Raw genomic sequence first — 72,089 nt, 5'->3', positions numbered from 1 at the left:
ATGTAATGTGTGGTCAAAATTGATGTTTGACTTTGATCATTAAATTTATAAGGAAATGATAGTGTTTATCAAACATACACTAGATAGAATTCGACAATCCTCATGTTCCAATGTAGAGATTATGAATTGTATGAATACGTATTTTAATTCATAACACAACCAACATTTTTAGAGAAACGACCTAGACAAATTTATAGTAGAAGGAAACAAATTATTGTACAACATATGATGCAGATCAAATAGAAGAAAAATTCTAAACCAATTAGAAAAGATAAGGAACAAGAAAGGATCCACGAAAATGTGCATAACTTTTAGCTCGGGTATCGAATTTTCGTCCATAAGTACAATTCAGAAGTGTCTTTCGATTCTCCACAATTTAGCAAACTTATCAAACTTTTGAGGTTAAATTTCATCGTTTAGGGGTCCCTTTTTTTGGATTTTTCTATTTTTATTAATTTAATGGTATTTTCATCTTTTTAATAGTCTTTTAAGTTTCAATTGGATTTGTTTTACCGTTTCCTAGTTTATTTGAATTTGTTTATAGAATAATCACTTTGATTAGAATTTGTTTTGAGTCTATAAATATGTGTTAAGGTTGTAAAGAAAGAAATGCGTTTTTATTGGTTAATAAGATATTTCAGATTTCTCATTAATTGGTGGATTCCAAATAGACCTCGTTAAAGTTAAAAAGAAATCTTGTTGATGAATAAACATTAGGGTAAAATTATAAGTCCCAGAAATTAAAATATCATGGAAATGAAGGGTGGATAGTTGGATTTTAGTTGCAAGTCTTATAAAATGTGTGGTCAAAGTTGGTGTTTGACTTTGATCATTAAATTTTTAAGGAAATTATAGTGTAGAATTCGACAAACCTCATGTTCTAATGTAGAGATTATGAATTGTATTAATACGTATTTTAATTCATAGCAAGACCAACATTTTCGGAGAAAAAACCTAGACAATTTTATAGAAGGAAACAAATTATTGTATAATAAATGATGCGGATCAAATAGAAGAAAATTCTAAACCAATTAGGAAAGATAAGGAACAAAAAGGATCTACGAAAACATGCATAACTTTTAGCTCCGGTGTCGAATTTTCGTCCGTGAGTGCAATCCAGAAGTGTCTTTTGATTCTACACAACTTTGCAACCTTATCAAACTTTTGAGGTTAAATTTCATCGTTTAGGTGTCCTTTTTGGACTTTTCTATTTTTATTAATTTAAGGGTATTTTCATCATTTTAATAGTTTTTTAAGTTTTAATAGGATTTATTTTGCCGTTTCCTAGTTTATTTGAATTTGTTTATAGAATTAGGGTTTCACTTTGATTAGAATTATTTTTGGGTCTATAAATACGTGTTGAGGTTGTAAAAAAAAGACATTCATTTTTATTGATTAATAAGATATTTCAGTTTTCCCATTAATTGGTAGATTCCAAATCGATGTCACGTCTGTTCAAATGTTCGAACAAACACCCTGTGTTACGAACAAGAACCAATTATTATTATTATTTACGTTTCCATCTGCGTCAATATACATTTTATAATTCATGCAATTGGCGCAAATGAGTGATAGTTAAGTGTAGATAGAATAGGAATGTACTTGTAGTTTTACATCTCGATCTCAATGGGAACTGATATTTTGAATGATACTTTCCTTTCAAAACTGCATAATGTATTTACAATCAACACTACAGTAGTTCTAATTTATGTTTGTGAATAGTTTTTAATAACCAAATTTTACAGATGTGTTGCGACTGTATATACAATTTCTATGGAGAAATCATCCATGCATCAATAGCTGCTACTGATGGAGTTTGAGAGATTGCCTGCTGCAGATACTTGAAAGCCTTTCGATGATTTAGAAATACCATGAACCAGAACTCGAACTCGTCCTCGTTTACTATCTGCACATACTTTTGCCTTGGTTTTTTCGCATTTTTGCTGTCGTAGGCTCTCTTTATTTCACCTAGTGGGATCATGACCTGCAAGGTTTTGGAAACAGTTAGATTTTCATTTTCGAAGAGAAGATGGGATGTAAATTTGTGACTCAAAAAAATTGAAACAGAGTCATATATGCACCTTGTAATGTATTTTAGGCTGTTTTCCAGTTGGAGAAGCGAGTTTAATTGATCTTTCAATGCGGAAGGCAACTTTATCGGTGGAAATAAATAAGAGGCCTGCTATTGGCCCAGCTATGGTCGATAAATAGCATTGGGAAGCCTTTAAAAGCTTTTCGCCATTGCTAACACTGAAGTTCTGCTTGAAAACTTTTTCCAGGCCGCCTGCTCGAAGGATTCTTGCTCCCATTCTCAATTTTCCTTTCAAAGTTTCTGTTAATTTGGGTCCTAATTTCACTGCAGGGATAGAAATAAAGCGAAACATTAGGCCTCATCCCACTTTGCACCGCTTGATTTGAGAAATTCTATTGTATTTGATGGTTGGGAAGGAAAAACGCAATGATATATTGAAATGGTTTCTTGTCTTGAGAAGTTTGTTTCTAGAAATTACTGATAGCCAGTTTGTTGTACAGGATAAAATAGGATTAATAACTAGGAAATCTCTTCCTTAATTATGTCTAGCTCTATCTAGTTGAGCATAGCAAACATCCTCCAACAATGTCTAATAGCAACTGCTACAAATAATCTAGGTTGAGGCTTTACCATGCCCTCGGATTCCTTGCGAAAAATTATCCATCCATTCTCCAAATTTATTCATCCCAAGGATTGCTGAATTTGCTCTGCCTGCATTCCCAAGAAAATCCAGTAAGGCTGTGATTATTGAAACTGGGAATTCCTGGCGAGTTATAAAGACAGAAAATATACGTACTCTTTCTGATTTTGAAAAATTCATTTGAAGGAGAAGGCGCAAAACTGTATTGACTAGCAGGATCCGATAAAAGTCCTTCTGGATATCTGTCCATGCAGTTGATTGGAATTCCAATAACATTTGATTTCTTCATAAATGTCGATTTGCTGCGATGTTCTACCTCCTTACTTTGGTTGTAAGTAATGATATGTTCAAAGACACCAAAGATGAGTCAGATACAAGAAGCTTTCTGGGATTCAAAAATGCATCTTCACCCTTTATATAGAGGACAAGAGTAGTAGTTGGATCTTGAATTTTAGTTGCATGAGTCATGTCTGTGTCAAAAGAAAAGGTGGGGTTTTGACAAAACTGAATTACAGAAAATTTGATATGGGGTGGGGTGGGGTGGGGTGGTCAGTAGTTTAGTTATTGAATCCTCACACAGACTGGTTCTTTAATTGTATGCAGACGTGGAATCCATGCTTTCTGAGGTGGAATGTTTGCTTCTTTATTGAATAAGTGGTCTAAAGGTTTATCTGGTTAACTATTCTTTTTCAAATCCTTTCTTTAAATGAAAATTGTTGCAAGTGTAAAGGTATTGTTTCCATAGTGGAAGAGAGGATCTCCCCATCATCTCCACCTCAATCAATGTTTAATTCAATCTGAAATCTTATCAATTTTGAATGGTTTTGAATAATCTGCCCTTGGACTCTTAGATCCTACCAACCATAATATATATATATATTCTTCTTGCTATAAAGATGAACTAATAATATTATTTGCATTTTCTCTCTTTAATAAAAGATTAAACTATTTACGAAAGAGCTTATGCCCTTGCTTGTGAGTTTCAGCTTATCTACAACGTCTCGTGTAGCTAATGCAGCACCTAACACCTTAAGTAACATTAAAAAGGTTAAAATTGAGGTAAAATTGGTTCAGAAACATTATTCAATGAGTTGTGTACTGAAACCTACTCATATTAGTAGCAAAAGGAGTCGATTGTGAGTTCTGGTTGGCATTTGAACTCAATTATATTAACTTATTAACGGTTTCCTATAAATTTAAAATTTGGTAACGACCAAAGATGAGTCGGTGTTTATAAAACAATTATTTTCTGGTATGGCTTAGGTGACAATTACATGACATTAAATGATATATTCATTTAAATGTAAAGTCACATAACTCATTTAATTGAAATTTTGGTATTAAATAGCATTATTCATTTTACAATGTAACTCTTTGTCGATCTTGACACCCCCTCTCTTGTGTGCTCCCATATTGGGCCTCTAAGCTAGGTGAGCCAGGCCCATATAACAGACACCCTTGACAGACTTGGTCATAAATTTGCATCGTGTTAAGGTCAGTTGTAGTTTTTATGGCCTAAAAACTGATTGTTAAGGTATCAGCCATTTTAATTACATTTTACGAAGTAGGGCTCTAAGGAAAAATCGTCAACTTGGAATTGTCTTTTTAAATTATCAATTTGGTGTCATAGGACATGTTAACAATAAAATAGTTTAGTTTAAATTTCGATATTTTAACTACGGATTGAAACCAAATCAAATCGTCTAAAAATTAGAAAAATAAAATAAAAAAATAAAATTTGCAAACTCAAATCAAGAATTGGTTCGATTGAATTGGACATGGGCCATACTTTCAAATAACAATGTTAACTGTTGACCTCGATATTTGGACCCTTCACGTGGCCAACGGGTAGCTACTCTATGTAATCCTCCCTACGCACAACAACGAACAGTCAGAAGCTCACGGCCGGGACCAGCGGTGGTGGTGGCGATCACATACACTCCGGTTGCTTCATTGGATCTATTCACCTTACAGCACGTCATGTTGAGGTCGTTAGGAATTGGCATCGCTCCAGAACCACTTCGGGTGGACGCATGGAGCTTCGGAGAGTGATGTGACTTTGTGTCGAAGTCGTTTTAGTGCCGAAGTGAAAGTGGCTTGGTTAGGTGCGTAACAGTGGTCCCCCCAAGTTCAGGCATCAATATTCATATCATGTGTGGACTTGTTTTCCCGACTGTGTATGTCGGCCTTGGAGTAAGTATTGTGGATTCTGATGAGGTGCTAGCGTAAAAGGGTGAAGTGAGCAGATGTGCCGAACACCTGTTGGTTGAGGTGAGTGATAACCGAGGTGATGTGGGCGGGGCGTCCTCTGGGTCGATCATTTGTTGTTTAGTTATGAGCTTTCAGTGTTCTGCTGAGTCGTATGAGGTGATTTCACTAGGGGAATAGCACTTTCGCCATCGATGTTCCGACCCAAATGGGACGACACGTTGGGGGAAGGCGCTTCGTAAAGCTTGAGGGAACGTGCGATTGAGGAGGTGACCCACAGGGGACCCAGCGTCAGTGGCACCGAAGCTTATAAAGCTGGGTGAAGAGATCATCTTTCAACCATGCGCTGACCCACAGGGACGACGTGTTGGGAGATGGTTAAAGCCTTGTGAAGCTGAGGAAACGTTCGATCGAGGCGGTGACCGACAGGGGACTCCACGTCAGTGGCGCCGAGGCTTGTAAAGCTAGGTAAAGAGCTCATCTGCCACCAGTACGCTAACCCACAAGAGACAACGAGTTCGGAGATAGCTAACGCCATTCAAAGCTGAGGAGTTGTGCGACCAAGGCTATGACCCGTAGGGGACTCCATATCAATGGCACCAAAACTTTTAAAGCTGGGGAGTGCATTCATCCGAGGTGAATTGGGACAGATTATCTTTGATCTGAAGTGCCTTATTATGACGTTAATTGATGTGACAGCTGTCGCGTATTTCCAAGGCGAGAGTTGGATGCGATGCCCGTCCCCAGAAAAAGGGCTGCTGTGGCCACTTGTTGCTGACGGTTGTTGCTTGTCCGAGGTAACGCGTTTTATGCGTACGTGAGGGGCACCTTAAGATCTTGGATGTTGATCAAATCTGGCGTTTCATTTCAACGATCCAGATTTGTGACAAGATGAACGGTCTAGATGGACATCGTTTGAATTCAACGGTGGAGATCATCTGGGGTTTCCTATAAAAAAGGGGACTTAGTGCCATTCGAACGTTTTCACCTTTGTAAACTCAGAATCCATATTGCTTTCAGATTTGTTGGCGATTTTCGGCGAGCTTCGAGCGTTTTCGATGATATTCTCAGTTTTCGACAAGTACAGACAGCCATCTGTTATTTTTCGACCATAGAAAACCCCAACCCATTCATTTCAGTAAGTATTTTTCTTATTCTTCGCGTTATTTTTGAAATCTAAGAATAGCTTCTGAGAGTAGTAATGCTTCGAAAAGGGAACTGGACGTAGTTCGGGTGGATGAGCCTATATTGGCGACGTCCGGTGAGGTGGCTAAGGCCATAATAAGGGAGAAGAACATCTGGCGGAGGCCTGATAGCCCAGTAGATATGTTAGAACATTGGGGGGCTTCTGACTGCCCATCGAAGTTAAGAGAGGTCGACCTGGGTAGACTTAGAGCAGAGTATAGGATCCCTGATAGCATAGACTTAATATTGTCAGAGCCTGATGAGCGAGCCTGTTACCCTAGGTCGGGGTGTACAGCTGTGAGTGAAGCGCTCTTTAGGGCTGGACTTACGTTTCCAATCCACCCTTTCTTTTGCTATTTCTTGAGGACCCATGACTTGGCCCCGACCTAATTGAACCCAAATTCTTGGAGCCAAATGGTGGGGTCATGGATGTTATGGAAGGAGGCGTCGTTCGGATTAGAGATGTCATTCTCAGTGTTTCAAACTTTATATATCCCCAAGGTAGCGGCGGGGGGTGATAAGACTAGGGGGTGGTACTATCTGACTTCATGGGGTTCCCACACTCCATTTGTGCTCGATCTGTCGAGCTCCATCAACGAATGGAAGAGCTCATGGTGCTGGGCTTTAGGGAGATGGGATACAATGGAGGGGGACCCCTTGGCGCCTCTTATAGTCCCCACAAAGTATTCTACACTTAATGAGTATTGAGCTTTGTGACTTTTTGTGTTTCTCATCAGCTCGGAAATTAACTATTTGTTATTCTTGTAGATACTCTTCCTCGGTGCGAGCTTTCTTCCGAGGAGTTCAAAATAAATTGTATCGTCTATCAGCTTTTGCTGAAGAGGAGGTCTTATAACAAGCTCATCAGGAAGAACGTTCACTTTGTTACGTACAAATTGATGGCCTCCCAAGGTAACTATCTGGAGTGCATCTTTTATAATTTGTTTCCGAACTCATTGTACTTGTGCTAATCCATTTTGTTTTACTGTAGACGATTTTAACAAGAAGAGGTCGGTGAGGCCCGACTTTAAAACTATCCAACAGATGATGGCCGAGGTAAGGGCCTGAAGACCTCCTCCTCTGCTTATAAGAAGCAAATGGAGGGCCTAGTGGTTGCAAACAAGTAGCTCCAGCCTGTAGCAGAGGAAGAGGAGGAGGATCCAGAGGCAGCTCTCCAAAGAAAGGGGAAGAGGGTTGCCAGTTCATCGAAGGGGCCAACAGTGGCAAGGGCTGTCTCGATCCTTCTTCAAACAACAATCCCCACCAGAGTGACTATAAAAGAGAGGACAGTGGCCCCTGCTGCTGCGCCAATCGCCCCCCGATTTCTACCATTCCAGTCACACAAATGCCGGGACAGCAGAGGAGAAAGAGGGCTCGCCCGGAGAAAGATGTGGACTTCTTGGGCACCAATAAAGAGGAGCCGGTGAGGAAAGTGTTAGAGGACTTGCCTTCGGAGATGGTGGCCGTTGCCTTGGTCCATAACAAGTATTGGACTGAGGAGTGGAAAGACCACACAGCCTTCTACACTATCGAAGACCTGGTGGCTGCCAACAGTGCTTGCATCGCCCGGGCTCTGAGCACGAGCGTTCAACTTCAGAGCTTGGTTAAGGACCTCGACGCCAAGAGGGAGGATCTGGTTAAGCCCCTGGAGGAGGCGCTGCACTACGGGGATGTGGTGTGAGCCGCCTAGGCAAAGGCCTCGGAGGTGGAGGAGGCGAGGTAAGAAGCAAAGGGCCTATTGGTGAGGTCTAATGCAGAGGTAGAGAGACTGAAGAAAGAGATATATGAAGTGGAGTGCCATGTGGCTGCTATGTTGAGGAGGGTTTCCGGCTCGCCACTGAGGCTCTAGAGGCCTCCAACAAAGAGAAGGTGGAGTTGAGGCAACTGGTGGAGGCCCAGGCCGAGGAGATCGAATCTCTGAAGGTCGAGGTGAAGGCAGCATATTTGTCTGGATCTTGACATGACGTCTCCATAGATCTAGTTGACATGACACATATACTTTATGTCAACTCAACTAAGAAGAACTAATTGCCCACCCACGCTAGACGCGGCTGAGTAACGCCTATGAGCAGACGCCTAACACCGTCAAATGCATACACGTGTCCCACATCCAACGGTGCTCTATACCTATAAATATCCAAGGTTTAGCAAGAGACAAAGGTAATGAAAGCTCTTATACTTTAGCTCTCCATACTATGAAACATATATTCTCCTCCCCACTCTCTTGCACCACTAGAGCACTGTTCTGATCACCCAACGCTGACTTGACCATCGAAGTGTATGTGGCCGCCACCACCACCGCTGGTCCCGACCGTGTGCTTCTGACCGTGCGTTGTTGTGCGCAGGGAGGATTACGTGGAGTAGCTACTCGTTGGCCACATGGAGGGTCCAAATATCAAGGTCAACATATTGACTGTTACGCACCTAGCCAAGTCACTTCCACTTCAGCACTAAAACCACTTCGACACAAAGTCACATCACTCTCCGAAGCTCCACGCGTCCACCCGAAGTGGTTCCAAAGCAATGCCAATTCCTGACGACCTCAACATGACGTGCTACAAGGTGAATAGATCCAATGAAGCAACCGGAGTGTCCTTCAACGCCGAAACGTTGAAGGACCTGAGGCACTCCCTCAATAGATCCCTCCGTCGCCACTGTTAGAAAGATATCTGTTGGGATCTTAACGTGACGTCTCCATATATCTAGTTGACATGACACATCGACTTTATGTCAATTTAACTCAGAAGAACTAATTTCCCGCCCATGCTAGATGCGGCTGAGTGACGCCTATGAGCAGATGCCTCACATCGTCAGATGCATACCTGTGTCCCACGTCCAATGGTGATCTACACCTATAAATATTCAAGGTTTAACAAGAGACAAAGGTAATTAAAGCTCTTATAATTTAGCTCTCCATACTAAGAAACATATATTCTCCTCCCAACTTTCTTGCACCACTAGAGCACTGTTCCAACCACCCAACGCTGACTTGACCGTCAGAGTGTATGCTGTCGCCACCACCACCGCTGGTCCCGATCGTGTGCTTCTGACCATACGTTATTGTGCATAGGAAGGATTACGTGGAGTAACTACCCGTTGGCCACGTTGAGGGTCCAAATATTGAGTCAACAAATTGGCGCCATCTGTGGGAAACTTTCTGTCCAAAATTGCCACATTTTCCACCGAAAAAAGCCACCGACAAGCCATTGACTTACCCTGAAAAGGGCACATTCTTCAGAAAAGAACAGTCAATCTACGATCCCATCTCTAAACACCCTTGAAAAAGGAGTGGACAAGATGAGTTATAATAATGAAGATGCAAATTTTGAAGGGCACAGGGATGCCTCTGAAGAAGAGGTAATCAGGACCAATGTCACACATCGGAGACCCCATCACCGGCGTCACCAAGGCAATAGGATAGCAGCGCTCAGTGAAGGAATGACCCAAATAGCTGTTGGAATGAGGGATATTGCTGCTCAGAACGGGGTGATGCGTGAATTCTTCATGCAGGCCCGAGGTCATGAGGGCTTCCAGATGCATCAAGAACCATATCCAGCCCAAGAAATTCCTACGCCTCATGGCCAAGGTCATTCGAGCCAGCACCAGGAACATCCCATTGAAAGAGAAATGGGTATTGATGTCACATCCTACGTACGGGGGAGCCAATCGACATAACCACCACTAGGAGAGAACTTTCCACCAGAATACGAGCCCCAAAGTTCTGTTGGTGTCTTCGACAGAATAGGAAAGAACCTTAGCAATAGGGTTCGCTCCATGCAAAGATCAGTTCAACAAGAGTAGGAACAAGGACAAGTACCTCCTCTGCCTAGAAATAAACGCAAGAGGAGAAGCCTAGTGGATTGGAGTAATCAGGAAGAGGCACCCCCACCTCCTCAAAATGCATCAGAAGAGGAAGGCTCTGAAGGGACATGCCGCTCCTACGAAATTGATGACGATGATGACAACCTCCCCTTCTCTAGAGAAATTCGAAGCTTCCCAATGTTTGCAAACTTCATGCCCCCTGAAATCCTAAAGTATGAAGGAAATGGGGGCCCACAGAAACATCTTACTAAATACATGACGCAGATGAGCCTTGACAGCACTGAAATGTAGAGCCTTCCATCTAACCCTCACTAGAGCTGCGGAAGTGTGGTACAGTAGAATACCACCCTTGAGCATCAGAAGCTGGTAGGACTTGAAGAAGAAATTTCTGAACCAATACCTCTCACGAAGGAAAGGGAAGGCCCCAGTACACCGCCTACAAGATATGAGGCAAGCTCCTGACGAGAGGCTGAAAAGCTATCTCGCCATATTCATCGATGAAATCACGTACTGCGAGCAAGTCACTGATAGGGAGGCCCTTTCAGCCTTGAAGGGTGGCCTCAACATGAACACACCGTTCTGGAGGGATGTACGCAGTAAAAATCCCACCACCTATGACGAACTGGTAAAAATGATGAGGGTTGAGATCGTCAATGAAGAGATGATTGACCACAGAAATCGTGCAGCACAGGGACTCCTTCCGCCTCAGAGGCAGGTAAGTCGAGGACCAGCAGCCCACCACATCACCTAGCAATGGACCCAAGCAGTACACACAATAGCTCCTACATCCGGACAAGCGTTGACTTTCACCACGCTAAATACAGTGCCACTGCTAGCATACAAAAATGCTCCTGCTGAAGCAGGACCATCCGGAAGAACAAACAATCGAAAGAAGAAGAAGCGATCCAACAGCCCCTGAAAGGGACGAGGTTCTGCACCTTTCACCAACTTTATGGACACGACACCAGCGAATGTAGGGATGCTCCTCGATCATCGAATCGGAGTAATCCACACTCCTTGAGAAGAGGTGAATACACCTACAAGGCCACCTCCTCGAATAGGGGAGAGAGGCCATATAGAGACCAGTCACCCCGGAGGAGAGAATCCAGAGACAGAGGAGAATCCAGGTATAAGGACCAAGTCCCATCTGGAGGCCAAGTTATCAGGAAAATTGATACAATCATTGGAGGACCTCATATCGGGGGCAACATTAGGAATGCCTAGAGGAATTACACAAGGGAAGCGAAGGATCCACCCATGATTACTTACACCGTCAACCAGACCCAAGAGGCCAACGGGATGGCCCCGATCACTTTCTCTCAAGAAGATGCACAAGGAGTTCACCACCCCCATTGTGATGCGTAAGTGGTAAGAGCCGTAATGGCTAGAAACGGACTCAAACGCATGCTCGTCGACAATGGTAGCTCGGTGAATATACTATTCAGATCCACCTTTGATAAAATGCAAATTAAACATGGGTTGATCCTCATGATCGACCCGCTATTTGGATTTACTGGCGACAGCATCGTCCCACGAGGGCGAAGTACTCTATCTATCGAGATGGGGTCAGCCCCATAGTGGCCCACCACTTCATGGAATTCCTGGTGGTGGACCACAGGTCAATTTATTATGGAGTATTGGGCCGACCCGCATTGAAAGATCTTTGGGCGGTCACCTCCATCCATTATTTGTGTATGAAGTTCCCAACTGAGCATGGAACTGCCACTGTGCGAGGCAACCAAATGGGCTCAAGGGCATGTTACTTCAATTCTCTACGAAAATTCAAGCCCTGTACTATTAATGTCATTATAACAAAGGCCGACAACGAAGCCGACATGGACATTGAAATGCTCGATGCCCCTGAACAAGAGTACACCTCCAAATAGGAGGAAGACGTCGACATGATGGAGGCCTCTGACGAAGGGCACCCTCTTGATGAGTTGGACCCCCCAAATTATCGAGTCTGAACCGAATGCGACTTCAGTGGAAGAGCTGGAAACTTTCCCTGTCAACCCTGAAGACCCCACTCAGTTCTTGCGGGTAGGGAAAGCACAATCCCCCGGGATGATAGAAGAAATGATGAACTTCCTGAAAAGGAACCTGGATGTCTTCGCCTGGAAGTATGAAGATATTGTAGAATAGACCCAAGGATCAGTTGTCACCACCTTAACATCAACTCCTCTTGCGCCCCCACATTGGCACAAAAGACGACCCCTCAACTCATAGCGATATGAGGCGCTCAAAGAATAAATCGATAAAGTCAGCTGCAGCGGCTTCATTAGGGAATCTATCTACTCGAAGTGGACATCCAACCTGGTTCTCATAAAGAAATCCAGTGAGAAATGGAGGGTATGTGTAGACTTCACAAATCTGAACAAGGCATGTCCTAAGGACAACTTCCCTCTCCCAAGGATAGACCAACTGGTAGACTCCACTGTTGGGCATGAGCTCTTGAACTTCATGGATGCATACTCAGGTACAACCAAATACCTTTGTTCCTACCTAATGAGGAATCCGCATCGTTCATCACAGACAGAGGATTGTATTGCTATAAGGTGATGCCCTTCGGATTGAAAAATGCCGGAGCCACATATCAGAGGCTGGTCAACATGATGCTTATCAAACTCGTTGGTAAAACTATGGAAGTCTAAGTAGATGACATGCTAGTTAAAAGCCTCCAGGCGGAAGAACGCGTAAGTCACGTCGATCGGACCTTTCAGATTCTTAGAAAGTATAAAATGAAATTGAACCCCCTCAAGTGCATCTTTGGGGTAGCTTCGGGTCAGTTTCTAGGATATAATGTGAACCAAAGAGGAATCGAGGTGAATCTGAAAAAGATAAGGGCCCTACTGGAAATGAGGTCACCTCATAAGCCAAAGGAAGTACAAAGCCTCAATGCCCGAATAGCTACACTCAGTCGCTTCATTTCCAAGGCCACTAACAAGAGCCTACCCCTCTTCAAAGTCTTGAAGCATAGAAAGAAATTTCAATGGACAAGCGAGTGCGAGGAAGCCTTCCAGGCGTTGAAGAAGTACCTGGGAGAGGCACCCCTACTATCCAAGCCTCAACCACAAGAGCCACTGCTGCTGTACTTGGCAGTATCAGATGAGGCTATCAGTGCAGTCCTTGTCAGAGAGAAAAACATGTATCAACTACCGGTGTATTATATTAGCAAGGCACTACTCCCAACAGTGGTGCGCTACCCAGATATGGAGAAACTTGCACTCTCCCTAGTTACAGCATCGAGGAAACTGAGGCCATACTTCCAGGCCCATTCAACTGAAGTTCTCACCAACTTTTCCTTGAAACAAGTATTGCAAAGAATAGACGCTTCGAGCCGTTTGCTAAAATGGGCAATCTAGTTCAGCGAGTTCAACCTACTTTTTCGATCCCGAAGCGCCATCAAGGGTCAAGCCCTCGCAGATTTTGTGACAGAGTTTTCCAAAGCCCTAGAAATGGAAGTGACAATGGAACCAGCAGAGCCCCCAACATGGAGCTTATTTGTGGATGGATCATCAGGAAAGACTAGTTCCGGAGTAGGAGTTGTTTTGGAAAGTCTAGAGGGCCATAAACTAAACTGCACAGTCAGGTTCAGCTTCAAAGCCTCGAACAACACTGTAGAATATGAGGCCCTCCTAGCGGGCCATAGACTAGCGAAAGAAATGCAACTGAAAAGGCTCCTAGCAAGTAGCGACTCGCAGTTTGTGGTAAGTTAGGTCAACGAAAAGTTTGCAGCCAAAGACCTACATGGCTACATATCTGAAATTGGTTATGAACCTGGTCCCTCACTTTAAGAGATTCAAACTGGTTCAAGTCTCATGTCTCAAAAATACACACGTCGACGCCCTGTCCAAGTTGGCCAGCAGCATGGACTCGAAGTTGCTAAAAATTGTCCCAATTGAGCGCCTGCCGAAGCCTTCCATCTTTGAAGGCGAAGAGGTACTATGAATTGAAGGCACCCTACTTTGGATGTAACCCATCGTAGCCTACCTCAAAGATCAATCGATGCCAGCCTCAAAAAGCGAGGCGAAGAAATTGAGAAGAAGGGCTGCTCACTTTGTTCTCCAGGACGATGTGCTCTACAAAAGGGGCTTCGTCTCGCCACTTCTTCGATGCCTGGGAGGGGAAGAAGCCATGTACATACTCAAGGAGATCTATGAGGGAATCTGCGGTAACCACTCCGGAGGAACAACTCTGGCACACAAAGTTCTTCGACAAGGCCACTTCTGGTTGACCCTGAAAATGGACTCTTGGCAGTTTGTTAACAAATGTGACAAGTGCCAATGTTTTTCAATCATTCAAAGGCAGCATTCTCAAAACCTCTCTGTGGTCACCAGTTTGTGGCCGTTCGCCAAGTGGGGCATAGACTTCATTGGCCCGCTACCAAAAGGAAGAGGAAGCGCTACTTTTGCCATTGTTGCCATTAACAACTTCACCAAGTGGGTGGAAGCTGAACCTCTAGCAAAAATCACTGAAGCGAACACCACAAAATTCGTCTGGAAAAATATCATTTGCAGGTTCAACATTCCTCACTCTCTAGTGTCTGATAACAGCAAGCAGTTCCACAGCAAAAAGATGCGAGACTTGTGTGACGAACTCAACATAAGGAAGGACTTCTCAACACCTCATCACCCCCAAGCAAATGGACAGGTTGAGGCAGTAAATAAAACTATCAAGCATACCCTGAAAAGGAAGCTTGACACCTCAAAAGGGGCATGGGTCGATGAACTTCCCATGTCCTTTGGGCCATTCGAACAACCAGTGGAACTGCAACAGGTGAGACACCCTTCTCCATGACCTACGGATTCAAAGCCATGAGTCCTATCGAGGTGGGTGTCCCCTCCCATCGTCGGATACATTTCAATGAGATCGACAATGATGAAGCTCGAGTGCACAAGCTTTACCTCCTTGAAGAAAGGAGCGATTCCTCTCAAATAAAATTGGCAAAGTATCAAAGAAAGATGACTCGTTATTACAACTCTAAGGTCCGGAACCAAACTCTCCGTCTGGGAGACCTCACCCTCAGAAGGGTCTTCCAATCATCAAAGTCGACTAGGTCTAGAGTGTTTGGACCGAACTGGGAAGGACCTTATTGCATCCGCAAAGAGTCCTAACCCGGTACTTATGAAATAGAAGACATGGCAGGGAAGGCATTGCCTCATCGGTGGAACATAGAACACTTGAGAAAATACTATCAGTGATAAGTGTATGTTCTAATCCGATCTCCATTTTATTCAGTCTATTGTAATGTTCCTATCTTGCTAAGTGCTAGAATTGCCATAGTAAAATATAATGTTGTAACGACTCAATCATCCATTCTGTTATATGGGTTAATCAATTGGTACCTCAATTTTTCAGTGGATTTTGGGTGTCAATCTTTGTCATCAATTGGTTACTCTGGGTAAGTGATGCTTAATATTTATTTGTCCATTACTCATCAAGATAGAAATAGTTCGACGTAAAAGCAAAGTAAGAAGAAGCAACAACACTTGGGAAAACATTGATTTCATTGATATCAAAACAAATGACAAAATGAGGGCCAAAGCCATTATAATGTTTTCCTATTCTACTAGAGGGGCTTCGGTCCCGGCCTCTGGAAGGGCTTCAGTAGCTTCCTCGACGATCCTGTCAGATCGACCTTCGATAGGCCCACCGAACTCTGCTTCCAAAGAAGTTAAGTCCAGAGTAGGTTGGACCTCCCTTAGGCGATCCAACATTGCCTGGCGTTCCACAAGGCCCAGAAGTTGGCAAAGTCTTCGTACAGTAGATGCTCTTCAAAGTGATCGATGAAGTTCTGCACTGTAATTCCTCTGTCATCTTCACCTCGACCTTCAGAGATTCGATCTCCTCGGCCTGGGCCTCCGCCCATTGCCTCAGCTCGGCCTTCTCTTTGTTAGAGGCCTCTAGAGCCTCAGTGGCGAGCTAGCAGTGCTCATTAGCATGATCAACCCTCCTCGACACAGCAGCCACCTTGCACTCCACTTCATATAGTTCTTTCTTTAGTCTTTCTACCTCTGCATTGGACCTCACCAGCCGGCTCTCCGCTTTTTGCCTCGCCTCCTCCGCCTTTGCCTGGGCAGCTCGCACCGCATCCCTACAGTGCAGCGCCTCCTCCAGGCGCTTAGCCAGATCCTCCCTCCTGGCGTCGAGGTCCTTGACCAAGCTCTAAAGTTGAACGCGCGTGCTCAGAGCCCGGGCGATGCAAGCACTATTGGCAGCCACCAGGTCTTCGGCAGTGCAAGAGGTCGTGTGGTCTTTCCACTCCTCAGTCCAATACTTGTTATAGACCAAGACAACGGCCGCCGTCTTTGGAGGCAAGGCCTCTAACACTTTTCCTCACCGGCTCCTCTTTATTGGTGCCCAGGAAGTCTACCTTCTTCTTTGGGCGAGCCCTCTTCCTCCTCTGCTATCTCGGCACTTGTGTGACTGAAATGGCAACAACAGGGGGCGGTCAGTGCAGTAGCAGTAGCAGTGGCAACAGGGGCCACCGTCCTCTCCTTTATAGCTACCGCGGTGGGGATTGTTGTTTGGCGAAGGAACGGGGTAGCCCTCGCCACTATGGGCCCCTTCGATGAACTGGCAGCCCTCTTCCCCTTTCTTTGGAGAGCTGTCTTTGGATCCTCCTCCTCTGCTACTTGCTCGCAGCCACTAGGTCCGCTGTTTGCTTCTTATAAGCAGAAGAGGAGGTCTTCAGGGCCGTTGCCTTGGCCATCATCCGCTGGATAGTTTTAAAGTCGGGCCTTTCTGACCTCTTCTTATTAAAATTGTCTACAGTAAAACAAAATGGATTAGCACAAGTACAATGAGTTCGGAAACAAATTACAATAGATGCACTCCAGATAGTTACCTTGGGAGGCCATCAGTTCGTGTATAATAAAGTAAATGTTCTTCCCGATGAGCTCGTTATAAGACCTCCTCTTCAACGGTAGCTGATAAATGATACAGATTATGTCGAACTCCTCGGCAGAAAGCTCGCACCGAGGAAGAGTATCTGCAAGAATAACAAATAGTTAATTTTTAAGCTAATGAGAGACACAAAAAGTCACAAAGCTGAATACTCACTAAGTGTAGAATACTTTGTAGGGATTGTAAGAGGCGCCAGGGGGTCCCCCTTCATTGTATCCCATCTCCCTGGGGCCCAGCACCATGAGCTCTTCCATTCCTTGATGGAGCTCGACAGATCGAGCACAAATGGAGTGTGGGAACCCCATGAAGTCAGATAGTGCCACCCCCTGGTCTTACCACCCCCAGCCGCTACCTTAGGAATATACAAAGTTTGAAATACTGAGAATTGCATCTCTACTCTAAACGACGCCTCCTTCCATAACATCCATGACCCCACAATTTGGCTCCAAGAATTGGGGTTCAATTGGGTCGGGGCCAAGCCATAGGTCCTCAAGACATAGCGAATGAAAGGGTGGATCGACAACCTACGTTTAGCCCTAAAGAGCGCTTCGCTCACAGCTACACACCCCAGCCTAGGGCAACAGGCTCGCTCATCAGGCTCCGACAATATCAGGTCTACGCTATCAGGGATCCTATACTCTGCTCTAAGTCTATCCAGGTCGACCTCTCTTAACTTCGATGGGTAGTCAGAAGCCCCCCCAATGTTTTAACATATCTACTGGGCTATCAGGCCTCCGCTAGATGTTCTTCCCCCTTATTGTGGCCTCATCCACCTCACCGGACGTCGCCAATATAGGCTCATCCACTCGAACTATGCCCAGTTCCCTTTCCAAAGCGTTACTACTCTCAGAAGCCATTTTTAGAATTCAAAAATAACGCGAAAAACTAGAAAAATAATTACTGAAATGAATGGGTTGGTGTTTTCTAAGGTCAGACAATAACGGATGGCCCTGTGTACTCGCCGAAAATTGAGAATATCACCGAAAATCGCCAACAAATCTAAGAGCAATACAGATTCTGAGTTTGCAAAGGTAAAAACCTTTGAATGGCACTAAGTCCCCTTTTTATAGGAAACCCCAAATGATCCCCACCGTTGAATTCAAATGATGTCCATCTAGACCGTTCATCTTGCCACAAATCTGGATTGTTGAAATGAATCGCCATATTTGATCAACGTCCAAGATCTTACGATGCCCCTCACACATGCATAAAATGCGTCGCCTCGGACAAGCAACACTCGTCAGCAATAAGCGGTCATAGCAGCCCTTTTTCTGGGGACGGGCATCACATCCAACTGTTGCCTTGGAAATATGCGACAGCTGTCACATCGATTAATATCATAATAAGGCACTTCAGATCAGAGATAATCCATCCCTATTCACCTCAGATGAATGCACTCTTAGCTTTAAAAGCTTCGACGCCACTGACGCGAAGTCCCCTGCAGGTCACCGCCTTAGTCGCACGACTCCTCAGCTTTGAAAGGCGTTAGCCATCTCCCAACGCGTCGTCCCCTATGGGTCATTGTACCGATGGCAGATGAGCTCTTCACCTAACTTTACAAGACTCTGCGCTACTGACGCGGAGTCCCTGGTCGGTCACCGCCTTGATCACACGTTTCCTTAGCTTCACAGATTTTAGTCATCTCCCAACGCATCATCCCCTGTGGATCAGCGCACAGTTGGAAGATGAGATCTTTACCCAGTTTGATAAGCTTCAGTGCTACTGACGCGTGGTCTCTTATGGGTAACCAGCTCGGTCGCACGTTCCCTTAAGCTTTACGAAGTGCGTTTCCCCAACACGTCGTCCTATTTGGGTCGGAACATCGATGGTGAATGTGATATTTTCCTAGTGGAATCACCTCATACGACTTAGTAGAACACTAAAAGCTCATCACTAAACAACGAATGATCGACCTAGAGGATGTCCCACCCACGTCACCTCAGTTATCACTTGCCTCAACCAATAAGTGTTCGGCACATCTGCTCACTTCACCCTTTTACGCCAGTACCTCATTAGAATTCACAGTACTTACACCAAGGCCGGCATACACAGTCGAGAAAACAAGTCCATCCATGATATGAATATTCAAGCCTGAACTTGGGGTGACCACTGTTACGCACCTAACCAAGCCACTTCCACTTCGGCACTAAAACCACTTCGACACAAAGTCACATCACTCTCTGAAACTCCACACATCCTCCCGGAGTGGTTCCGGAGCGATGCCAATTCCTAACGACCTCAACATGACGCGCGATCCAATGAAGCAACCAAAGTGTCATTCGATGACGGAGCTTTGAAGGACCCGATGCACTCCCTTAATAGATCCCTCCATCGTCACTGTTAGAAAGATATTTGTCAGGATCTTGACGTGACGTCTCCATAGATCTAGTTGACATGACACATCGACTTTATGTCAACTCAACTCAGAAGAACTAATTGCCCACCCACGCTGGACGCGGCTAAGTGACGTCTATGAGCAGACGCCTTACACCGTCAGATGCATACACGTGTCCCACATCCAACGGTACTCTACACCTATAAATATCCAAGGTTTAGCAAGAGACAAAGGTAATGAAAGCTCTCATAATTTAGCTCTCCATACTATGAAACATATATTCTCCTCCCCACTCTCTTACACAACTAGAGCAGTGTTCCAACCACTCAATGCTGACTTGACAGTCGAAGTGTATGCGGCCGCCGCCACCACCGCTGATCCGGTCGTGTGCTTATGACCGTGCTTTGTTGTGCACAAGGAGGATTACGTGGAGTAGCTACCCGTTGGCCACGTGGAGGGTCCAAATATCGAGGTCAACGTTAACCTCCAATTAAGGTAATAAAGTATTAAAATATTAATCTAATTATCTATATATAGCAATTATGGCCTAATTAGCAAGTTACTTACTAGTAGCCTCAATTTGATGAAACCATCATTTTGATCATTAATTCATGCTAAAATCTTGTTAAAGAACGTAAAGCCGTATTATGACGAACTTTTATTTGTTCGAATAATTCTAATGTGGGCTTCCCATTTGATTGTGAAATTATTACGTAAAGCTGTGTTGTGACGAATTTTTATTATTATGCGATTCTTGTTTCCTAACATGATTATTGTTAAATTCAACATTATTTAGTAGGGATTTGGCTTTAAAATATAAACAGGACATTTATGGAGACTTTGTTGATATTTAGCTTTAAAATAGTATAATGATCCAACTTCCACACTAATGAGTGCTAATCAATGGTAAATAACATTATTCTTAACTTTATATTGGTAGAAAGTGATTATATATTTCATGGTAGTGTAGCCCTGTACTAAATAGAACACTTCGTAAACATTTTGTTTGGCATTGATATATAATTGCTTTATTTCCTTGACTTGTAATTAATGTATTTAAAAATTCTTGAGCTACTCTTTAAGAACTTAAAATAATATAATAATGATTTTATAACGGCTTGTTTTGGGTTATGGAATGGTTCGATTTAAGTTTGAGATATGTCAAATTCTTATAAATGGTTTGGTTAAAAAATATATTAAAAACCGTCTAAATCGAATATATTCCTGGAACGAGCTATAGATCATATGATTAATTAATGAGTAATCTATTAATTACAAAATAACATTAGTCTGTGTTTCTCATTTAAAACAACATATCGATGTTAATTTATGTACAGTGAGATCAAACTTTGAAAAAAGTCTTCTATTGGTCACTATAAATTTGTATTTAACCATACATCTATACTATAAAATATTTTAAATGTAAATTCAAAATTTTTTCTAACTTTTTCAATCACACATTCTCCAAAAAAAAAAAATCGCTATTTAAAGACTCGATAGTGACCAAAATTCAATTATCTCAAAGTTCAATAGACAAAATTCGACCACCTCAAAGCTTAGCAAGAATGGTCAAGTTCTTGTCACAAAACTCTGAAAAACGTCTTCTATGGCTCACAATAAATTTGGATTTAGCCCTTGTTTGAGCCCAATTTTTTTAATAAAATATATTTTTTAACAGTGATTTGAAACTATTTCAACCACACATTTTTCAATAAAATAAATATTACACATAAATCCAAAACTTTTACTTATTTTTTAACCACGCGTTCTCGATCATAACACTATTTTAAAATGCATTTTTTGAGAAAATTTGGGCTCAAACAACCCCTTATTTATATTTTGTTGTTAAAATTTAGATTTAATTTTATTTAATAACAGACAAATTCATTACGTGATTAGTTGTAAAATTCAAATATTATGATGAAAATGGTTTCAAATTCTAAAAAAAATAATAATAATGGATAAATGCAGGTTTATTGCGCTTATTTTGACAATTAAACTTAGATATTTGCGAATTTATTAGCGATTTATTACTTAATTTTCTTATTTTTATTTTGTAGGCAAAAACTCGAGATTAAACGACGAATTGAAGGAATTTATGCAAGAAACGAGCTAAAGATGAAGGCAAATGAAGAAGACGACCAAAGACACCGTTGAAAGAAGATTTCAAAAAAATAATAATAAATTTCAGCAAGCTCGGCGCCGCGATGCCCAGCCCGAGTAGAAACAGAAACTGTGGCTCCCAGGCGCCACTGTTCCGACGCCTGGGCCCTACCCGAGCCGTTTTTAATTGTTTTCAAAGTTATAGGGACCAATGCTGCAATTTCCTTTAGGTTTTAGGTTAAAACATTGAACCAAACACAAGATTTTTTTTTTCTTCAACTTGAGGGGCGGCTGGTTCTTCTTCTTCTTCTTCTTGTCTTCTTTCTTTTTCCTTTTTCCTTTCACCTTTATTTTCTAAGATATTTTGGGGAAGATTGGAATATGGAGATGGTGCATTAGTTTGGAGAAGATGACCCATTGATATTGAAGGATTTTCAACCATTTCTCTCTTTATCAATAAGTTTTTCTTTTCACTTTTTCCATGAATGTTTTGCAAGAAATTGTTAGTTATTTGTGGATATTTCATGGGTAACTAGTTATATTTTGTGATTGGGGATTATTTCAAACCCGAGTTATGATTTTCAATTAATTTGTGCTTTATAATTCTCTTGATTAATGTATTTAATCCATTGTGTTAAATATTTATTTTGTTCTTCTTGATTGTTTAGGTGTACAACTAAATAGTTAAGTTGTTTCGATAATGCTATTATGGAATTAGTAGTACGTAATAGCTATTGATTCTAAAACCTAGTAACAATTACATTTCGATAGATTATGAAGAATTTTCAATTGAATGTATGTGTATTAACACTTAAGTTTGTAAACAGAGCTTGCAAGTTTACCCTTAATTCAATTTATCTCTTTTGTCGCAATACGTTTGTTAAATTAAATCTACAGAGCTTGTTCTAGGTTGTTTAATGAATAGGGTTGAGTAAAGAGTTTGTTTTATTTGACTAACATGTAAGAAGAGATTGTGGTAAGTGAGCTTGTAATTATTCTCGAATTGTTGTTAATCTTGAGAACAAAAATCTATTGTTGTAATTGACATGAAAATCATTCTCGTGGCGACGAAACATCCCCCAATCACATTTTCTCGCATTCAATCAAGAACCACTTTGTTTATTTCAGATTTCAAGTCTTTTCTAGTTTAAATTTACGCTTTCCTTAGTTCAACCATTTAATCTATTTCGTCTATTATTATTAATTTTACTTTTTAGTGTGCACTTGACATAATTGAATCAATCCTCTGCGGGAAATGACCCTTACTTGCCATATTACTATTTAAAACGACACATTTAAGTTAAGTAAGGAAAATTAATCGGAATGTGATATGCAACGTATCAATTTTGGCACCGTGTCGCCTGGAATTGTTTTATCAATTTGTTAATTGCAATATTTTTCTTTTTGTAGTTTTTCTATTTTTTGTTTTTTTTGTTTTTTTTTTTGCTTTGTCATTTAGGTTGTGAATGAGCAAAAATCTTATAACACACTACAACCTAAGATCAAGAAAAGAGGCTGACACATCGAAAAGTGGAGAAAACATTTCTTCGACTAGACATCTAAGGCGATTGAGCATTGAATCCTCAAGTGACTCCGAATACATAGAGCCCGAAATGGCGGATGCAAATCGGACCTTAAAGGAACTTGCAGCTCCAACTTTTGTTCAACGACCTCTATGCATTCAATATCCTCAAGTGGAGGTGGGATTTGAACTTAAGTCCAAGATGATAACTTAAGTCTGGGATGATTCATCTACTTCCCTCATTTCATGGATTCGCCAGAGAGGATCCAAATAAGCATTTGAAGGAGTTTCATGTGGTTTGCTCAAGTATGAAACCTGTGGGTATACCGGAAGAGCAAGTGAAATTGCGGGCATTCTCTTTTTCTCTTGCAGACACTGCTAAGGAATGACTCTATTATTTGCTGACCGATTTTATTACCATGTGGAATGAAATGCAAAAGCTCTTCTTGGAGAGGTATTTCCCAGTTTCAAAGGCTACAAACATCAGAAAAGAAATCTGTAGCATTCGGTAATCTCAAGGGAAAAATCTCTATGAATATTGGGAGAGATTCAAAAGGCTATTTGCTAGTTGCCCAAACCACCAAATCAGTGAGCAATTACTTCTACAATACTTCTATGAAGGATTGCTCTCGATGAAAAGAAGTATGATTGATGCGGCTAGTGGAGGAGCTTTAATGGATAAAACACCGACGGTTGCTAGGGATTTGATAGCTAACATGGCCGCCAACTCACAACAATTTGGTAGTAGAGAAGTGGCACCAGTTAAACAAGCAAGTGAGCTAGGAGCAACCTCTCAAATTGAACGACAATTAGCTGGTCTTACATCGCTTGTGCAGCAAATGGCACTTGGGACAATGCAACAAGCAAAAGTGTGCGGGATTTGTTCTATTGTGGGACATCCTACTGAGGAATGCCCGACACTACAAAAAGGAGCGTCAGAGCAAGCGAATGCCATTAGGGGGTTTCCAATGCAACAGAGACGGAGATATGATCTATATGCTAACACATACAATCCTGGATTTAGAGATCATCCTAATCTCAGTTATGGAGGAAATCATTTCATAACTCCACAATCACAATTTAATCATCCCCTAGGGTTCAATCAACAAAGGCAACCACAACACCCTCAACCTCATCAACAAACTCCGCCTCAAAGTTCAGAGATATCTCTTGAGGATATGGTTAAGTCCTTGCCTTCTAGTACTATACAATTTCAATAAGAGACAAAGACCTCAATCAAGAATTTGGAGACACAAGTGAGCCAATTGACCAACACGGTGGGTAAATTGGAGGCTCAGGATTGGGAAAACTTCCTTCTCAAGCAATCAACTTGAGAGAAAATGCTAGTGCTTTGACACTAAGAAGTGGAAAAATTCTGGAAGAGGCATCAAAGAAAATGAAAGATCAAATTGAGGAGTCAATGCAAGTGAAGAATTTAGCATGTGAAAAAGATGAAGCTACGACTCCACTGCGGGATCTAAGATAGAATCTAAAAGTTCTATTCCTACTTATGTTCCCCCCCCCCCTTCCATTTCCTGGCAGGTTTGCAAAGTCTAAAAAGGATGAACATGAGAAAGAAATATTTGAGACTTTTCACAAGGTTCAAGTAAACATACCACTTTTGGATGCAATTTATCAAGTGCCTCGTTATGCAAAGTTCCTCAAGGATTTGTGTACTAACAAGCATAGATTGAAAGGTAATGAAGTGGTAAGTGCAGGAGAAAATGTCTCAGCAATCTTGCAAAAAAAACTTCCACCAAAATGTAAGGACCCTGGAAGTTTTACCATCCCTTGCATTATTGGTAACACTAGGTTTGAAAAGAAAATGCTAGATTTAGGAGCATCTATTAATGTCATGACATATTCTATTTATGGTTCCTTAAATCTAGGATCACTTAAAGAAACCGGTGTTATTATTCAACTTGCTGATAGATCTAATGCATTTCCAAAGGGTGTGTTGGAGGATGTTTTGGTGTAGGTAAATCAATTGATTTTTCCAGCAGATTTCTACGTTCTTGACATGCAAGATGAACCAACAACTTTATCGCCATCGTTGCTCTTGGGAAGACCATTTATGAGGACTGCGGTACAAAGATAGATGTGCATGATGGTACATTGACAATGGAGTTTGATGATGAGATTATTCGCTTCAACATCTTTGAAGCAATGAGGTATCTTAGTGATGTTCATGCTTGTTTTTCAATTGATATAATAGATTCATTAGTACAAAAAGTTTTTGAATTATCAAATGAAGATGCATTGGTTACCACTTCGATTAAAAGCATTGATGCTAAAAATCTCACCGGGTTGAGCAAGAATTTATAAGTGTGAAAGGATGTTGTTGAAACCGTGGCATCACTTGAGTCACTACCAAATATTCCACCAAGTTATAATCTCTCCTATATTACTCTTTCGATATCTAAAGAGAAACTTTTACCTTCGATGATGCAGGCCTCCACTTTGGAACTCAAACCTCTTTCCGAGTATTTGAAGTATGTATATTTCGGAGAGGGAGAAACACTATCGGTGATCATTGCAAAGAATCTCACAACACTTCAAGAAGATAGGCATATCCATGTGTTCAAGGAACACAAAATAGCTATTGGTTGGACAGTAGCCGATATCAAGGGGATAAGCCCTTCTATGTGCATGCACCAGATATTGCTCGAAGATGGAGCAAAGCCATCAAGAGAAACACAACATTGTTTGAATCCTCCCATGATGGGGGTGGTGAAGAAAGAAATTTTGAAATTGCTAGACGTTGGTGTCATCTTTCCCATCTCCAATAGCAAGTGGGTAAGCCCGATCTAAGTTGTTCCAAAAAAATTCGGAATCACAGTGGTGACAAATGAAGAGAATGAGCTTGTACCAACTTAGGTCCAAACGGGTTGGAGAGTTTGTATTGATTATAGAAAACTTAATTGTGCAACTCGAAAAGATCACTTTCCTTTACCCTTTATTGTTCAAATGTTGGAAAGGTTAGCAGGTCATTCTCATTATTTTTTTCTTGATGGTTATTCAGGTTATAACCAAATTGTAATTGCTCCGAAAGACCAAGAGAAAACAACATTCACTTGCCCGTTTGGCACCTTTGCTTACCGGCGCATGCCCTTCGGCCTTTGCAATGCTCCCGCAACCTTTCAAAGATGAATGATAAGTATATTCTCCGATTATATTGAAAGCATCATTGAGGTCTTTATGGATGATTTAAGTGTTTATGGTAATACCTTTGATAGTTGCCTGGAAAATCTCACACTTATGCTTAAGAGAGTATGGATGCTAACTTAGTACTTAATTGGGAAAAATGCCATTTTATGGTTGATCGAGGCATAGTGTTAGGCCATGTCATTTCTTCCAAGGCAATAGAAATTGATAAATCTAAAATTGATCTAATTCGTTCTTTACTTCCTCCAACAAGCGTGAGGGAGATTCGTTCTTTTCTTGGACATGCAGGATTTTATCGAAGGTTTATCAATGATTTTTCCAAACGTGCAAGAACACTATGCAGGCTGTTGCAAAAGGAGGTGCCATTTCACTTTGATGAAGATTGTAAAAAGGCATTCGAAAGCTTGAAGGAACTTTTGACTTCGGCACCCATCATTCAACCACCAGATTGGGACAGGCCATTCGAGTTGATGTGTGATGCAAGTAACTTTGCATTGGGAGCCATTTTAGGGCAATGAGTTGGAAAGATACCTCATGTTATATATTATGCATCAAGAACTTTGAATGATGCCCAACTCAATTATTCTACAACTATAAAAGAGCTTTTAGCAATTATTTCTCCCTTAGAGAAATTTCGTTCATATCTTATTGGCACTAAAGTAACTGTCTTTTCTGATTATGCAGCTCTTAGGTACTTGCTTGCCAAGAAAGAGGCAAAACCAAGGCTCATTAGATAGATACTCCTCTTACAAGAGTTTGACCTTGAGATTAAAGATAAAAAGGAGAGTGAAAATTCTGTGGCCGACCACTTGAGTCGCCTTACCCATGAGAGAGAAACTCTCCCATTTTCCCCAATGAACAATTGCTTCTCGTTATGGATACATCTCCTTGGTTTGCGGATATAGTGAACTATTTAGTCACTAAGAAAATTCCAAATGACTTGACCACCGCTCAAAGGTAAAAACTCAAGGCTATGGCCAAGTATTTTGCGTGGGATTAGCCGTACTTGTGGAAACATTGTCCGGATCAATTGATAAGAAGGTGCGTGCATGAAAATGAATTTCAGTCAATACTTACCTTTTGTCACTCCTATGCATGTGGTGGACATTTTGGAGCAAAAATGACTACTCTCAAGGTGCTTGAAAGTGGATTCTATTGGCCCACCTTATTCAAAGATGCATTTCTCTTTTGCAAATCTTGTGATCGATGTCAAAGGGTAGGTACATTGGGAACCCGAAATCAAATGTCACAAACACCTATACTTTTTTGTTGAAATTTTTGATGTTTGGGGTATTGGCTTCATGGGACCTTTCCCTTTATCTTATGGTAACCTTTACATCATTTTTGCCTTTGATTATGTGTTAAAATGGGTGGAAAAAAGGGCCACTCGAACTAATGATTCTAAAGTGGTTGTAGATTTTGTTAAATCCAACATTTTTGCAAGGTTTGGAACACCAAGAGCTATTATTAACGATGGAGGACTACATTTTTGCAACCGTTCCTTTTGGGCTCTATTGAAAAGATACAACATCGCCCACCTTACCATCCGCAAACTAGTGGGCAAGTCGGAGTGTCTAACCAAGAGGTCAAATCCATCCTCGAAAAAACTATGAATCCCAGTAGAAAGGATTAGATTCTCTACCTCAATGATGCACTTTGGGCTTATAGGACGGCATACAAAACACCGATTGGCATGTCCCCTTATCGGTTAGTTTATGGTAAGCCTTTTCATCTCCCGGTTAAACTCGAACACAAGTCATTTTGGGCAGTGAAGCAATGCAACATGAACCTAGATGCTGCGGGTGATCAAAGAAAGCTTCAACTCAATGAACTTGAGGGAATTCGAAATGACGCCTATGAAAGTTCAAGAATTTACAAGGAAAAAACTAAGGCGTACCATGATAAAATGATTTCAAGAGAGGCTTTTGTTGTTGGACAAAAAGTTCTTTTTTTCCATTTGCGCCTCAAGTTATTTCCAGGTAAATTACATTCTCGATGGATTGACCCTTTTGTTGTTACTAATGTCTTTCCTCATGGTGTAGTATAAATAAAAAACCTTTGGATTGAGAAAGAGTTTAAGGTGAATAGGCATTGATTAAAGCTATATTTTGAACCCTTCGTACCACAAAACATGGAGAAAATGCGATTGGAGGATCCAATTGAAGAAGCATGAAAGAGGACACTTATTTTTGTTTTTGTGAATTTTTGTCGTCAGTGGTCCCCAACCATCATCACCGTCAACACCACTAGGGGAGTATTTGAACCTCTTGCACTTTCTATTTCTTTTTGCTTTTACGTTAAGGACAATGTGCAATTTAAGTTTGGGGGTGAGGTGGTATGTGCTAAATTTTTTGTGGAATTTTGTGGTTTGTGCTAATTTTGTTCTCACTAAAAACTTAAAAATTCAAGTTAAACACTTATTTTTATGCTTCTTTGTGTTGTTTGATAGTTTTGCCAATTGCATTTTGAGTATTACATTGCATTGATTTATGAATTGGGAACATGAATGCTAAGTGCTGTTTATTTTCATCCACTTATTCCATGATTGACTCTTTATTGAGCACTTGGGTCATGAGATTCATCACATGCACTTGTTGGTTCCACTTGTAGGTTGTTAATGAACTTAAATGACCATGCTATTAGAAATTCTTCAATTACTAAACCAATGAAAGGATAAGTTTGGGAGTGGTTGAACCGGTGAAAGAAATTATTTAGAATTGTATTAATTCCTGACTCAGTGATTGATTTTGTGGAATGTTCTTAGACTTCAAATGAAAGTTAGATGTTGTTTTATATTTCAAAAAAAAAAATCTGTAGGAAAAAGTTGCCTACCGTAAGGAGTGTGAGTCAGGATTGAGTAATCTAGCCCTATGCATCACTAATGTGTAGGAGACGATCTACGAATGAAGAAGGCTACCCTTAGGGACCAGAGCGAGAATTACCTACATTGGAAAAATGAAGAAAAATAAAAGGGATGCTATAAGCATCTAGGGGTGATTTTGTGGAAGAATTGATGGATTGTGAGTAATTTTCCTAACATGAGTTGTGGTCTAAGCACTCAAAATTTTTGGTGAATTAATACATGACTAGATGGTCTATTTTTTCGGTTCAAACCAACCAAATTTGAGAGGGAAAGATTGAGTGATTTGAGGGCAACCTTAAGTTTTTGATACCTTGGGTTAGAGTGAAAATATCAAGTTTGGGGGAGTGTGCATCCCACGAGTGAGAAAGGAAAGTTTGACCATTGAGGGTTGGGAAAATTACCAACTTATCCATTGCGATGAATTGGAATGACCAGACACACACACGAGTCAAGCATGGTGTAAGTTTAAAAGTGTTTGTTGTAGCATTTTTGTAAATATTTCATAAGTTATTTGCATAATGTAAGAATTGTGGCAAAGTGGCAAAATATTGAACAATTGGAGTGTTTGTTATTATTATAGTTATATCATTTGGTTTTAACTTGTGTGTTTGTATGCTTGTTTGTATTGCTTTGTTCGAGGACTAACAAAGATTTAAGTTTGGGGGTGTGATAAATGCGAGTTTATTGCGCTTATTCGGACCATTATACTTAAATATTTGCGAGTTTTATTAGCGATTTATTACTTAATTTTCTTATTTTTATTTTTAGGTGAAAACTCAAGATTAAACGATGAATTGAAGGAATTTATACAAGAAACGAGTTAAAAATGAAGGCAAACGAAGAAAACAACCTAAGACGCCGCCGAAAGAAGATTTCAAAAAAAAAATTAATTTCAACAAGCTGGGCGCCGAGCAGAAACAGAAACTGTGGCGCCTAGGCGCCACTATTTCGGCACCTAGGAACCACCCGGGCCTTTTTTAATTGTTTTAAAAGTTCTAGGGACCGATGCTGCAATTTTCATTAGGTTTTAGGTTAAAACATTCAACCAAACAAAAAAAAAAAATTCTTCAACTTGAGGGGCATGTGGTTCTTCTTCTTCTTCTTCTTCTTGTCTTCTTTCTTTTTTCTTGTTCCTTTCACCTTTATTTTCTAAGATATTTTGGGGAAGATTGGAATATAGAGATGGTGCATTAGCTTGGAGAAGATGACCATTGATATTGAAGGATTTTCAACCATTTCTCTCTTCATCAATAAGTTTTTCTTTTCACTTTTTCCATCAATATTTTGTAAGAAATTGTTAGTTATTTGTGGATATTTCATGGGTAACTAATTATATTTTGTGATTGGGGATTATTTCAAACCCGAGTTATGATTTACAATTAATTTGTACTTTCTAATTCTCTTGATTAATGTGTTTAATCCATTGTGTTAAATATTTATTTTGTTCTTCTTGATTGTTTAGGTGTACAACTAAATGGTTAAGTTGTTTCAATAATGCTATTATGGAATTAGTAGTACGTAATAGCTATTGATTCTAAAACCTAGTAGCAATTACATTTTGATAGATTATGAAGAATTTTCAATTGAATGTATGTGGATTAACACTTAAGTTTGTAAATCGAGCTTGCGAGTCTACCCTTAATTCAATTCATTTCTTTTGTCGTAATGCGTTTGTCAAATTAAATCTAGAGAGCTTGTTCTAGGTTGTTTAATGAATAGGGTTGAGTAAAGAGCTTGTTTTATTTGACTAACATGTAAGAAGAGATTGTGGTAATTGAGTTTGTAATTATTCTCGAATTGTTGTTAATCTTGAGAACGAAAATCTATTGTTGTAATTGACATGAAAATCATTCTCTTCGACAAGACGATCAGAGTTGGTCAATTTGGTACACTCTGATGTTTGTAATCCCTTGGAGGTTAAATCACTAGGCAATAACAAGTATTTTTTTACATTCATTGATGATGCTTCTCGAAAGTTGTGGGTATATTTCTTGAAGATGAAGGACCAAGTATTGGATTACTTCAAATCATTTCATGCCATGGTAGAGTGTGAAATAGGAAAAAAATTGAAGTGTCTCCACACAGATAATGGAGGCGAGTACACTTCCAAAGAGTTCGATGCTTATTGCAGAAGATACGGCATTCGACATGAGAAGACGGTCCAATTCACTCCACAGCATAATGGAGTCGCCGAGAGGATGAAACGAATGATATGGAAAAGGTCACAAGCATGATAAGTATGGCTAAGCTGCCAAAGCCATTTTGGGAAGTAGCTGTTCGAACCGTCTGCTACATGATCAAAGATCACCATCAGTACCGTTGAATTTTGAAATTTCGGAGAAAGTATGGTCTGGTAAATATCCCTCCTACTTTCACCTGAGAGTATTTGGCTGTTTAGCCTTTGCACATGTATCTAAGGAGCTAAGACAAAAGCTAGTTATAAGGAACACTCCATGCATCTTTATAGGCTATGGAGATGAGAAATTTGGATACAGATTATGGGACCTAAAAATAAAGAAGATCATGAGAAGCAGGGACGTAGTGTTCCATGAAAATCGGACATTGGAAGACATTGAAAAACGCACAATATCTTCTAATTCCAATTTTGGTACCCTGAATATTGCTCCAGATCCAGCACCAGCACAATTCACCATAGATAATGACGATGTGCATATGGAAATGCCGGAAGCAGAATAGGAGGATAAAGAAGAGGATATTGATCAGGGGGAGTCACAATCCTCTTCACCAAAAGTTGTCGGACCATCACATCAATCGGATGATGATGCACCTCCTAAAACTAACGATCCACAGATAAGAAAATCTAAACGAGGATGGATTTCATCAACCAGATATCCGAAATCAGAATACATTTTGCTTACTGATAAAGGAGATCGGAGAGCTTTCAGGAAACACAAACTCAGGTGGACAAGGACAAGTGGATACAAGCAATGCGGGATGAGTGAAGTTACTGCAGAAAAATCAAATGTATAACTTGCTTAAGCTTCCGAAGGAAAAGAAGACATTAAGGAATAAATGGGTTTTCAGGCTCAAGAAAGATGGCAGTGGAAAGGTGGTAAAACATAAAGCCTGTTTGGTAGTGAAAGGATTTCTTCAGAAGAAGGGAATTGACTTTGATGAGATTTTTTCACTTGTTGTAAAAATGGCCTCAATTCGAGTTATCCTTGGATTAGTAGCCAGTTTGAATCTAGAGCTTGAACAGATAGATGTCAAAACAACATTTCTTCATGGTGATTATATGAAGAAATTGATATGGAACAACCAGAAGTTTTGAAGTTTCAGGAAAAGAGAACTTCGTTTGCAAGTTGAAAAAGAGCTTGTATGGCCTTAAGCAAGCACCAAGGTAATGGTACAAAAAATTTAACTTGTTCATGGTAAGCCAAGGCTACAAAAAGAACCGTTGCAGATCAATGTGTTTATATCCAGAGGTTTCCAGATGACAACTTTGTTGCTCTTCTATTGTATGTAGACGACATGTTAATCGTTAGACAAGATGCAACAAAAATCAGCCAACTAAAAAAGGAACTTTCCAAGTCCTTTGATATGAAGGACTTAGGCCCAGCTTAACAGATTTTAGGAATATACTTAACTCGAGATAGAAAGAGTAGAAGGCTGTGGCTATCTCAGGGGAAGTATGTTGAACGAGTGATCAAGAGATTTAACATGCATAATGACAAACTTGTCAGCATTCCATTGGCCAACCACTTCAATTTGAGCAAAAATTCATGCCCTTCATCTAAGAAAGAGATTGAGAAGATGTTATTGACTCCTTATTCTTCAGCAGTTGGAAGCCTGATGTATGCCATGGTATGTACAAGGTCAGATATTGCTCATGCAGTAGACATGGTGAGTTGTTTTCTTTCAAATCTTGGAAATGAACATTGGGAGGCAGTCAAGTGGATTCTCAGGTACCTTAAAGATACATCAAAGATATGTCTGTGCTGCGGGGGAGCTGATACAATCTTGGAAGGTTATACACATTCAAATAAGGCTGGAGATCATGATAATAGAAAATCTACTTCAGGATTTCTCTACACTTTTGCAGGGGGAGCTGTTTCATGACAGTCAAGAATACAAAAGTGTGTTGCTTTGTCTACAACAGAAGCAGAATATATTGCAGCGGTGGAAGTAGGTAAAGAAATGTTGTCGTTAAAGCGATTTCTCCAAGAATTAGGGATCAAACGGAAAGACTACAAAGTACACTGTGATAGCCAGAGTGCTCTTGACTTAAGTAAGAATTCAATGTACCATTCTCGGATAAAGCACATCGACGTCCATTATCATTGGATAAGAGAAGTGATGGATCAACAACTGCTGAGACTAGTGAAGATTCACACAAATAAGAATCCAGCATATATGTTAACAAAGGTCGTTTTAAGAGAAAAGTTAGAGCTATGTAGAGACATAGTTGGGATGGTGTCAAATAACAATTGATTTCAATGCGACTATATGGGGAGAATTGATAAGCCCAGCCGCAATCCAGCTAGTTTTTTTAATCAGTTTCTTCCTTTTGAAGTCATTGAAAATCAGCCACAATTTGTTATCAATTTCTTAATGAGCAAGTCTTTCCCATGCAAAAGACAAATTGAAGGCAGCCACCCATTTTGACTCTTCAACAATAAACTATGTGGCAGGTTTTTTGGCCAGAATTTTATGAAGGTTTGTAGCCAAAAATTTTCTATAAAAATATGCTACCACAAAGAAAATTTTGATGCCCCAAGAGAGAGGGAAATATCCATTGAGAGGAAAAAAAATAGTGTATAGAATAGAGAAAAAAGAGAGATTAGAGAGTGACTTTTGAGAGGTTTTTTAAGAGTTTGTAATACTCCATTGTAAAATTCTATTCAAATAAGAAATAGAATTATTTTTCCTCTTTTTATCTTCTCTTCTCATGATCGGAGAATCACAACAATTATTACCATTACTTGTAATAAGCTTTAATCATTTTTTATTATTATGATTTAATATTTTCTTAGTTATGGTATTTTTATTAACTGTAATACGTTTGTAAAATTTATTAATGAATTTAGTATTTTCATTAATGAAACTTAATTATTTATGTAGTAGTAAATTAAATAAATAACAATTTCTTAGATATATAAATTGTGAAGGATAAAAAAGTGAAGAAATGATTGAACATTATTCATTTGATGTAATGGGTTAGAGATGATTTTTAATTTGGTACAAAATAGTGTATAACCTACCTCAATTTTTGGTGCAAGGTTGGAGATGACCTAAGTTGTCGTAAGAAAAGCAACGCTTACCACCTGTCCTATGGCCTACAGCTAGAAATCCAATGCTAGGGTTGGAGCTATTGGTCCAGAGCCACATGCTGCCCCATGGAGCTCTTGTCCCATCCAAAAATGATCGGCGATAGTCACTAGTCTAGCAACCTACTCCATCAAGGAGTCCACCTACTAGTACAATTGATTAAAAGGACTGCACTACACGTACAGGAGAAAAAAATAGAGTCAAACCAGGGGGACACTTGTCCTGATCCTGTAAGATTTTCCTATGTGCACTGAGAATTTTCCTGGTTAAAATTCCCTTCACGAATACCACAGTTCCTACTTCCTACCATTCTTTTACCATATTCAGGAGCGTATGCGGGTCTTTGATACCAACTAATGTGATTAGAAGCTAAACAATCAAGAAGAAAACAAAAACAAGCAAGATTCACACACGAATTAGGGGAACAAATTCACTGCAATTTTATCCTCAAGGTTCAAAAACCATAAAATAATATGTTCAAAGTGTGTCTAAATATCAAGAAACTAGAACAACATTCTCCTACTAATAAAAGGACTCAAACAACCTTTAAATAAATGAACAATAAAGTCTTCGAATTAAAATAAATAACTAATAAAAATAAAGCGAAAATGTGGGACCAACCGAAGCCAAAGGCCAAGCCCTGTCTTAGAAACAAACTAGCCATCCGCCTGGCTTGAATTTTATGAGATAGCCATGAATGGAGTATTAGATGGTATCCACTTACAACTATCGTGAGTGCAATTTTAGTGTCTCACAACTTTTCGTTCCTCACATTTACACGAAATATAAGCTTTTGTTACGAGTATAGTGGCAAAATGTATCAAAACCACCTAAATCAAGACTCAAGGCAAAAAATATTTAGAACACGAGAGAGTTAGGGGGAATGCTTTTGTATTGTGTACACTCGTTCAACTTGAACATGGTGATTTACAAATGATCCATCTCCTATTCATGGGCATTGCCAACTCATATGGATAATTCTAGACGGTGATGGACTACGATATTTTTTTTCCTTCTTCGCACCAGCACATATTTGGAAAAAAAACTTGTAGACCATCAAAATTAAAAAGAAATGTTGTTGATGAATAAACATTTTGGTAAAATTATAAGTTGCGGAAATTAAAATGTAGTAGAAATGAGTGGTGAATAATTGGATTTAAGTTGCAAGTCTTATGAAATGTGTGGTCAAAGTTGATGTTTGACTTTGATCATTAAATTTATAAGGAAATTATAGTGTTTATCAAACACGCACTAGATAGAATTCGACGAACCTCATGTTTCAATGTAGAGATTATAAATTGTATGAATATGTATTTTAATTCATAACAAAACCAACATTTTTCGAGAAATGACCTAGACAATTTTATTGTAGAAGGAAACAAATTATTGTACAATATATGATGTGGATCAAATAGAAGAAAAATTCTAAACCAATTTAAAAAGATAAGGAACAAGAAGGATCTATGAAAATGTGCATAACTTTTAACTCGAATATCGACTTTTCGTCCGTGAGTACAATCCAGCAGTGTCTTTCAATTCTTCACAACTTTGTAACATTATCAAACTTCTGAGGTTAAATTTCATTGTTTAGGGGTCCCTTTTTTCGGATATTTCTATTTTTATTAGTTTAAGGGTATTTTCATCATTTTAATAGTTTTTTAAGTTTCAATTGGATTTGTTTTGCTGTTTCCTAGTTTATTTGAATTTGTTTATAGAATTATCACTTTGATTAGAATTTGTTTTGAGTCTATAAATACATGTTAAAGTTGTAAAAGTAAGAAATTCATTTTTATTGATTAATAAGATATTTCAAATTTTCCATTAACTGGTGGATTCCAAATAGACCTCGTTAAAGTTAAAAAGAAATCTTGTTGATGAATAAACATTAGGGTAAAATTATAAGTACCAAAAATTAAAATATCATGGAAATGAAGGGTGGATAGTTGGATTTTAGTTGCAAGTCTTATAAAATGTGTGGTCAAAGTTGGTGTTTAACTTTGATCATTAAATTTTTAAGGAAATTATAGTGTAGAATTCGACAAACCTCATGTTCTAATGTAGAGATTTTGAATTGTATTAATACGTATTTTAATTCATAACAAGACCAACATTTTCCGAGAAACAACCTAGACAATTTTATAGAAGGAAACAAATTATTGTATAATAAATGATGCGGATCAAATAGAAGAAAATTCTAAACCAATTAGGAAAGATAAGGAACAAGAAGGATCTACGAAAACATGCATAACTTTTAGCTCAGGTGTCGAATTTTCTTCCGTGCATGCAATCCAGAAGTGTCTTTTTATTCTACACAACTTTGCAACCTTATCAAACTTTAGAGGTTAAATTTCATCGTTTAGGTGTCCTTTTTGGACTTTTCTATTTTTATTAATTTAAGGGTATTTTCATCATTTTAATAGTTTTTTAAGTTTTACATGGATTTGTTTTGCCGTTTCCTAGTTTATTTGAATTTGTTTATAGAATTAGGGTTTCACTTTGATTAGAATTATTTTTGTGTCTATAAATACGTGTTGAGGTTGTAAAAATAAGACATTCATTTTTATTGATTAATAAGATATTTTAGTTTTCCCATTAATTGGTGGATTCCAAATAGACCTCACGTCTGTTCAAATGTTCGAACAAACACCCTGTGTTACGAACAAGAACCAATTATTATTATTATTTACGTTTCCATCCTGCGTCAATATACATTTTATAATTCATGCAATTGGTGCAAATGAGTGATAGTTAAGTGTAGATAGAATAGGAATGTACTTGTAGTTTTACATCTCGATCTCAATGGGAACTGATATTTTGAATAATACTTTCCTTTCAAAACTGCATAATGTATTTACAATCAACACTACAGTAGTTCTAATTTATGTTTGTGAACAATTTTTAATAACCAAATTGTACAGATGTGTTGTGACTGTATATATAGCTTCTATGGAGAAATCATCCATGCATCAATAGCTGCTACTGATGGAGTTTGAGAGATTGCCTGCTGCAGGTACTTGAAAGCCTTTCGATGATTTAGAAATCCCATGAACCAGTACTCGAACTTATCCTCTGTTACTATCTGCACATACTTTTGCCTTGGTTTTTTCACATTTTTGCTGTCGTAGGCTCTCTTTATTTTACCTAGTGGGATCATGACCTGCAAGGTTTTGAAATCAGTTAGATTTTCATTTTCGAAGAGAAGATGGGATGTAAATTTGTGATTCAAAACAATTGAAACAGAGTCATATATGCACCTTGTAATGTATTTTAAGCTGTTTTCCAGTTGGAGAAGCGAGTTTAATTGATCTTTCACTGCGGAAGGCAACTTTATCGGTGGAAATAAATAAGAGGCCTGCTATAGGCCCAGCTGTGGTCGATAAATAGCATTGGGAAGCCTTTAAAAGCTTTTCGCCATTGCTAACACTGAAGTTCTGCTTGAAAACTTTTTCCAGGCAGCCTACTCGAAGGATTCTTGCTCCCAGTCTCAATTTTCCTTTCAAAGTTTCTGTTAATTTGGGTCCTAATTTCACTGCAGGGATAGAAATAAAGCGGAACATTAGGCCTCATCCCACTTTGCACTGCTTGATTTGAGAAATTCTATTGTATTTGATGGTTGAGAAGGAATAATGCAATGATATATTGAAATGTTTTCTTGTTTTGAGAAGTTTGTTTCTAAAAATTACTGATAGCCATTTTGTTGTACAGGATAAAATAGGATTAATAACTAGGAAATCTCTTCCTTAATTATGTCTAGCTCTGTCTAGTTGAGCATAGCAAACATCATCCAACAATGTCTAATAGCAACTGCTACAAATAATCTAGTTTGAGGCTTTACCATGCTCTCGGATTCCTTGCGAAAAATTATTCATCCATTCTCCAAATTTATTCATCCCAAGGATTGCTGAATTTGCTCTGCCTGCATTCCCAAGAAAATCTAGTAAGGCTGTGATTATTGAAACTGGGACTTCCTGGCGAGTTATAAAGACAGAAAATATACTTACTCTTTCTGATTTTGAAAAATTCATTTGAAGGAGAAGGCGCAAAACTGTATTGACTAGCAGGATCGGATAAAAGTCCTTTTGGATATCTGTCCATGCAGTTGATTGGAATTCCAATAACATTTGATTTCTTCATAAATGTCGATTTGCTGCGATGTTCTACCTCCTTGCTTTGGTTGTAAGTAATGAAATGTTCAAAGACACCAAAGATGAGTCAGATACAAGAAGCTTTCTGGGATCCAAAAATGCATCTTCACCCTTTATATAGAGGACAAGAGTAGTAGTTGGATCTTGAATTTTAGTTGCATGAGTCATGTCTGTGTCAAAAGAAAAAAGATGTGGGGTTTCGACAAAACTTAATTACAGAAAATTTGGTATAGGGGGTGGGGTTGGTTGGTCAGTAGTTTAGTTATTGAATCCTCACACAGACTGGTTCTTTAATTGCATGCAGATGTGGAATCCATGCTTTCTGAGGTGGGATGTTTGCTTCTTTATTGAATTAGTGGTCTAAAGGTTTATCTGGTTAACTATTCTTTTTCAAATCCTTTCTTTAAATGAAAATTGTTGCAAGTGTAAAGGTATTGTTTCCATAGTGGAAGAGAGGATCTCCCCATCATCTCCACGTCAGTCAATGTTTAATTCAATCTGAAATCTTATCAATTTTGAATGGTTTTGAATAATCTGCCCTTGGACTCTTAGATCCTACCAACCATAATATATAAATATTTTCTTCTTGCTATATAAATGTACTAATAATATTATTTGCATTTTCTCTCTTCAATAAAAAATTAATTAAACTATTTACGAAAGAGCTTATCTTCAACGTCTCGTGTAGCTAATGCAATACCTAACGCCTTAAGTAATATCAAAAAGGTTAAAATTGAGGTAAATTTGGTTCAGAAACATTATTCAATTAGTTGTGCACTGAAACCTACTCATGTTAGTAGCAAAAGAAGGAGTCTATTGCGAGTTCTGGTTGGCATTTGAACTCAATTATATAAACTTATTAACAGTTTCCAGTAAATTTAAAATTGAGTAACTACCAAAGATGAGTTGGTGTTTTTAAAACAATTATTTTCTAGTATAGTTTAGGTGACAGTTATGTGACATTATATATTTATTTAAATGTAAAATCACATGACCTATTTAATTGAACCTTTCAAATAGTGGAAATTACACTCCACCCTACTTTTGAAGATCTCAATTCTTAAATCAGGTGAGGTGTTTCATCTTTCAAAAATCAGAAATATTTCCTCTCTCTCCAATCTCATTATCCTTCCAATCTAATTCTCTCTCCTTCTACACGTTTTCTCTCTCTCCCACACAAATTTATTCTCTTTCCAATCTCCTTCTCTCTCCATTATTTATCCTGCCATTTTCTCTCTCCCTCTTCTTCTTCTCTCAGATCGCCTCCAATCTCCTTCTCTCTCCATTATTTCTCCTGCCATTTTCTCTTTACATCTTCGTCTTCTCTCAAATCGCCCTCCCAAGCCACCTCAACTGATAATGAACTGATCACCTAGAAATCTAAGATCAGAAATCAAATATGGCACCGAGCTAACCATTCACATCGTCAATCTGTGGCGATCGTGGATCTGTGATGGTTCGTTGCAACGTCGCCGATCGATCTGTGTTGTTGGTGTGCAGCAGCGACTGTGATGTTGGTGTTGGTGTGCGGTGGCGGCTGTGGTGGCGTTGACTTGGCGTCTGTCGTCCATTATCTATTTATAAATGATTCCAAATGAATTTTTTTCCCTTGATATGTAGCTTGGCAGGTCCAAGTGGAATGGAAATGTGGGGAGCACTGGGGTAGCTCTCGTCACCGATCGATCTGTAAATCTGTGGAGGTGTGTGGTTTTGGCAAGAGTTTTGTTGGTTGCGATATGGGGAAAGTTTGGTCACGATCTGGACGCTATCCAGTGGTGGAAGTGGTGTTTGCGATGCTCTGAGGTTCTGGTGGATTGACGATGGTCATGGCGGTTTAGTTGGTGGCAGTTTAGACTGTTTAGTTGATTTTGTGACAAATAATTTGACCCATGAGCTGAAAATTGGGATTCACAGTTGGTGGTTATGGTGGTCATGACAGTAGTCGTGGCGGTTTGGTTGATTTGTGACTAATAATTGGATATATATGACCTGAGAATTTTGACCGTGACTCACAATTGATGCAATTGAAACTGAAATATTAATCATGTCCAACTAATCAAATAATTTGCAATAAGTAAATAAGTTGTGACCAATAAAAATTTTGAATCTATGACCGATGAATAATCTATGGCCTATAAAATTTTGAATTTGTGACAAAAAATATTCTGTAATCTATAAAAATTTTGATTTGTGACCAAGAAATAAGTTGCGACCAATAATTTGGTAAGTTGTGACTAAAAACTAATCTGTGACTAATTAAATAGATAATTGTGACCGAAAAAACTATGACCTTGAAAACGGTGATGATTTTACGTCAGAAATTCTATATATGAAAGAGTCCGGTCACATAAGGAAACTGAAGTTTGATTTCAGGGAATGATTGTAAAGGTTTCTCTCTTTCCGATCTCCCTGTCTCTCCTTCTATATATATATATGTGTGTGTAGGTTAGATTCTCTAATATTTGAAAGATCAAACTATATTTCTTAAATTTGAATTGTATATTTATTACCATCTGGGATATGAAATTTTCCCTTTCAAATATAGCCACATAAATTGGTATTAAATAACATTATTTATCGTAACTCTTTGTTAATCCTGACACCTCTCTCGTGTGCTTCCATATTGGGCCTCTAAGCTAGGTGGGCCAGGCCCATATAACAGACATCCCTGACAGACTTGGTCGTAAATTTGCATTGTTTTAAGGTAAGTTGTAGTTTTTATGGCCTAAAAACCGACTGTTAAGGTATCAGCCATTTTAATTATATTTTACGGAGTAGGGCTCTAAGGAAAAATCGTCAAATTGAATTGTCTTTTTAAACTGTCAATTTGGTGTCATGGGACATGTTAACGACAAAATAGTTTAGTTTAAATTTCGATATTTTAACTACGAATTGAAACCAAATCAAATCGTCTAAAATTTAGAAAAATAAAATGAAAAGTAAATAAATTTTCAAATAAGCTCAAATCAAGAATTGGTTCGATTGAATTGGACGTGGGCCATACTTGGAATAACAATGTTAACCTCCAATTAAGGTAATAAAGTATTAAAAGATTAATCTAATTATCTATATATAGCAATTATGGCCTAATTAGCAAGTCACTTACTAGTAGTCTCAATTTTATGAAACCATCATTTTGATCATTAATTCATGCTAAAATCTTGTTAAAGAACGTAAAGTTGTACTACGAAGAACTTTTATTTGTTGGAATAATTCTAATGTCGACTTCCTATTTGATTGTAAAATTCTAACGTAAAGCTGTGTTATAACGAACTTTTATTAATCTGCGATTCTTGTTTCTTAACATGATTCTCGTTAAATTCAACATTATTTAGTAGGGATTTGGCTTAAAAATTTATACGGGACATTTATAGAGACTTTGTTGATATTGAGCTTTAAAACAATATAATGATCCAACTTCCACACTGATGAGTGCTAATCAATAGTAAATAACATTATTCTTAACTTTATATTGGTAGGTGTAGCCCTGTACTATATAGAACACTTCGTAAACATTTTGTTTGGCATTGATATATAATTGCTTTATTTCCTTTACTTGGAATTAATGCATTTAAAAATTCATGAGCTACTCTTTAAGAACTAAAAATAATATAATAATAATTTTATAACGGCTTGTTTGGGGTTATGGAATGGTTCGTTTGAGATATGTCAAATTCTTATAAACGGTTTGGTTAAAAAAATATATTAAAAACTGTCTAAATCAAATATATTATTGGAACGAGCTATAGATCATATGATCAATTAATGAGTAATATATTAATTAGAAAATAACATTAGTCGGCGTTCCTCATTTAAAACAACATATTGATGTTAATTTATGTTCGGTGAGTTCTCCATATCAAACTCTTTATTCTATGCAATCTATATTAACATTGAAAATAAAATAAGAATTAAAAATAATTTATCTGTCAATAACGTTTTTGAGTATGAAAAATGATGAATATCTTAAACAGTAAGTTTCTTCAGGGGATTCGGATCGTATGGTGCCCGTTTGATGTAGATTTTCGAAAATCGATTTTGTGAAAAGTAATATTTTTAAAGAATGTATAGTTATAAAGTAAGAAAACATTATAGATGCACGTATAAAATTATTTTTTTAGAAAAATGTGTGATTAAAAATGATTTCGAGGAAAAATGAATTTTTGAAAGAATTCATAAGAAGTGACAAAATAATTGTGATAACCATATCCCAAATTTTCAATCGTGGCATTCATTTCCCCTAACCTTTTAATACTATGAGAGTTTGTCATCCGATGATGGAAAATATTTATTTAAATAATGTCCATGTAATATGCACATAATATGTGATTATGAGAATCTTGGTCCCCTTTTCGATAGGAATTAAAATCTAAATTAAAGTGAACAATTAATTTTTAGACACGTTTTTCTATAAAATCACATCTTTTTAACTACATAGTTCATCATTTTTTTAAATCAAAAATTCAACGAACGTGTGCTTAAAATTTTAAACCGTAAATATAGCAAATTACCATGCTCTTTCAAATTTGTCAACACATTTGTTATTATTAAGTAGTTGAGTTGTGCATATTCCCATAATTCTTGCCAACTGATTGACGAGTAAAACTTTTCCCAAAATCATTTCACCTAACCAAAATAATCTTGTGTCGGACCACTTTATTGCTGATTATATTCTACTTGTCCAATAACTCGTTGATATGGTTGAAGATCAAGAAACACTGGAGACCCCATTTGCACAAATATGATAAATCAAGGGTGTCGACTGAAAATTTCCTAAATTAATAATAATAACTACAATCATGCTACACATCCAGAATCAAATCCAGATGGGACACATGTCGACGCTTGATTTGACAGTTTGAAAAATTAAAACAAAAACACACAATCCATTTTTGACACATCAGTATGTCTATTCTCTCTATGTTTTTAAATTCGAACAAGTGGCTTTATTTTAATAATAATATTGCCACCAGTATGGTCTGGTCTTCACTCTTTAGCAGAAAAGTTGGTGAAACGCACACATTTCTGTGTCTTTGATCTCATCTCTAAACCAATCTTGATAAATTGCAGTCTCTGTTTTGTCTATTTCTACTGTACCGCAATTTGGGTACCTCACCACAATAATCTTTCAAACAAACTCTGGGACCTGTTAGTTAGCCCTATTTGGTTTTTTAAAATTCAGATTTTAAGTAGAATTTGATAAAAGTTGATGGAATGTTTGATTAAAAATTAATAAAAATTGTGAATCCCGTAAAGTATATAATTAAATTTAATTGTTAATTTTAATTTTTATCAAATTTTTAACTAAATCAGACGGGACTCAATTTGTGCCAAACAAACCCACATATAAAATCGGGAAAATTTCATAACTAAGAAATTAATTATGGCACATTTCAAAAACAAGAAAATAAGTTTCAAATTTCTAAAATCAGATTTTTATTAAAAATTATTTATAATTTAATTAGTTAATTAATTATTTTATTAATTAAATATATTTAGGTCACAGATCTATACAATTTGGTCACAAATTAACAATATAGTTAGTCACTTATTATTTTTTTGTCACAAATCAAAAATTTTATGTCACAAATTTTTTTCGATCACATTTCAAAAGTTTTGTAAGTCACAGTTTGTTTATTGGTCACAAATTCAAAAATAATTAATCACGGATTAATTTTTAGTCACGACTTATCATATTATTGGTAACAACTTATTTTTCGGTCACAAATTAATAAATTATAAGTCACAAACACAAATTTTATAGGTCACATATTATTTTTCGATCACGAATTAAAAAATTTTATAGGTCACAGATTAATTTTTCGATCACAACTCAATAAATTATAAGTCACAAACACAAATTTTATAGGTCACATATTATTTTTCGATCACGAATCAAAAATTTTATAGGTCACGAAATCAAAATTGTTATTGGTCACATCTAATTTGTCAGCCACAAATCAAAAATTTCTTAGGTCACAATTCATTGATTAGTCACAAAATCAAAATTTTAATTAGTCACAATTCATTTGTCAATCACAAATTATATCAAAATAATTGGTCAAAATTAATTTTATGGTCACAAATTAATAAATTACAAGTCACAAATCAATTTATTGGTCACAAATAACCAAAAAATTGGTCACAAATACCCCGTCCCATCCCGTCGACCCCCAATCAACACCTGCCACAACCGCCTTCATCTCACCGGTATGCAAAACCACCATCACAGCAACCACCCACACCACGTCAATGTAAAATCACCATCACAGTAACCACACCATCACACACCAAACTCGAAAACCAATAACGTCCACTGTCGCCAAAAAACGACCACGATCGCAGCCACCAAACACATCAACAGTAGCACCGCACGCCACCAAAGTCACCACCGCACCCTTACACCACCGCGCACCACCACCGCTCCACAGCCCACGGCACAACACCAGCACAACCACATCACACGGCCCACTACACTACACAATCAAATCAAGCAATTTACTGGTCAAAGGCACTATTGATTCCCCCGACCGACGCCGATGCCGCTGCCACCAACACCATGCCGCCATCGCCGGCGCCGCGTCCAACAACCAAGAAAAAAAAATCTCACCTCCCGTAGCCACCAGATCCACCATCATCCCCATCATGCCACCGCCACCAGATCGCACCAATGGAGGGACACCAGATCGCTCCATCGCCACAGAGATCGCACCACAGTTTATAGGTCACTGCATATGTGCCTGTCACGGCGCTGGCCAACTTATGACAAACCGATCAACACAGCACACCAACAGATTCACCATCACAAAAAGCCTCTACCATTGAACAGAGTCGCCGTCGCCACCACCATTAGATCCAACGCACGGTATAACACCACCATAGTAACTGTAAAATCACTACTCATACTGCACAATACACCACTGTGACGATCGAACACTAGAAACCACACCAAACCTCCACCAACGACCCCTACCACACATCCCATTGCTACCGCATCGCACCATCGTCGTTGCCACAAACAACGATCGCGATTCGCCTTCGCCTCTGTCTCACACCAACACCTCCACCCCTTTTCTTCTTCTACTCAATCTGTAGTACCGACTGCTTGACCGACAATGGTCAATTTGTGGGAGCGATCTGAAAATTATGGTCTCAGTGGTCGATTTTAGGAGAGGGTAGAGAGAGACGACTGTAGATGAATAGGGTTGGGTCAAGTTAGGTGAATTAGGGTATATAAATTAATTTAATTTTATAATATTATTAATCAAGTAAAATGATTAGGATTGTGGTGTGTATAGTATATATATTTATTTTATATTAAAATAAAATTTCTGATTTTTGAATTGTTAAACTTGCCATCTGATTTTATAATGTTGGATTTTCAATGTATGATTTTGTGTAATTTCCACTATAAAATCCGTCAACTAATTGTTGTGTGCTTTGAATTCTCGCCCATGGACCCTTTATTTGTGGATGGCTGAAAATTGCAATTCTTTACGCCATCCAAGTTGTTGTACATAAAATTCTCTCTCAGAAGATAATTCAATACCTAATGTATCGTCTTTGCAGCTCACTAAATTTGGTTCGATTTTGCTAAAAATAGATATTTAGTAAATTTTGATAAAAAATAATAAATATATGGTTAATAAGTTGATAAAGGTTATGGATCCCATAAATGTATTATAAAAATGATTTTTTTTTTTTTTAATAAAAAAAAGTCTTCAAACAGGAACTATGTGTGATTATATAAACTATATTAAAAAAAAATTAATTATCCAAAATTCATGCATTTTGTGAGGCCCATACTTTATAATCTACAAAAAAACAAACATGGACAGAATAGCATAACTTTCATCTCAAACCTATAACGGAATTGGTGACGTGACAGAAAGAATGTAAACGTGACGCCCCGTCACACTATTAAACTTTGAGATGGTCGAATCTTGGCCATTAAACTTTGAAAATGTCTTTTATTGCTCACTAAGCTTTGAGGTGGTCGAATTTTGGCTACTAAACTTTAAAAAAAGTCTTCTATTGGTCACTATAAATTTATATTTAACCACACATCTATACTATAAAATATTTTAAATGTAAATTCAAAATTTTTCTAACTTTTCAATCACACATTCTCAAAAAAAAAAAATCGCTATTTAAAGACTCGATAGTGGCCAAAATTCAATTATCTCAATGTTCAATAGACAAAATTCAACCAGCTCAAAGTTTAGCAAGAATGGTCAAGTTCTTGCCACAAAACTCTGAAAAACGTCTTCTATGGCTCACAATAAATTTGGATTTAGCCCTTGTTTGAGCCCAATTTTTTCAACAAAATATATTTTTCAACAGTGATTTGATACTATTTCAACCACACATTTTCAATAAAATAATATTATACATAAATCTAAAAATTTTATTATATTTTTAACCACACGTTCTCGATCATAACACTATTTCAAAATGCATTTTTTGAAAAAAAAATTGGGCTCAAACAACCCCTTATTTAAAATTTGTTGTTAAAATTTAGATTTAATTTAATTTAAAAACAGACAAATTCATTATGTGATTAGTTGTGAAATTCAAATATTATGATGAAAATGGTTTCAAATTCTAAAAAAAAAAAAAATAATAATAATAATAAGTTAATTACTGTGTAATTGAATAATCATTCCTAGTGATACAGACAATGCTTGCAAAGTTTTGCAAAGGAAGTCACTACTAATTGCAATGAAACGCACAATATATTTATCATAAAAATTAAATTAAATTAGAATTTTAGCCCATGTTTGATGGTGATTATTTAAAAAAAAAAAAGAGTTTTAAAAATAGTGATTTTTTAGAGAATACGCGGTTAAATAGTTGGAAAAAAATTTAAATTTACGTGTAAAATATTTTATTGTATAAAAGATTTTTTCTAAATTTAGTGACCAAAGCTCGTTGTTTTTCAAAGTTGAGTACCCAAAATTAAACCACCTCAAAGTTTAGTGAGTAATAAAAGATATTTTTCAAAATTTAGTGGCCAAAACTCAACCATCTCTGCCACTCGTTTTCTATAATGTTTCTCGAACCCATATGAATTGATATTCGAATCCTATTGAATACTATAATTATTTTTGCTTTCTCTTTATTTAGAAAATCAAATTTTGAAACAACGTCTTTATAACAATCTAACGCAAATAGGATGAACAATGCAAATAACGAAGGTAAATTGTGAAGCTTTTATCAAATTATGAAAGCCTATGGAATGAATCGACCATACTATTAACAATGTTCTTCAACCTCTATAGTTATTTCTATCAATGTTCTTCAATCCAAAACTATTCCTTATTTTTTAATCTCATATTCTCTATCGTAACACTATTTCAAAATGCATTTTTTGAGAAAAATGGGGCTCAAATAGCCCCTTAATTTTATTTGGATTTAATTTTATTTAACAACAAACAAATTCATTATGTGCTTCGTTATAAAATTCAAATATTATGATGAAAATAGTTTCAAATTCTAAAATAAAATAAAATTTAATTACTGCGTAATTGAATAATCATTTCTAGTGATACAGACAATGCTTGCAAAGTTTTGCAAATGAACTCACTGCTAATTACAATGAAATGCACAATATATTTATCATAAAAATTAAATTAAGTCTGACTTTTAGCCCATGTTTGATGGCCATTATTAAAAAAAAAAAAAATAGAGAGAGAGAGAGAGAGTTCTAAAAATAGTGATTTTTTGGGGATAGTGTGGTTAAAAAGTTGAAAAAAAAAAATTTAAGTTTACGTGTAAAATATTTTATTGTATAGAAGATTTTTTCGAAGTTTAATGGCCAAAGCTTGTCGTTTTTCAAAGTTTAGTGCCCAAAATTAAACCACCTCAGTGTTCAATGAGTAATAAAAGATATTTTTCAAAGTTTAGTGGCCAAAATTCGACCATCTCTGTCACTCGTTTTCTATAATGTGAAATTACCACAAATGTACGATTTCAAGTTTTGTAATATAGTAATGAAGTGAAGAGTGTCAAACCCATATGGATTGATATACGAATCCTATTGAATACTATAATTATTTTTGCTTTCACTTTATTTAGAATTTCAAATTTTGAAACAATGTTTTTATAATAATATAATGTAAATATGATGAACAATGCAAATAACGAAGGCAAATTGTGAAGTTTTTATCAAATTATGAGAGCCTAGGGAATGATTTGGTGTTGTGGTTGAAGTTGCTCTTAGGTCAATAATTTGATACTGTTAATCCACCTACAGCATAGCTAGCAGGGATGGAGTCAAGAGGGAAAACCACACCCCCACCCCCAAAATAAAAAATAATAGTAAAAATAAATAAATAAAGGTCTAATAGATTGATACATATAAATTTGCCTTCAATTTTTAATGGGCTTCGAGGGCAGACTTGCCCACCCACCCTACGACCCTAATGGCTAGCCTATGTCTAATTCATGACTGGCCAGTAGTCACGGGGTCCTGGGACCGTTGCTTGCAAGAATAATTCTTCTCAAATAGGGTCAACGTGGGCCTGTTTTTCTAACAAATCTCTGCTTGCAAAGGTCATATTGGGTGCTTAAGAGGTGCACTTTGCACTTTATGCATATGCATCATCATGAGGAGCTATGAAGCCTTATAGTTTTTAGAAATGAAACCATGGTTCAATTACGTGGCAGGCAAGTGGCTCTATGAGTTGCGTTCATGTATCAATGACAATACAATGTCTGGTGTCTGCATGACTAAGGCGTGATGCCTAGATGCGTTTGTTCCAATACAGTAGGCGTACAAGTGAGTCATGGACCATCGTAAGGGATGCATTTGGACCATACAATATCAAGTGGTGTAATCTAAGGGCTCAGATTGATCCAGACCAAATGGTGTACTCATTCACTTGTACAACTTGAAAATATATAAATACAGATCCCCAATTCTTAATTTTTATACCTAATAAATTCAAGAAAAACTAATTTTTAACACCTTTGCATTTCTTATAAAATATTTTGATACTTTTATTTTGCTGAAATAAATTTCCTTTCGATTTTATTTTAAAAATAAAATTTTTTCCGAGAAAGTTTTGTTCGAATTTATTCCATTTGAGAAAAATACTATTAACAATTTGGTTCGACCGATAAGGTAAAGTACGGTGCTGACTTTGAAAGAATTATTGTATCTTTGAAGACAGTCATTCGATAATCTTATTGGTAGTTGTGAAGGGACAAAATTTGTCTTAAGTAGATTTGCTAGGGCATACCTTGCTTCATCATCGTTTTTAATTTTTTTTTCTTTAATTGTACAAGCCATTAATTTTGACAACACAAACATCATAAACTTGCACCCCAATGACATCATCTACAAATAGCCATGGTCGAATACTCTCTCGTTCTTATAATAGACAATAGGCTTGTCGGTATTCTAAGGGCAACTCCATCCCTTACTCAAAACACCATTCTTCCCTATTTTGCACCAAATATTTGGTGTAATATTACTCTAACCCAATACTAAATTTTGCACTCGGGCCAGCTTCTTATGCTTACCGCGAACCTCTTCAAGAATGTTGTCTTGAACTCAGGCAAGTTTCTTATGCTCCTAGGTGGTAGCCTGCTATACCAAATTTCAACCGCTCCACTAAATGTCAAATGGAAAGTTCTGCACTTCACAGCTGGGGTGGCGCCCCTTAGGCTCATGTGAGTTTTATAAGCATTCAGGTGCTTCTTTGGGTCGCCTCTTCCGTCATACTTTGGTATCTTTAGCATCACATATTGGTTTGGAACCTGGGCACTCCTTAGTTCCCTCGAGAATGGCAAATTCTCATCGTTGTCGTCCAAGTCACAGGACCTTTGCCGTTCATCTGAATCATATTCCTCGGCCTCTTGCCGTGGTTGTTGGTGAGAGGTTCCGGGACGGTTTCTAGCCTCTTCCTCCCTCCTCGACGCCTATTTCCAGGCGGAGCAACATGGGGGATATTTTCATGCCTTTCCTCCGGCTGCTGGGGCATCGGAGGTGGAGGCAGTGGCCTTGTCCAAGGCTGGTGTGTCTGATGTTGGCTAAGCCTCAGTTCAGCGGGGCTAATTCTGTCAAATACACTGTCTGCCCTCCTATGTCTTGACTCTTGCTCATACGGAGGTGAGAAGTTATCATGGTTCAATGGGACCTCGGTGGGTTGGCCAGAAGCGTAGTTGGAGGAAACATCAACTTCCACTTCCCTTTCAAATGGGCTTCTACCTCGGCTATAGGCCTGCGAGGCAGTTCTATGACTTTCAATTTCGTCTTCTTGCTGGTAGTGCCCCTGAGGGGCGTATGGAGGAATGGGGAAGCTTCCCTGCCTTGAATTTGGGCCATGAGCTTTCTCATAGCCAAGTTTTGGCTAGCAATATCTCTCATGTTGTCCGCCATGACAGTCATTTCTCTTGATAGTCGTGTCGTCGCCCGCAATCCACCTCTTCTTTGGTGGTGGTAGAGTCTTTGCCGAGCTGCTGGGGCAGCGTGTGGAGGAGGTACATTTGCGTTTTCTCTTACCCTCCTGGGGATATGTCTTCGTTTGAACTCATTTTCTTTTTGTTCGACTCTTCAGATCTTGCTAAGTTGTGGGGCTTCCTCTTGTTCTTTTTCAAGAACAAATCCTTTTTCAAAGGGGTTGCCCAAGTGTTCTTCAATAAGCTTTCACTACAAAGTTGTTTGTGGTTATGGTATGGTTTCCCACAGACGGCGCCAATCTGTTGACCCCAAAAAATGTTGCCAACAGATGCCGAACCCATCCGCGCACACGTGAGCAAAGGTCCTACACGCTAAGACACTTGGATGGTCTACGACGAAAGAATCAGGGGCGTGGGAGTAGCTCAACGACGCGGGACGAGAGCGTTCGAAATTCGACGGGATGTTCGTAATCTGATTGTACAATAATTACCAATCGGTGCTCATGAATGTGCATGTAAATATGTATGAACTCTTATTGTGTTGTAAAGCAATATGAAAGAGAGAGTAAAGTGTGGTTTCTTGTATTGATTCTTTCACTAATCCTTCAATGTTACACAAGGAAAGTATTTATAGTGGTACATGTGAAATGACAGTCATTGGATGAGATGGCACGTGGCCTCATCTCTTTAATTCAAACATCCAATCCTAGGCAATATCCTTGACTTGCTAGCTTGCTGCGCATTTATTGCTTATGCAGAACCCCCATGCTAATGACAAGACTTGACATGTATTCTTATGATAGACGTTCCATCAATCATTCTAATAAGATCTTTATGTAGAAGATTTCTTGGGAGAAGTGATCATGGAAGATGTTCATTCATGGTTCGGAGGCTTCTACTTCGGCTTCGGATTCGGATTCGGATTCGGGGCTTCTGCCACTCATGTAGTACTTCCGCTTTAGGGTTTCAGCTATCTTCACAGGCCTCGGCCATACAAACCACCTCGCCTAGAGCGCCACGTGGTTCGGATTGAGTGGGTCATAGACCCAAATAGGTTAGTCAAGTATGACAACACGTAACAATTATTAAGTAGTTGAGTTGTGCATATTCCCATAATTCTTGCCGACTGATTGATGAGTAAAACTTTTCCCAAAATCATTTCACCTAACCAAAATAATCTTGTGTCTGACCACTTTATTGCTGATTATATTCTACTTGTCCAATAACTCATTGATATAGTTGAAGGTCAAGAAACACTTGAGACCCGTTTGCACAAGTATGATAAATTGAGGGTGTCGACTGAGAATTTCCTAAATTAATAATAACAACAACAATCATGCTACATATTCAGGATCAAATCCAGATGGAACACGTGTCGACGTATGATTGGACAGTTTAAAAAATTAAAACAAAAACATTCAATCATTTTTGACATATCAATATGTCTATTCTCTATGTTTTTAAATTCGGACAAGTGGCTTTATTCTAATAATAATAATATTGCCACCAGTATGGTCTGGTCTTGACTCTTTAGCATAAAGTTGGTGAAACGCACGCATTACTGTGTCTTTGATCTCATCTCTAATCCAATCCTGATAAATTGCAGTCTTATGTCTATTTCCACTGTTCCGCAATTTGGGTACCTCACCACAATAATCTTTCAAACAAACTCCGGCACCTATTAGTTAGCCCTATTTGGTTTTTTAAAATTCAGTTTTAAGTGGAATTTGATAAAAGTTGATGAAATGTATGATTAAAAATTATAAAAATTGTGAGTTCCGTAAAATATATAATTAAAATTAATTATTTTTATCAAATTTTTAACTAAATCAGATGGGACTCAATTTGTGCCAAACAAACCCACATATAAAATCCGTCCACTAATTGTTGTGTGCTTTGAATTCTCGCCCATGCACCCTTTATTTATTGATGGCTGAAAATTGCAATTCTTACGTCATACAAGTTGTTGTACGTACAATTCTCACTCAGAAGATAGTTCAATACCTAATACATCGTCTTTGCAGCTCACTGCATTTGGTTCGATTTTGCTAAAAATAGATTTTTAGTAAATTTTGACAAAAATTAATAAATATATGGTTAATAAGTTGATAAAGGTTATGGATCCCATAAAATGTGTTATAAAAAATGAGTTTTTTTCTTTTAATAAAAAAAGTGTTCAAACAGAAACTATGCGTGATTATATACACTATATAAAAAAATTTTATCCAAAATTCATGCATTTTGTGAGACCCATACTTTATAATCTACAAAAAAATTTACGAAACAAACATGGACAGAAAATGGGCTCAACTTATACTAAAACAAACACTATTGCTCTTGAAATGGTTTAGTGACGAAAATGAATAAAATTTTGTGGGGATAGATTGTAATACAGTAACGTTTCATCGTTTCTATGCATGCATGCCGGAGCTGTTCGATTGAGATTTTGATAGTCTAATTGAGACGATATGAGATGAGATGTGGATGGGACCATTTCTCTCCCTAAGGTGGAATTCTTAAACCAAGTTGTACTCTTGTAACTCATGTTCTCCTTAATTATTGTCAACACCTAACTTGGCGGGCCATCTCAAACCCACTAGCCACACTTGGTAAAATATTGAATTAATTGTTCCAATGGTCACTGAACTTAGATTTATATCTTCGATTGCTTGCTGGAGTTTAAAATGTCGAGTTTTGATCGCTAAACTTAGGTCCATATTTTCGATTGCTCATGAAAGTTTAAATTTTGGTCACTGAATTTTGAAAAATATTGTACGTTACTCACTAACATAACTTTCATCTCAAACCTCTAACAGAATTTATGACGTGGCTAAAGGAATGTAAATGTGATGCCCGGTCACAGCGTTAAACTTTGAGATGGTTGAATTTTGGCCACTAAATTTTAAAAATTTCTTCTATTGCTCACTACATTTTGAGGTGATGAAATTTTGGCCACTGAATTTTGAAAAAAAATTTCTATTGGTCACTATAAATTTAGATTTAATCACACATCTATACTATAAAAATTTTAAATGTAAATTCAAATTTTTTCTAATTTTTCAACCACACATTCTAAAAAAAAAAATCACTATTTTGAAGACTCGATAGTGGCCAAAATTCAATTACCTCAAAGTTCAACAGACAAAATTCGACCACCTCAAAGCTTAGTGAGTATGGTTGAGTTCTTGCCACAAAACTTTGAAAAACATCTTCTGTGGCTCGCAATAAATTTGGATTTAGCCCTTGTTTAAGCCCAATTTTTTCATCAAAATACATTTTTCAACAGTGATTTGACATTATTTCATCCACACACTTTTCAATAATATTACATTACACATAAATCAAAATTTTTCCTTACTTTTTAATCACACATTTTCCATCGTAACACTATTTTAAAATGCATTTTTTAATAAAAAGGGCACTCAAACAACCCCTTAATTAAAATTTTGATTTAATTTTATTTAACAACAAACAAATTTATTATGTGTTTCGTTGTAAAATTCAAATATTATGATGAGAATAGCTTCAAATTCAAAAAATAAAAATAAAAATTTAGCACTTGTTTCGCATTTTTGTAAAAATGATATTGAAAAATCTAGCCGTTATGGGCCCTACACAAGAGATATAAATTCAAATTTGGTAGTCTGATGTGATGGATAACGATCATATTTTTATTTTAATGGGGAAAGAATGGGAAACAAAAAAGGGCTTAATTTAATTACTGTATGATTGAATAACCATTCCTAGTGAAAAAGACAATGCTTGCAAAGTTTTGCAAATGAAGTCACTACTAATTGTAATGAAACGCACAATATATTTATCATAAAAATTAAATTAAATCCGAGTTTTAGCCCATGTTTGATGGCCATTATTTTTTTTAAAAAAAAAAAATGAGTTCTAAAAATAGTGATTTTTTTTTAGAGAATATGTGATTAAAAAGTTGAAAAAAAATTTAAGCTTACATGTAAAATATTTTATTTTATAGAAAATTTTTCAAAATTTAGTGCCCAAAGCTCGTAGTTTTTCAAAGTTCAGTGCTCAAAATTAAACCACCTCAAAGTTCAGTGAGTAATAGAATATATTTTTTAAAATTTAGTAGCCAAAATTCGATCATCTCTATCATTCATTTTCTATAATGTGAAATTATCGCAAGTGTACATTTTCAAGTTTTGTAATATAGTAATGAAGTGAAAAGTGTCAAACCTATGGGATTGCTATTTGAATTTTATTGAATACTGTAATTATTTTAACTTTATCTTTATTTAGAAAATCAAATTTTGAAACACCGTCTTTATAATAATCTAACGTAAATAGGATGAACAATGCAAATAACGAAGGAAAATTGTGAAGTTTTGATCAAATTATGAAAGCCTAGGAAATGATTTCACCATACTATCAACAATGTTCTTCAACCTCTATAGTTATTTCTATCAATTTTTCCAAAATTTATAGACAAGAACCCTCAATTAATCATATTCCCTTTCTCGAGTATCGAATAAAACCTATTTCTATATTTCAATTTCAATTTCAATTTCTCTATTCCAAATGGATAATATAAAAATTATCACACACATGGTTCTTAATGAAATGCGTCTCAAAGATTTTGTACATTCTCTATAAACCTACAAAATCTAAATTATGTTGTTCTTAGATCATGCCTAAAATTTTATCTCTCTAGCGTCGAAATTTAAAGCATCAAATCATTCAATTACTAATCAAGTAATTGAAAACATTATGAGAGAATCAACATAAATAAATTGACAAAAAAATCAAAAGAAATAACTATGTTAGAATCAAAATATGTCTTAAGTTAGATTACATCAAACCGTAGATTTAAAATTTTAATACATAAATAAGATGAATGATATGATTAATGTGAAAGGAAAGAACATGGAGAAGAAAAGAATAAGAAAAACTTATTTTGCCGCTTGATTTCTTCTCCTAATGGATGTCAATCTTCTCTCAATCACTTACCTTCTTCCTTGTCTCTTTAGTTGTTTTTCTCCCCTTCAATTAGGTCTTTTAGTCTGTATTTATAGTCCCTTAATGTATCAAGACGAGTTGGAGTTGGGCTGGGTCGAAAAGAAATAAAAAAATTGATTCTCCTCCTTTTCGCTGGCAGCGCTGCAGCGTCGTAATTTCTATCTTTGTTGCTGCAGCACCAGCCTCTCTGTGACGCACAGTCCTCTGTTTTTCTTGCTGAAATTCTTGGTCGCTCGTAATGCTCCTTCCCCCGTTTTACCCATTTTCTAGCCTCTTTTCCACCTTATTCTTCTCTCATTTTATCTCCATTTCATTCCCACTTCCATGATCAACTCTTCACTCCAAGCTTCGAACAACGTTGTTTTTCTCCAAACTATCCAAACTACAAAACAACACAAACACACATATCAATACGCTCTAAAGTGCTCAAAAATAAATCAAAAACCATGATTTAGAGGTGCTAGGTCGATGAGTGTATCACACTCATCAATCTCAAAGTTTAATGGTGACATCATCAATTTCGTTAGAGGTTTGAGACGAAAGTTATGCTAGTGAATAACATAAAACATTTTTCAAAGTTCAGTAGTCAAACTCAATACTTTAAACTCTAGTGAGCAATTTAAGACATAGACATAAATTCAGTAACCCAAACTCGACTTTTTAAACTTTAGTAAGCAATTGAAAATATAGACATAAGTTTAGTGACAATTGGAACAATTTAACTCTAAAAAACTGGGCTAGTCTGCAACTAACTGATAAGGAACAATTAGTCCCTTGTAAAGGGGAAATTGCCAGAGACAATTTACAGGGGCTATCATTCAATTTTTCGAGTACTAACTAATAAGACTAAGCCCCTTGTACTGAGAAAATTGTTCGGACAATTTACGGGGATTGAAATGACAGCCCTTGAAATTGGCAATTTTTTCTTCCTTTCTTTTTTCAACGGCCAATTAAAATTGGCCAAGTGTGTGTTTGTAACCTCAGTATTTCTCCCTGGCAATGTAGCACAGTTCAACTGATAATTGGTAGGATTCTATGATTTGAGATTAGTCCTTTGGCCAAGTGTGTGTTTGTAACCTCAGTATTTCTCCCTGGCAATGTAGCACAGTTCAACTGATAATTGGTAGGATTCTATGATTTGAGATTAGTCCTTACAAGAATAGACAAACCAATAGTTTGACTAATTTAATTAATTGAAAGCCTAACTATACTATGTTGAACAAAATTTGATTCATTGATTCTTCTTCGAAAAGTGAGGATTTTCACCCGAAATACACTATGTTGATCTAACTTTAGGTCACTGAAAAAGACGTGTCTATAATATCTTCAAGCCTAGAATTATGACTAAGAGCAATGAATGTCCAATTTTGTAGGTTCCATCAATTTACCACGACGTGCAATGTTCTATTAACTTCGTTGGGCATTTGAGTTCACTTTTAGTACAAGTAGCATGGTGTTAAATTGAAGAAGTTACAGAGTTGGCGAAAGAACAAAAATGCAACTGATGTACACTTTTTTCAGAGCCCTCTCACAAAATGTGAGTCCCACAATTATTTTAATTGCAGGTCTCATCACTGAATGTGAGAGGGTTGTCACCAGTGCTATCAATAGCACTATCCCTATTGCATTACTCGCAAAAGAAATACTAGTGCGTCACTTGCATAAAAATTAAATTGTTGTGATATTGAGAATATATTATCCAAATGTTAATGACATAATTGGATACTTTTCAAATGTCGACGTTGCAGACATCAAATGATGCAAATAATTAAAATATGTGTCAACTTTAATTAAAATGTACTCAAACCCATTAAAATATATATAAATGATGGTTATATGACCACCAACCTAATTATTGACATATATCTAAATTATAGTGATGCAAATATGCTTGCAATTAGGGGTGTCAATGTCAAGCATGCCTAATTGGACCTATTGACACCATGTCCGTATTCGGTTCGTGCTACGGACTGACTCTTTTTTCCATAGCCGAGTCTCATCCAGCCTATTAGCCATATATCTTCCTTTAAAAAAAACAAATAAAAATTCAGATTTTTTAAAATAGAAAAAATCTTGAGATTTTAACAGGTTGCGAAAAAGTAAAAGAAAATCATATTTTGAAATAATAAAACCAACAAATGACTGTATAGTATTAAAAAAAATGAGGAAACTGCAAAAAAGTCCACTTTCACATTATCGTTTGCAAAAAATCCCCAATTTGTTCCATTTGCGAATTTATCCATTTTGCTAAAATTTAAATCAAAATGTCCTTAGCCTATGTTTGTCTACCGTTAAAGTAGGAAAATGAATTTTTGAATAATGAATTTTTGAATAATGTGTGGTTAAAATGTAAAAAAATATAAAAATTAAAAAAAATGGTTTACATGGAAAATACTTTTATTATGAGAATATATGATCGAAAATAAGTATAAAAAAAAAAACTTTTGAAATACTGGTAGACAAACAAGGATGTAGTAACAATTTTCAAATTTCACCATAAAAAGACGGAATTTTCATTATGAATTAAAAATTGATTTGGCAAATAAAATATTGACACATAAGCTATAAGCTTGATACATAACTTGTACTAGATATTTGAAAAGGTAGCAATATCAATCCATGCATTAAGAGCATATTTGATGGAGATATTAATTCAATTAACATTAATTTTTTGATCGTTATTTTACTATTTTAATCATCATTTTTGAATTCTTCTCTCACAGGTAAAACCCATTTTATGTCTAATGGTTAAAAAATCAATTAATAAAATCTCTATCAAACAAGCACTAAATGTTAACTTCTCCCAATTTGAAAACCTCATTTTTGACAGATAAAATGTCAAGTATCGAGACGTTTAGAGATCAAATGTCAAGAATTAGGTTTCAAAAATTAAGAATCCAATGAAATGTAGAAAAAAAACGAAAACTGATCTCCAGCTAGTTCACCTTGTTTCGTGCGTGCAAATGGGAGATGCACGACATTAGATGTAGTCTTTACAACAAATTTAACATTAGATTTGTGAAAAATAGTTTTCAGTTCTTCATGTCTTAATTGTATAGAACTTATTATTTTTCATAATAATAAATTTTCATAGTAGTAAGTTTAGCATTAACTAACACGAATGTAATATTTAATAGAATCAAAATTTTAGCATTAATTGACAACAGAAATGTTCTTCTGCCCACAATAGAAAGTTTTATCCTGTCCGTTTAGAGAGAACCGTACTTCTAGTTCTCTCATTTGAAAAGAATTGTAAATAAGATTCTTCTGCTACATCAACAAGCGACCAGTCTTAATCTCCAACCACATTGGCAAGTGGGTAATTTTATCTTGGCACTGTGGGCAGAAGAACAATTTCGCAATAAAAAATGTTCTCTTACTCACAGTAGGATGTCTTATCTTGCTCACTTTGATAGCATTTAGAGAAAAAATCATGGGTAAGGTTCTCCTTCTTACAGTGGAAAGTCTTATTTTAACAATTTTATGATATATGAAATACTTAAAGAAGTGTATTCAAGTGACAAAAAATACTTCACAAACCTAGGTTGCAACCCAAATGAAATGGCAATTAAAAGAAATTGGTGGGTATCCATTTAGTGCAACTTATATCACATTTTACCTCTTTATTGGATTGTGGAGAATCGAATCAACTCGTAAATTTATTCTTTTATTTTCCTTAAAATGAAAATATTTGCTTTTCTACTTTATTGGGTCACACATATAATTTTTTTTTTTCACAATGCAATAATGCTAAATCATATTTGGTATCATCTTCCTTTTTTTTCCATCTTCAATTGGTCACATTACCTATTAGATGGTGCAAGAAATCGAACAAATGGGCAGTAACATGTACATCATGTTAGCTTATCATGGAAGCAAATTCATTGCCTCGAGGACTGTGCTCAATCAAATAAAAAAATCTTATTTTTCCTTCATTAAGGGTATAACGGATAATTTGATACCAATTTTGATCATTTTTCTAAGGGTAATTATACTCATATCACATTTTTTGTTTTAATGGATTTTGCTACTTGTACATAAAAAATATACATAATATAATATGGAGGGAAAAGATTAGATACAAAAAGTTAATTGTGTTTTAAATATGCAAATGGCAAATTGTCACGTGACATTATATAATCCATTATGTAAACTCTTATGTACATGTAGCAAGATAATTTTTTTATTTCTTGCACGCAATTTAATAACACTAATAAATTTTAATCTTTGCTCATTATAATAATTTGCACTAGTTCCAATTCGAATCCACTCAGAACCACTGAAGTGAGTATCCGACTGTAAATTTCAGGGTTCCGTGGAATTAGTTGAAATGCGCGTAAGCTGACCCGGATACTCATGGTTATAAAAAATAAATAAATTAACTTGCATTAGTTAAAACATTATGTATTTGATAACAGTTTTAGAACAATGCTGTAGGAATATAGTTTTTTTTTTTACAGAAAAATCTTACGGACAACACATGGCGTGACATCATTAAAAGGTGAAAAAAAGAGAAAAGACTGTCCAATCATATTTTGTCATATCAGTGTCGATACAAGTGTTGTTAAAAAAAATTTGTACTCATGGCTTTATTGATTGTTTTATATCTAAAAGTATGTTGAAATTGTGTAAAATAACTTATTTTTAATCATATTTTCAAAATAATAATAAAAAGAAGAAGTGCAAAAGTATATTTTTCCCTGATTTTAAAGCATAAAAATAATATATTTTGATATAAATCATTATTAAGGACGAGATGTACTAATTTATGAAAGATTGAAGATAAGACTTCGACGGAAAAAAATTAAGAAAATAACTGTTATAATGAACAAAGATTGAAAAACTTGACTGTAATTAAAATGTGGTGTAAATATAATCACCATTTTTGTAGTAGTTATAAAAATTAGATATTATCTTCGTCCCACAAAAATAGACTTCCTTTTTTAATGTCTTAATTTTGTGATATACCTCAATCTCGAATATGTCTTGTTATTAACAAATATGAATTAACATTATTCAGTGTAATGGTATATTAAAAAAAATGTAAGAAAATTTTGTAGTTTTTAACATTTATTAATTAAATTTTCTTAGTTTCATGTAAAAACATAAATAAGTTTATCTTTATGGGAAGGAGCAAATACACACTTTTGTAAATTCCCAAAAAAAGTTTAAATTTTGCTATGGCCGGGTGCTGAGAAACCTGCTGTCAAAAATGGGTTTTGGCTATTGGAAATTTGTAGGGTTAATTGATAATAATTTTTATTCCGATTCAGAATCCAGTTTTTTCTTTTTTGTTGGTATTATGGTGGCCTCTTTTACCATTCTATTGAATTCACCGTCGTCGATTGAAATTGAACATTTTTCTATCTTTGTTCCGCAATGGCATTTAATACATCCTATTTTTAGGGGTGTGGGGGCGAGGCCAAGACCGGAGGCGCTGGGTTATTGTTTTCAGATATTTCTCATGCTCTAACTGAATTGTTGCTTTTTCTGTTCATTAAAAGGGTCAAACTTTTGCAAAAAAAGTACCATTCTTCAATTGTGAGGCGAATCGCCATTGAATTATTCAGCATCACATTTGCTTGCAGTTCATAGTAATAATATTTATTGCAGCTGGGGCTGTAGTGAAGTTCAGTTAGCTATTTCTGGATCTTTTTTATACCATTTCTTTTCCTGGGATTTTAGAGCATTGATCAGAATTCCTTTTTCCCAGTATTGAATTTAAGCAAGGTTAGATGCCGACTGATGAATCAAGTAGCTCTATGTGGAGTAGAGAGCAAGATAGGCAATTTGAGAAAGCACTGGCAACCTACCCCGAAGACTGTTCAGATAGATGGGAGAAAATCGCAGCCGATGTTCCGGGTAAATCCCTAGAAGAGGTTAAGCATCACCATGACCTTTTAGTTGATGATGTCGACCGGATTGAGTCGGGCTGTGTGCCGCTTCCTAGTTATAATTCTTCATCAGATGGTTCGACTAACCATGCCGGCGATGAAGAAACTGGTAAAAAGGGTGGCAGTTTTGGGCACTTGAATAGAGATTCCAATCATGGAGGCAAGGGTTCAAAGTCAGATCAGGAGCGCCGCAAAGGGATTGCTTGGACAGAGGAAGAGCACAGGTGAAGTATTGTTGAGTTCAATTTTATAATTACTCTAATCCTATGACAGAAATTTGAGTGATAAATGTATTCTAATTAACTTATGGATAGTATAATATCACTTTGATGCCGGTTAGCTCCTGTTAAAATGGGTACCCTCTCTCTCTCTCTCTCTCTCTCTCTTCTTTTCTTTTCCTTTTTTATGTAATGGAAACTCCAATCTAAGCTGCAACTTCATAAATTAATCTCTAATTGGTTTTCCTTCAGAAAATGTCAATTCTTATCATTAGTTCTTTTCACACAGCATTCAACTATTATGTTTGTAGAATATTAGGTGAGAAATTTTGCACATCCTAAAACATTTTGCCCTTGTGCTTCTTTGCATTCTTATCTTGCGAAGTTTTGAAGTCAATTCATAAACAAAATGCTTACTAGCTCATATAGTTTTTCATGTCCTGCTTGCATCTTAGAGCAAATAATCATTTTTAGACAATAGTAATCTGATTGATCAAGGTCTTCTCAATATTATCTGCGTCCTTGTACATGGTTGACGGGATTTTTTTCTTTTTTTGCTGTGCCTTCTGGACTTAGAATTTATATTTGAAGCGCGGCCTACATCTTCCTTTTGATTGGTGTCCTAGCTAGTTTTCTAGCTTTCAAGGTGGCTCTCTTTACCCAAATGTTTGTTCACAATGTGATTCACTACTAAGCTTCGTGTTATATTAGAGGAATGATGGAAAAATTGAATTCCAATATTTATATGACATCCTGTAGAGGAAAGGAACTGAATATAAATTTATTGAATTCACTGTGGAAGAATATGCCTATTTGTTCTCTATGAATACCACTCCAACAATTTCTGGTTGACGCCAAAACTTAATTACGATATAGTGGAAGTATCTTCTTGGTTTGCAAAAATTTAATCTGCATTTTATTATGCCTAATTAAAATATTCATAACCTATCAGCTCTTGAATCACTCACTCAAATATCGTAAATAGATTATTTAAATATTTATATCTTAGATGTGTTGCTTGTAGGAATGAGTTTCCATTTGCAACTTCTATTTAATATTCATTAAAGTTGAGAATGTAATTATGAGGAGAAAATTGTAACATGAATTCAATGCCTAGAGTAAATTTCACGATTTTATTCATATGAAATTTTTTGTATTGTCATTCAAATCAGATGTGTTCTTCAATGCGAAGGGACTTCGGAGTTAAGGTAAGTTATGTGCATAGATGAAATTCTTGCAAATGAACCTGGAACCCTAACATAATTTGGCAATACTGTTTTCTAAGAACAGAGCAAGGAATCAGTCCTGCACAGCATATTTTGGTGAAATTGCTGCTCTTCGATGTGGTTGAGTACAAAACTACTGTCATTTTAGGCAACTTTTCCAATAGTATCTGAAAGTTTAAGATTATGTGAACTCAATGAGGACCTTTTTGGCACAGTTTGAAGTAACACTTCGGCAGCTTCTCCATTGACAAGTATTCAAAAACATGCTTGGTCAAATAGGGATAATATGATGCCCTAACATAAGTGGGGTGTTTTGAGAAGTTCAAAATAACCAAAACAGCAATTTCTCTTAGATAATAGAATGAAAGCCTAAGAGCTATAGAAATACACAACTAGTTGAGCTCTAAGAACGTTTAAAATTAGGATTAGACACCTCTTCCATAATGGGTGGAATAGTCATTTTGTAACTGAAATATGACTTCTAATAAGCTCTTCAAAATTAAATTGAAGCCCTGTAACATGAATTTCTGAAGTTCCTAAAAGATGATAAATTGCTGATTGAATGATATTTTAACCCTCGACTCTGTTGAAGAAAACATTAAGCCCTCGTTTGTTTCTCATTTTTGAAAGAATAAGAATAAAAAATATAATCATCATGGGTCCCACATAAGAGATAGAAATTCAAATTTGGTGGCTTGATGTGATGGATAACGGTCATATTTTTCATTTTAATGAGGAAAGAATGGGAACCAAACAGGGTCTAAGATTCACAAAGGGACATTAAATTTTCGCAGCCTCGAATATTCTGAGGGCCTTCATATGACTTTGAATATTGCTTGAACCTTGTAAAGTCTTTTCCGTGCCTTCTTAGTATTTGAAAAAGCTCATTAGTACCGGGGGCAAGGCATAAGCCTTAAGACAACTGATACAATAATTCAAAAGAATATAAAAATACAACAATATGCTCATAATAAACTGTAAACCATCTTAAAAATCCATAGTATAATACATTGACAAAATTTGAAGTCTAACTTGCAAACATATATAAAATCAATACTAAAGTAGCAAATAATAAGTTACGAAAATTTTAGTCACATGACAAAATGCATTATGTTACAAGTAGAAACAACCCAGAAATCTCCTACTTCCTCACTAATAATATCTTTGGAGAAATTAATTTATTTAATTACCAATCACCCTCATCACTCTCATTTCTTCCTATTATTTGTTGTTAGCGATGTTATCTTCTCTTTACCCCTTCCCATCTATGTAAAGGCAGATAAAGAAAAACAAAAACCCAGTAAAACATTTCCCAAAAGCTAAAACCAGTAATAAAATGCTTAGAAAAGACTAGACAAATGAGCAAACACCTTAGTTGTCATGGCCTAACCTTGAGATATAAACCTCAAAAATGGTACTTGAGGCATTTAATGAAAGCCTTGCATGAGGCGAGACCTGAGGTGAAAGCCTCAAACCACACTTTTTAAACAATTTGTCTTCTAATTATAGTTGTTGAAATTTCCATGTGAATATTTCTCCATTACATTTTTTTTTTTTCCCAAAATAAACATAAGAGAAGGAAATTTCCATGTCAACAAATAGAAGGCAGAAATAAATAATTGATTTAGAGCTCTTACGTGGAAAACATGTTGAGAGAGTCAGAAAACTCTTAATCATACTTTAGTTTTCACTCGTTTACGATTTGAGAAGGTATCATCAAGTGACAAATATGGAAGAAATGGTTCTTTTCTCATTTTCCATTGTCATATTAAACACTATATTGGATGATACTTGATGTATTATGAAACATCTGAAGCAGGTAGACACTAACTAATGGATTCCCAAGTCTGATAGAGAAGTCTCTCAGCTTTAAGCCTCAAGTTTACTCTACACAATAATGTTTCATTCCATCCTTTTATGGTCGTAGATCCGGTTGCATGAATTCTCTTCTTCCACTTGACTATGAGGGTCTTTCCTACCGAGTTAAATTTTGGAAGTGGCTGGTTTTGGGATTACACGTAATTAGAAGAGATGTAGGGCCTATTTCTGCTCAATTCCACGCTGAAAGTAAATAAAAAACAAAGAACAGAAATAAAGAGCACATTCTTGACTCATATAGGATTTTAGGTAGAAGAGTTTTCACTTTTGTTTGTGTGGGAGGGGTTTAGGCAAGGTTGCCACACCAGGAAATAAAATATTCCAAAGTATTACCAAAGTTAGTGTTGACCACTTCATCTAAAATCTTAATTATTTCAATCTATCTACGACAGAAATCGGGGAGGAATCATGGAATTAATTTCTAATATTATTTTTTCAATCAATCACAAAATGAGGAAATTAATTCCCTGATTTATGTGATTGTCTAGGTCCTTTAAATTGTTTAATTGTGTAATTTAGTTTCCTTTATTAGATAGGATTGTACACTATACTGTTACTCTTTCAAGAAGATGAGTGAATGAAAATACTAATTTCAGGAGTTAGTATCATTACAAAGAATTGTCATACCAAATAAACTATTCTGCACAAGCATGGTTAAAGAGACAAGTCTCTAACCCAAAAATAAATGGATCTGCTTTGAAATTCTATCTAAAGACATGGTACTGAAAAGCCACACAATGGTGAATTAGGAAGCTCCCTTGGAATAACCTATTGGCTGATTGATTAAGACTTGACTCATTCAAGGAATAAAAGTGCCAAACATTATCCACAAGCCAACAGTGCATACAATAGTCCAAGTCACCAAGTTAAAAAGAACAGCCACCAGATAATTGATTATTTTCCTTCTTCTCCCCAAATGTGTTTGTGTGGTTGTCGGTGGGGGAGGGGGAGGGGGTAGAATTTTAACTAATGAAAACAAACCTATCAAACTTTAATACCAAATACCGTGTTCAATTACAAATATATGCATAAAAAGTGGGAAAAATTCATCTAGATTTCTACAGAACAAAATTAAAAGTGATGTTTCAGTTTCGAAGCATCTCAACAAGCTCATGGTTGATTATGGAAGCAAAAGCAAGGCAAAGAAATGACTTAGATTGAAAACGCATCATGTGAAACTAACTAGTGGCTGATCAGTTTGGAAGCAAAAGTTGGCTGAGAATAAATCAAGCACAGAAAAAGAAAAGGCTTGTTCTCGTTAACAAAGTATTTTATCTCTCTCTCTTTTGCTGCCTACCTTGAACTCTTTTCTAGTTTGTACTGAATCCTTCAGACGTATGTGAAACCTTAGTTTGAAATTGGTGCTCTCTACTTAATGGGTGATGGGGATGGGAGTAACCCTTTTCTGGTTTTTACTGAATCCTTCAGACGTATGCGAAACCTTAGTTTGAAGTTGGTGCTCTCTACTTAATGGGTGATGGGGATGGGAGTTGTTGCATTGACATAATGTTTGGAATTTTATGTTTTTACCTTGTCAGATTTATAAAGGTTCATTGCCTGAAAGCTTCTTTATTAGTTGTCTTTCAAACTGGCCATTCACAATTTTATGGCTGAAAGCTGTTGAGAAGGGAAAACAGGTAATCCTTTTCAAATGAATTATTGTTTGACGATTTCTTAAGAATTATTGTTGAAAGATTAAACGGTTTGGCTTGGCTACACAAGCGAATTTAATCTTTTTTTTTTCTTCCTGTGATTCCACAAAGACCTGCTCTTGACCACGCAAATCTATCTTGCATTTGAAAGATGGGAAGAATGAAAAGGGAATTAAAACATGTCTAGTGATATCCCAAATTACTGATTGTCTCTGCACTTCTGCTCTTTATATTCGTATACTTCATTCTACATCCTTGAATGACTTCTACTGATCTTCTGTGTATTTTAGAGCAGACAAAATATTGGATGCGTATGCTGTCAGAGAGATTTAAATACTCGGAGGAATTACTTATATTTTGTGCTATGGTGATTATACTAAAGGTGCTCTGATTGTTTGCCTATTTCTGTAATGGTTTCATATAATTATTTGAGACACAAATTAACAGCATTCTGTGTTTGCTTTTTGGTTACTTGTTTCTGACATTACATTTTGCTTTATCCTTGAGCATGACGTATATTTTCTATTGATTATTATAATTCAGGTTGTTTCTTCTTGGTTTGGATAAATATGGAAAAGGTGACTGGCGAAGCATTTCCCGGAACTTTGTGGTGACGAGAACTCCTACGCAAGTGGCGAGCCATGCCCAAAAATACTTCATCCGTTTGAACTCTATGAACAAAGATAGGAGGCGGTCGAGCATTCATGACATCACTAGTGTCAGCAGTGGAGAAGTTTCAGTGCCACAAGGTCCAATCACTGGCCAAACAAATGCTTCTGCTGTGGGAAGTTCCTCTGCCAAATCAAACCAACCACGTCCTCAAATCCCAGATGCTGCTCCTGGAGTTGGGATGTATGGAGGAGCACCAACTATTGGGCAACCAATAGGAGGACCCCTTGTTTCCGCAGTCGGCGTGCCAGTGAATGTTCCACCACCCTCTCACGTGGCATATGGTATCCGAGCTCCAATTCCAGGACCCGACCCTCAGACTGGCATGGGTCCTATGACTTATCCAATGCCACACACATCTGCGCATAGATGATTCAAGTATACAAGCAGAAGTATATGAATTGTACCCAACCTAGTTATTTCTCAGATGGGATTTTCTGACTCGTCTAAAATTGAGAAGGAATAATGTTCTCTGTTGTTGCAGAAAGATGTAGAATGAGGGTCATTTTGCATTCTTGTTATTAAATCTAAATAAGCCGTAGGGAAATCGATATTCATCTGTATAGACAATTGCAAAGATGTGGCGGCATTAGGTTCAGGAGAGCATTATGGCTTTATATAGTCTACCTAAAGTTTCAAAAGTATTACTAGTTCAGATCGTCGAAGATCAAGTAATGTTCATTATGGTGAATATCATCAACAGTTGGTTTTCTCCTGTCAATTTTTAGTAGAATGAACATCCAAGGAAATATTTAGCCAATATCCAAGAAAATATTCTGAGGGTGATGGATTTTTCTTGCCTTTTCATATCGTGGTTATCTAGTATTATTTTCTATCCCAAGCACATATCAGTCGCCTATAGTTGGGAAATCGAGGCCTTGGATTAATCTCGATTTAACCGAGGTTAAAAGATGAACGGCGACTGCGAACGTAAACATAAACCGAAGTTTCTTGTTTGAACGAAGTAGTGTTTCTCAAACGATGAGATAGGCAAAAAGGGTAAAGTTTAAATGATCTCGTTTTAGATTGTCAAGGTGTCCACGTGGGAACTCGGTCAGATGTTAACAGCAAATCAAGTATGTGCCGTCAATTGGAATGACCGTTATGAATTTGGGTGATTCGATTGAAACACTTTAAAGTTTATAATCCAATAAAATTTTCCCTTAGATACAAGGAGGATGCTATGCAATTACAGGCCTCAATAGAAACCTATTTTTTTGAAATTAATTGATTACATTCTCTTCAGAATTCTCAAAAAAGTACATTAAAATCTGCAGACACTTGGAACCCCAAAAAAAAAAAAAAAAAAAAAAAAAAAAAGAAGAAGAAAATTTACAGAATCACATGATACCAAATTTATTTCATCATTTCCATTTGTTAGCAACAATGTCAGCAAGATCAACCACCCTCTGTGAGTAACCCCACTCATTGTCATACCAAGCTATAACCTTAACCATGTCATCTCCCATCACCATTGTCAATGAAGAATCAACTGTTGATGAAACATCAGTGCACCTGAAGTCCACAGACACGAGTGGCTCGTCGCACACGGATAAGATACCGTTGAGTTCCTTATCAGCAGCCTCCCTGAATGCAGCATTCACTTCTTCGGCGAATGTCTTCTTCTCGACCTGGACGACGAGATCCACCACAGACACATTGGGCGTCGGGACACGAAGAGCAATGCCGTTCAGCTTTCCTTTGAGTTGTGGAAGGACGAGCGCCACAGCCTTTGCAGCACCAGTCGAGGTAGGAACAATGTTGAGGGCTGCAGCTCGTGCACGTCTAAGATCCCTGTGGCTCGCATCAAGAAGCCTCTGGTCTCCAGTGTAGGAGTGAGTAGTCGTCATTGTTCCCTTAATAATGCCTATGATATCAAAATTTATCAGCCTCGTCATATCAATCAATATGAGCAAATAAATAGTACGAACACTAAGCCCCTGTTTGATAACCGTCAAAACAAAATTCATATTCATTTTCAATCACACATTCTCACAATAAAATATTTTACTGTAAACCCATAACTTTTTCAAAAATTTTAGCCACGCATTCTCCAAAAAATTCAATATTCCTAAACTAATTTCCCCAACTCATTATAATGGTTATCAAACAGTTGCAAACTATACTGTCAAGTACTGCATGCGCGCGCGTTGTAGTGTTGCATTACCGAATTTCTGGTCGAGGACTTTGACGAAAGGTGCAAGGCAGTTGGTGGTGCAAGAAGCATTGCTGATAATAGGCTCATCATGGTTGTAATCACCAGCATTTACACCAACAACATAGGTAGGAATATCACCCTTTCCAGGAGCTGTGATGAGAACCTTCTTCGCCCCGGCTTGAATGTGTTTACCGGCACCCTCCCTGTCTACGAAAACTCCAGTACCTTCTATCACTAGATCAATCCCCAAATCTCTGGAAATGAAATTATTTGTTCAAAGAAAACAGCAATTATTAGGGCGGAAAATACATAGCTTTTGCTCGAGGAAGCAAAGTTTTCATGACTCCTGTAGATTATAGTTGCAGTATGATGAGGCTAAAAAGGGTGATTGAGATAAATACATCACAAGATAATATAGGCATGTTTAGTATGTAATACTGGACAAGGTTAGACTGTACAATAAAAACAGGCTTTTACTTTCTTTTTCTTGTCTATTACTTTCCAATATTATCTAGTCCTGAGCATGTATGAGAATGCAATGAAAAATATGTATATAAGAAGGAAGTATTACTTCCAGGGAAGGTTGACGGGGTTGCGGCTGGAGACGACTTTAACAATTTTGCCATCGACAGAAATGCCGTCATCGCCAACAGGTTTGACATCAGCTTCAAAGATACCCAGGGTGGAGTCATATTTGAGAAGGTGAGAGGCTTGCTTGACACCACCAGTGTCGTTGAGAGCGATGATGTCAAGAGGGGAATCCTTCCTTCCATGCCAGCATCTCAAGAAGTTCCTTCCAATTCTTCCAAAACCATTAATTGCCACCTTCAGCTTGGCCTCGACTACTCCTCTCTTGTTCTTGTCTCCACCAACCTGAACAAAAAATACCAAAACCGAACAAGCAGATGTTAGCACTCAAAATGAAATTTCAAATTTACTACCAGCTTTATGATCACTTTAATTCCAACTTATAAGTTCCTTTAATGATTTAAAAACCAGAACCATATACCATTTAGATGTTCAATAAGGCTCATTCTACACTTGAATTGGTAGGTTACGAGTAAACAGTGTTCAAAGATATGGTACAACCCCCATTGTGTACATTATCCCCTAAGTTGTGCATGTAATTGTTCAGTAAAGTCATCTCTTTCATAATCAAAACACTTGTTTTGTTCTGATGCCTGGCATTACTTGATTGCTTAGCATTTTAATCTTCATTATTCTTCTTATTTTAAGCTTGGCACTGATTAACCTATTTAATTGAAGATATAAGTTCGACAACAACACAACAAACTAAGATGTGTTTCCAATAAATTTGGGCCAAATGTGTGAATCCTTTTTGGCCATTCCATTCCGTTTATTGTAGATCTATATCAAAACAACTGAACTTTTAGAATCATGACTGGGCTTATAAATATGTGAAGAATTCGAGCATGGTTGGATAAGCTTTAAAAAATTTAGAACGAACTTTTACACAACTATTTTTTTCAAGCATATTTGAATGAGTTACTTTTAAGGAAAAAAGGGGTTACATTAAATAAATAAGTAATTTATTTTCAACTTTGACTAATAAAAATTATTTATTCTAAAACTTATTTATTTACTCTTTAGTCATGAATTTCACTAAAATAGTTCAGTCAAAGTACTGTACTGTACAAGAAAGTTTAGCCGGATTAAAGCCAAAGCACCTGTCTCGAGGCTAACAATGTTTAACTACACAATTCTACGTGGTGAATCGCAAGGAATAATAGTATTCATAGTAGTTCACTATCGATAATTACCCTACATGGCAGTTTGTTATTTGAAAATTAACTTTTTATTTTAGGCAATGAAATTACAAGAAATTATTGCCTCGAATAATAAATTGTTACTTTGGGCCGACTATCTGTAATGAGCGATTATGAATGCAATTACTCTTGTACAAAAAGTTGTAAAATCTATTAACAAGACTAGCTGCTACGAAATCTTGCTTAATTCCACGATACTCACAACAGAGGTCTGGAAGGCAATAACAGAGAGCAAATCATCATTTGTCTTCCTTGCGAATGGAAGAGAGGAAGACGAACTGCGAAGCCCAGCAAAGTCGGAGAATCCCTTGCTCCCAACCTGCAAACGTTATTGCACCAAATAGCTTAGAACACATGCAGATGATGAATGAATTATACTTTATATATATGGTTGTTCAGTGTGTAACCTGGAGAGTTGAATTGGCTACAGAAAGAGCAGCCGAAGCCATGACTGCAAATGGCACCAAAACAATGCAGAAGCAGCACGAGTAAGTAGCAAAGAAGAGAGTGAAATGGGATAAAAATGGGTGATGGATGGTGTGTTTAAGTTTGAATTCTAATGGTGTAAGATGAAGAGAAAGAGAAGTGGATCAGATTATTAATGATAGAAATAGAATGGCCTCTCACTCAATGTATGGCTGTGGTTGTAAATGTCTGTTTGTAACTCTATTCCTCCTCATGACTATATTTTCCTTTTATTTATTTATTTAAATCCACCATATTTATCAGAAATGCCAACATGTCAATGAAACTCTTTTCTATAGGTTGGATATTGTTGGGGAATCTCGTCTATATCCACTGAGTGCCACATGGTCGGAAATGTGTGTTGTCCTATATATTCTTGCAGTGATTTGGCATTTGAGGTTAATGTATGTCTTTCATATAGATCACAAGATATACCTATGAATAGTGAAAGCAAATTTGTGGCTTCAAAAATTTTCATGATTTGGGTACATTAGAGTTTATGATTGGGAATAGAGGTATCAAAATTAATCTACGGTGTC

At 36.9% G+C, this 72,089-nt stretch overlaps 5 protein-coding genes across 6 annotated transcripts; 2 read left to right on the top strand and 3 right to left on the bottom strand.

Annotated features, from left to right (window-relative positions):
* Positions 1-1,572: 1,572 nt before the first annotated feature.
* Positions 1,573-3,113, bottom strand: LOC111407001 (putative GEM-like protein 8). Its single transcript, XM_023036343.1, has 4 exons — positions 2,829-3,113; positions 2,663-2,743; positions 2,082-2,356; positions 1,573-1,984 (listed from the first exon to the last, which is right to left on the bottom strand). Exons 1-4 carry the CDS (start codon positions 2,959-2,961, stop codon positions 1,772-1,774), a joined length of 702 nt encoding a protein of 233 aa, XP_022892111.1. The 5' UTR covers positions 2,962-3,113; the 3' UTR covers positions 1,573-1,771.
* Positions 3,114-23,172: 20,059 nt separating this feature from the next.
* Positions 23,173-24,239, top strand: LOC111406706. The gene is made up of 3 exons (XM_023036086.1): positions 23,173-23,261; positions 23,322-23,953; positions 24,052-24,239. The coding sequence occupies exons 1-3, from the start codon at positions 23,173-23,175 to the stop codon at positions 24,237-24,239; spliced, it is 909 nt and encodes a 302-aa protein (XP_022891854.1).
* A 12,584-nt stretch (positions 24,240-36,823) lies between these two features.
* On the bottom strand, positions 36,824-38,320 carry LOC111405942 (putative GEM-like protein 8). Of its 2 annotated transcripts, none has more exons than XM_023035064.1 (4): positions 38,072-38,320; positions 37,906-37,986; positions 37,325-37,599; positions 36,824-37,227 (listed from the first exon to the last, which is right to left on the bottom strand). In XM_023035064.1, the coding sequence occupies exons 1-4, from the start codon at positions 38,202-38,204 to the stop codon at positions 37,015-37,017; spliced, it is 702 nt and encodes a 233-aa protein (XP_022890832.1). In that variant the 5' UTR covers positions 38,205-38,320; the 3' UTR covers positions 36,824-37,014. The 2 variants fall into 2 exon arrangements, with proteins under 2 accessions (XP_022890832.1, XP_022890833.1); XM_023035065.1 differs by having other exon boundaries at positions 37,325-37,590.
* Positions 38,321-60,769: 22,449 nt separating this feature from the next.
* LOC111405941 (transcription factor SRM1-like) lies at positions 60,770-67,902 on the top strand. The gene is made up of 2 exons (XM_023035063.1): positions 60,770-61,721; positions 67,015-67,902. Exons 1-2 carry the CDS (start codon positions 61,339-61,341, stop codon positions 67,511-67,513), a joined length of 882 nt encoding a protein of 293 aa, XP_022890831.1. The 5' UTR covers positions 60,770-61,338; the 3' UTR covers positions 67,514-67,902.
* Positions 67,903-68,319: 417 nt separating this feature from the next.
* On the bottom strand, positions 68,320-71,771 carry LOC111405940 (glyceraldehyde-3-phosphate dehydrogenase A, chloroplastic). Its single transcript, XM_023035062.1, has 5 exons — positions 71,493-71,771; positions 71,288-71,404; positions 69,870-70,171; positions 69,308-69,552; positions 68,320-69,007 (listed from the first exon to the last, which is right to left on the bottom strand). Exons 1-5 carry the CDS (start codon positions 71,532-71,534, stop codon positions 68,505-68,507), a joined length of 1,209 nt encoding a protein of 402 aa, XP_022890830.1. The 5' UTR covers positions 71,535-71,771; the 3' UTR covers positions 68,320-68,504.
* Positions 71,772-72,089: the final 318 nt, after the last annotated feature.

Source organism: Olea europaea, chromosome 12 (assembly GCF_002742605.1).
Source record: "Olea europaea var. sylvestris chromosome 12, O_europaea_v1, whole genome shotgun sequence".
Taxonomy (NCBI): Eukaryota; Viridiplantae; Streptophyta; class Magnoliopsida; order Lamiales; family Oleaceae; genus Olea; species Olea europaea.
Note: the sequence above shows the minus strand (reverse complement) of the source record. Positions and strands in the feature narration are given on the sequence as shown.

Coding starts and splice junctions, on each gene's coding strand:
- LOC111407001 (XM_023036343.1), bottom strand. CDS start 2,961: ATGAAGAAATCAAATGTTATTGGAATTCCAATCAACTGCATGGACAGA. Junction 2,357..2,662: donor GCAAGGAATCCGAGGGCATG/GTAAAGCCTCAA, acceptor CTATCCCTGCAG/TGAAATTAGGACCCAAATTA. Junction 1,985..2,081: donor AGCCTAAAATACATTACAAG/GTGCATATATGA, acceptor AAAACCTTGCAG/GTCATGATCCCACTAGGTGA.
- LOC111406706 (XM_023036086.1), top strand. CDS start 23,173: ATGTGGAATGAAATGCAAAAGCTCTTCTTGGAGAGGTATTTCCCAGTT. Junction 23,262..23,321: donor AAAGAAATCTGTAGCATTCG/GTAATCTCAAGG, acceptor GCTATTTGCTAG/TTGCCCAAACCACCAAATCA. Junction 23,954..24,051: donor GGTTAAGTCCTTGCCTTCTA/GTACTATACAAT, acceptor TTGGAGGCTCAG/GATTGGGAAAACTTCCTTCT.
- LOC111405942 (XM_023035064.1), bottom strand. CDS start 38,204: ATGAAGAAATCAAATGTTATTGGAATTCCAATCAACTGCATGGACAGA. Junction 37,600..37,905: donor GCAAGGAATCCGAGAGCATG/GTAAAGCCTCAA, acceptor CTATCCCTGCAG/TGAAATTAGGACCCAAATTA. Junction 37,228..37,324: donor AGCTTAAAATACATTACAAG/GTGCATATATGA, acceptor AAAACCTTGCAG/GTCATGATCCCACTAGGTAA.
- LOC111405941 (XM_023035063.1), top strand. CDS start 61,339: ATGCCGACTGATGAATCAAGTAGCTCTATGTGGAGTAGAGAGCAAGAT. Junction 61,722..67,014: donor TGGACAGAGGAAGAGCACAG/GTGAAGTATTGT, acceptor ATTATAATTCAG/GTTGTTTCTTCTTGGTTTGG.
- LOC111405940 (XM_023035062.1), bottom strand. CDS start 71,534: ATGGCTTCGGCTGCTCTTTCTGTAGCCAATTCAACTCTCCAG. Junction 70,172..71,287: donor TTGCCTTCCAGACCTCTGTT/GTGAGTATCGTG, acceptor TTTTTTGTTCAG/GTTGGTGGAGACAAGAACAA. Junction 69,553..69,869: donor CCCGTCAACCTTCCCTGGAA/GTAATACTTCCT, acceptor TTTCATTTCCAG/AGATTTGGGGATTGATCTAG.